This window comes from Centrocercus urophasianus, unplaced genomic scaffold, assembly GCF_019232065.1.
Source record: "Centrocercus urophasianus isolate 14NV4802_14NV808 unplaced genomic scaffold, USGS_Curo_1.0 seq_29, whole genome shotgun sequence".
Taxonomy (NCBI): Eukaryota; Metazoa; Chordata; class Aves; order Galliformes; family Phasianidae; genus Centrocercus; species Centrocercus urophasianus.
The window spans coordinates 7,377,762-7,428,670 of NW_024884855.1; the positions used below are offsets into that span (position 1 = coordinate 7,377,762).

Here is a 50,909-nt window from a genome sequence, read left to right on the forward strand (position 1 = left end):
ATAGCCCAAGACCAAATTCCTCTGCTTTGAACCCGATGACACACTGCCGTGCATTCGTCTGAATGCAAAACATATTAAGCCCAGGAACTGCAAGGGACGGCTCTGCTTATCATCCAGCTTGGAGTTCATATAATTCAATTAGGATGAACAGTAAATATAGCTCGTTTTAATTTAGATGGAGGGCTTGCTTCGGCTCTATCCTTTAATTTCAGGAGAAGGGAAGCAGTGGGAGGACTGCCAAGAATTTTTGCCAAACCCACAGCGGCTCCAGGGCTGCGGGTGCAGAGGCCACCTCTGAGTGGGCACCCTCATGGGGGGAGGAACCCCACCAAGCACCAAGACTGCAAAGCTGCCGCAGTGTTAGGTGCAAAACCAAGGCTGGAAAGCCATAGGGAGGAAAGAGTGGTGCAGTCTGCTGGAAGAGGAAGACATCAGCTCAGGAGAGAGCTGCAGACACGCAACTTTGGGACCGCGTGGCATCCTTGGGAGATGATTTTAAATGCGTGCATCTTGTCTGCATCGTGGTCTATCTTTGTTCCCCTCTGATGTCTTGAGGCTGGGATGGTATTTTATGTCCCTGCTCGTGCCTGCCAGCAGCATGACAGCACTGTTGGAAATTAACTTCTCTGTTCTTCAAGCATCTCGCAGGCATAAAATCAAAGTGAGGGATCAAACCCATTAATCTCCGATTAATTTAAGCTGTTGATTCTGGCGGGCCAAGCACTTGGGCTTGGGTGGGGGACAGAATGCTCAGGGTGTGCTCAGCAACATCCCTGTCCATCTGTCTATCCATATAGGCACTCCATGCAAAATTTGGGCAAAACTGACTTTTTGCTACAGACTCATCTGCCTGAATGAGATAACCCCAGCTGTGGTACTTCTCATCTGCTTGCCCCAGAAAATCACAGAACCATAGGATCATCAAGGTTGGAAAAGCCTTCTGAGACCCACAAGCCAAACTCCAACCCTGTGCCTCCAACCCATCTGCAGTGGGTGCCATCAGGTGGGTTTAGGTGAACACTTCTGCCTGTAAGTAGGTGAAATGGGGGGAAATAATAAGAAGCTGCAATTTGCCAATACATGCTGCAGGGCGAGACGGGTCGTGTCTTCAATTACAGCTGCTCACGTGTGTGAGCCACCAAAATATGCAAGGTATTCGTTTAATTTCTCCATCTGAGGCCAGCACAGTATCTTGATGCTTATCAAAACAGAGCTTTGGATGTATGCTCTGGGGAGGAAACTTACTCCCACAGACAGCCCATGTCAAGCTGAGACACCACTTAAATCTTCAAAACGGGGCCCATACTGAACACTGATGTGCGCTGCTCCCGGTTGGAGCAGATTGCTGTTACGGGGTATCAAGCGGGATCTGAGTTTCTCCTCCATGTGTTGGTGGGCCTCAAGGGATTCCTTACCCCTCTCCCCTGACCAGGGCAGTGCCATGGGAGCTGCAGCCCTGAGCTCAGCCTCTGCCGTGCTGCAGGCACACATCCCCAAGGATACGCAGCCCACAGGGAAGGCTCAGAGACTGCAAAGCCATAAAGCAGTCTGTAAAATTAGTGTCTAATTAGTGGTGACCCACTGCAGGATACCGCTGTAGCGTGGCTCCCCAGGCTGAGGCGTTTGCTTGTAGCCCAGAGCTATGTGGTAATTGCAAAATTAGGGCAAAACAAGTGATTTGTTGCTACAAATGAGGGGAACAAACAGAACAGGGATGGACCTCCATCAGAGCTCTTGCAAGGCTGAATTCTGCCTCTGTCTGCCTCTCAGTTCACAGCTCTGGTCTGCGGGAAGGGACACGGCTGTGCCTTATCCCTGGACAGAGCATGCTCTGCCTCTTCCACGGGTTTGCAGAAGGGTTTGGGTGCTCTGCTCCCAGCATGCAGGAATGGAGAACGGATGGGAGCAGCGATGCACAGTGTGGTCCTCTGACACCAAACCTATTGTCCCCTGCTGCCACAGCCCATAGATGCTCTTGCAGCCTCTATGCTGGTGACAACAGTTTGATATTGCATTTTTATTGCATATTTGTTGGACATTGGTTGTTGGTGGATTTGGAAGGTCGGTGTAGGCAGCCCCAGGCTGGGCAGCCATTGAGGCAAGCTGAACCGAGCACTGCAAAGCATTTGCCATAGAATCTGAAGAATTTGGAGTGAAACCCCCAAAGAAATTAAGCACAGATGGGTTGCAGGGGGAAAAAAGGAGCCTGAATTCCTTCACCACTTTTTGTCCCCTATGCAGGACAGAGCTGGCTTCACAGCTGGGCAGGCTCTATGCTGAGAACATTGGCTCCTGTGGCATCCCATCCTACAGGATTCCATCCCACAGGATCTCATCCTACGATTTCTCATCTGTGGGTTCCAATCTTGCAGGCTCCCATCCCACACCCACACATGGTCTCACCCCCAAAGCACCAGCCCTTGGAAGCAGCAAAGTGCAGAGGACACACGTGACAACAAGGAACCTTTCTTGTTCAGTTAACAGCACTGGAAAAAGAGGCCCTCAGGCACAGCTGAAGGATGATACAAGGAGTGCCAGAAGCTCCAGCCCCACACCAACATTTCTGATCCATAATTGCTGGGATTTGGGGCTTTCTGCTTGGGCTGCATCTATGTGCTACCTCCAGCGCTTCAGAAAGTTCAAATGCAACATTAAGGTTTTTTTTCTTACAGCACACTCAATGCTGCTGATTGCATTAATGGGTAGAAACGAGGTGTAATTGTTCCTCTGTGCAAAATCCATCAGCAGAACGGCAGCAGCTCGAGCTGCGGGTGGGCACGATCTGATCCCCAACTGCAGCGGGAAGGAAAGCTGCGGGGCTGCTCCCAACGGGCAGAGCAGAACGGGTCATGCCATGGGGTGTTTTTTCCTCTCCGAAGGTGCTGTGGATAATTGCTGTTTGTAGGGCTAATTGCACAGCGGCGCGTTCGATGCGTTCCCATATGCAGAGCGGCATTAAACGACATCCAGATGAAGCGAGCTCTGGCGCAGGGCCGGGCCGGACGAAGGAGGCGTGCGCACGGATGTGGCCCTCCAGATGCAAGCAATAAGGCCAACGGATCTTGATTTCATCTGTCAAGTAATTGGGCTGGAAGTCTGTGCATGCTAATGACTCCACATCAAGCGGCTCGGGGCTCAGATGTGACCCATCCCGCTCCCTGGGGAGCACGGGCGGCTGCAGCCCGCGGTGGTCGTGATGAATATCCCCCAGATGTTATCCCATCGGGTGAGTGAGCCTCACATGGATGTTGTTAATAATACCAAAGATCTGAGGTTAAAAAGGACCGGGGGGCATCCACATGGGCTCCCGTGGGCTGTGGGGAGGGTGAGAGGGGCCCACACTGAGGTGCCCACAGGTCCTGCTGAGCCTGAAAGGGTCAATGCTGCTCCTGCGGGTGCTGTAGGCCATGCCTCAGGATTTGGGGATCACTGAGGGTCTGCCCACCTGTAGCCTCCAAATTTCATCCATCTCCTGTGTAGGGCATGGAGGGGGGATTCTGCAGAGCGGCTTTGGAGGCAGCCCCTTCTCCTTGCCTGGCCAGAGACCATCCCAATGGCACATTAGGTTGGATGTCACAGCTCTGCGATGCCTCGGAGCCAGCTGCAGTGCTGAGTGGGATGATGGCACTGCTTATTCAGTCTGGGATCATAGGGTTGGTACTGGAGTGGAGCAGAGACCTCACCCGGCTCAGCATCCCTTTGCCAGATGTGATGCAGCACAAGGAAGTGCTGCTTCCACCATTGGGCAGCACCTGTCTCCTCCTGGAACTGATGCAGGGACTCAGCCCCTGGCTCAGGGAGCAGGGTGTGGGATGGATGGCGTGATGCTAAACCCATTGCCAGCATCTCAGATTTTATACACTCGTTTTTGATCATTGTCTACCCTGCTCTGTGGACACCTGGGATGCTCTCCACCTCCTTCCAACATGAGCTCTCCTGTTATTCAGCCAAAGATTTGGGGCCTACCATGGGATGCTGGTGGGTACCATTTGCCTGCAAGGAATGATGTGGTTCCAGCAGTCTCATGCTCCCCTCAGAGCCACTCACTCTGAGCAGCCTCAGGTTACTGCAGCTCCGGGCCTGGCTCCATCCCTCCCAGACGTACCAGGGCTGGCTGAGCTGCCTGAAAGCTGCTGTCATCAGCCCAGCTCCAGACACAGCCCCTCTCCCTCCAGTGGGGCTGCACTAACCTGCACTGTGGGGTCAGGCAGCACATGGGGAGCTTGTGCTATAGGAACCAGATGCCCACTGTCATTAGGAAAGGGGATCCTCACCAAGAGACTTTCTTCTCCAAGCTCAGCCTTTTCCAAGCTTTTTTTCCCACCACGTGTGAGCTGGGAGGGGGCCGGGCACCAGAAAGCACGACCTGAGTGCTATTGAAGCATGCAGATAAGCACATGCAATCCCCCCAACACCTGCACTTTATTGGTGTGAAGGTATTGCAGCCAGCAGGCGGACCCCATGCCCGCTTCTATTCGGAGCTTTCCAGCCTCCTGCTGAGTGCTGCAGCACGTGCTCTGCAGATGGTGAGAGATGGGAGATCAACCTTCACCAATGAGCATGGCATGGAGATCCATGGGGACCAACGAGGATGGCAGTGCTTTGGTGGACCCACAGGGTGGGAGAGCTTTGGGGAACCTATAGCAATGGGAGCTCTGGGGGACTCATAGGGTGGGAGAGCTTTGGGGAATGTATGGGGATCGGAGAGCTTTGCTTTTGCTTCTTATCACCCCAAACATCTCCACAATGTGGATATTTCCCACCTGGCTCATGACCCATGAGTGCCCCTGCGTTGATTTCCACGCTGCAGTTCCGGAGTGCAAGTGGCTGCTTGGGGGAACAGGAGCATGAGCTCATCGTGTTCATTACCTGATTAGTTACACGTTCATTAGTTGTTCTTAATGGGGAAATATTTTGCTGTCGTAGGGGGTTTACAGAGTTAAGCTTGGAGCAATGAAAAGGGACAAAGAGAACACGTTGCCTGCATGCACGACTTGAACCATTGGTGTGGCTTTTTGGGCAGTGGGCTCTGTTGGGGCTGAAAGTTGTGTTTCTGACCCAAAGTGGCAGCTGGGTTCTTCTCCTGCTACTGGCAAACTCCTGAAGATTAGGTTTTCCCAAATGGAATCCTCCAAATGCTGCTATTACTCTGTGATGCATTTGAGATGCTCTCTCCAAAACTTCACTCTGTGTTTCGCTATGGCTCAGCTCTGTTCCACGCACCGCAGTTGTTGATCCCACAGCTTCACCTCTGCTTGGCTACTGGAAACGTGGCTGAATTGAAGCCAAATGAAAGCAGCCCCCCACTTGAGCCAGGAATTAGCAGTGGGCATGCTGGAGTTTCATAGACTTGTAAACGTGGCCATCTGCACCTTGAGACGTTTTGCTTTAAGTCAAACAAGCAAAGCAACCCCCTACCCACAAATGAATTTTTTTTTTTTTGCAAAAAAGAAGAAGAAACTTGTAAAGTGGTTTGCTTGAAACAAAGTGCTTCCCGCAGAGGTTGGGCACGGCAGCACGGAGTTCCCCGGCTGCAACTTGGTGTGAGCACATGGTGCTGGGTGAAGAACAGCTCTGTGTGCCCACGGGGGGGATTTTGCAAGAGGGGATCATCACCCCAGCTCCACACACCAAGACAACAAGCTCTGCTGGTGTGGTATGGCACGGAGATGCTCAGCTGTGCTCCAGCCCTCCCATCTGCCATGGGTGTGGGGCTGCTCAGAGCACCTCACATTTGCTGAGTCGGAGGATGCCATCGATTTAGACCTGCCAACAAACACGCCATGCAGAATGAAGGCTGGTGTTCATGTTCATCGATGGCTGCTCAGAGCCTTCATTGGGATGCTTCCAAGTGCATTAAAGATACATCTATCTGGCATGTAATTAACTCTAAATGAGATCAGCAATGAACACATAATGATGGTTCCACTGAATTATTATGCTCATAAGGAGCAGGTAAGCAGTTGTTGAGATACTGCTGGCCGGTCAGTCAACTGTGCACCACACTGGCTGACGTAGAAGACAGGCAGAAAGAACCATGGGGGCCCTTTTCTACTAACGAGAGGCAGCTAATGAAGGTAGGGTCCCCAGGCTGCACCGGCTGCTTTGGCTGCAGCAATTCTTCCCCTGCAAACACAGTGATATTTGATGTCTTCTCCAAGGTGTGACTTTCTCAGTTGGAAATGGTTTTTGTTGGGCCGGGGGCAACCTAACAGTCCTCTGATGAGCTGCCGACTCCATCTGGATGGGTTTCACCTCATGTATCTCAACAGGATTAAAAAATTCTATAGAAAAATAAAGAAAAGCCTATAGAAGAACCCTGTGACTGGATGCTGGCTATCAGCAAACCAATAAGAAACGTCTCATTGTTTTTGTGCCTTCCCATTCCCTGTGTTTTGGGTTTTTTTTTTGCTTCCAGGATGAAGTGAAGCTGTTGTCACTGCTGAGATTTCGCCCAGGAGGGCACCAATAAGGGAATAATTGCACTCAGCCCCAAGTTTGCTTCTGCATGAAAGAATGAGAAGGAAAGCAGAGCCAAGGCTGGGAAGCAGCATGGAGGATGGCACAGTTAATAGCCAGAGTCCTGGGGATGGGGTTTTGGGCAGGGACAGGCTGTGTCTGATACCCTGCAGCTCTGCCTACTCTAATAACAATCACACATTTCACAGATATTATTTTTTAAAATCGAAGCTTTTTTAAAAATAAAAATAAAAATCAGTGGGTTTTGGCTGCTCTATCCCCTTATTGGGATTATTTAAATCAAAAGCAGAACCAGGGTGCAGGCTCCCAGTGTAAATGCAATGGCCCAATGCCAGGCGATTCCACGCTGCTGCAGGCGGCCACAGAGGCAGTGGGGATGTGGGGATGGGGCCGCCCTGCTGGGACCCATATCCTGCCCCACCACTGCCCCAGTGCCATTTTGGAGAGAACAGCACCGAGCTGAACCCTGGGCTGTTGCGAGCAGCGAGAGCTTGGGGTAAACTTCCTCCTGCCTGGGGCACACTGCGAGCAGCAGCGTTTGCCTTCTACACAAGGTGCTGTCACTATTTGGGAACTACTGGGCCAGAACGTCCCTGTGGTACAGAGCACAGCACAGGAGCTGGGGCACGGGGCTGCTGGCGGTGTGTGGATGCTGTGCGGGGCTGTCTGCAGCTCGCTCTTATTGCTATAGCTACGGGCAATTTTCTATGTTCAAGTTTTGCAAAACCATATTAAGAAAAATCTCGCCCTGGCGCTGCTGGCTCTCCTCCAGGCTGGAAATTGCATTCCCCTGCTTGAAATTCCTCCCAGAGTTTCAGATGGAGAATGTACAACTTCACTTTCCATCTTGAGCTGCTGTCACACATTTTAATAACAGGGGCTGTGCTACACCCCAGAGGTGGCCGTATGCCAGCAAACCCGTTGGAGCGGTTGCGGTGAAGGTTTGGATGGCGGTGAAGGCACTGAGTGAGCAGAGGAGCTCCAGCCCCACTCCTGGCTCCATACAGCCCTTCCCAAACCCCACTGCACTGTTGGGATGAGGATGGAGCCTGCAGGTTAATTTTTAGTGCCCACAGTGACGGGCTCGCTGTATCTCCCTCAACGCAATGGGAAACTCCAGCTCTTGGATTGGATCCATTTGGTGCACCGCAGCGCCTGCAGTCCTGGTTAGAAAGAGACACAGTGCATTCTTCCTCCTTCTTCCTCACGCTCACATCCATCCAAGCAGAGAGGGCCTGGGCTCAGCAAGCTGTAAGCTCAGGAAGAGCCACCCTGGGTTTCTCCCTTTAGGCACTGCCTCTCCTTGCAGTGAAGATGGGGGCAGATTCCCCCATGCTATTACCTCGAGGTTGCAATGGGGTGGCCTTTGCTGGGATCCTGGTGAGGTGACTGGGACTCCCAAAGAGATTGGCTGGCCTGCACAGGGCTGGAAAGCTCTAGGGTCAAGCATGGGGCTGCTCTTCCAGTGAGTGTGGCTGCCTGCAGGGCCCAGCCATCCCCATCCAGAATGGTACCCACAGTCCTGTGCATAGAGACCCACATTCCTGCACATAGGGACCTGCATCCTTGCACACAGGTTTCGATTTGCCTCCCCGCTCCTCCCCTGACTGCAGGCGCTGGCTCGCCCCTCTCCAAACCCCCTTTCATGGTTTGCTCTTTGAACCCAAGGAGCTGTGCCGTATTTGTAAAACACACCGCCGTAATCAGGGAAACAGCCTTCCTAATTGGATTGGAACGGCCTGGAGTAATTGGCTGTTTGGGAGCAGCCGTTTCAAATCAAGCTGTGTGCTCTTTAATAAGTTTACTCGCCTTTATCAGCTGGGCGAACTCCGTGGCAGAGGTGACCTGTTAAATGATCTCCTGTGTTGCTAAAGTGTTTTTTATCCCTGCTGATCCCTTGAGCCATTTTCTTTCTTTCTTTGTAATAACAGACTTCAGGAGACCCACGGTGGCTCCTGCCCGTGTGCTGCACAGCCAGGGGGGCTCTGGGAAAGGGGCTGGGGGAATGCGCAGAGCATTATTGAGTCCCATCCTGCTCAGGGGTGAGCGTTTGGGATGGGGAAGAAGGATGGGTGAGGGGAGAACTGAGATCATGCAGCATCATGGTGATGTTTCTCTACGTAGAGCTTGCTGGAATTCAATTGCTTGAGCCCAAAGGCATCAGGAGAGGTTGTAATAAAAGAAAAATGGGATGAGAGGTGCTGCAAGGGAACCTCTGCACAGAGCACTGGGAGTTTGGGAGAATACCACCCTGGGAATTTGCTCTGTCCCAGTGCCTCCTCCCCCCAGGGCTGAGCCACCCTTGGGTACTGCCATGGGATGGGGCTGCCAACACACCCAAACACAGAAGGGGGTCCCTCTGCTGCTTTCTTTTCCCCTCCTGGTGCCCACCTTCCAGCTCTGAGCATCACCGATGTGGTGGGAGCTCACAGATGCATCTCACTTCTTCTTCCTCATGGACTTCTGCTAAAAACTCCTTTGGCCACACATCTTCCCCTGCACAGTGGCAGTGCCCCCGCTCTCCCTAAGACCCTGCGTCTGCTTGGCCCTGGGGAGCAATGCCCCCCTTCCCATAGCATAGACATCCATCTGCAGGGCTCCCACACCCTTTGCCCCAGGCAGAGGTGGAGGCAGTGATGATGCAGTGAGTGCAGTGTCTGCCCTCACATCTCATCCATCAGGGTCGGAAGAGCGGAAGCTCCTTCCATCCTTCCACATCTGTAGCAGTGTCTGCACACTGCTCTCCGCAGCCCATCCATAACACCAGTGTCAGCCCTGGATGCTTTCATCTGCCTCCTCCAGGGCAGCCCTGAGGCTCCTGCACCCTGTGAGCTCCTGGGGGACAGCTGCAAGCCCCCACCCGAGGTGAGCAGAGGGCACCGAACGCAGAACATTGGAGCTTCCCATTTCAGAACAGCGGTTTTTTTTTGGCTGGAGGTGAAAATAACAGCACCAAGACCTCCAGACCCATTCCTGCTGGCAATAAGACCCCCAAACCTGCCTGCACAGAACCCTCAATGCACATCCCCAAGCCAAAATGTGGTGTTTTGTCCTTAAAAAGCTCCTCTACTCCATTTAAAATGACATTGAAATGATGGGTTGGAAAGAAATCTCAAAGAGCTGAAAAGTGCAGCCCAACTATTTTAAATCAAGCAAAATTAAATGTTTAAATTTCATGGAACAACTTGCAGCTGAGCACTTACGGCCCTTAGTTAACTGGGCTGCCCCAGCACCGCACTTCCAGATCATGCTCTAAGCCCCCCAGTCTGGAGGGCAAGAAAGGCAAAGGTAGAACTCTCTGCATCCTGCCCTGCACTGCAGCGGGAGATGGGGCAGAGCTTGGTGGCAACACCAAGAGGCAGCCCCAAAATACAGCACCAATGGCAGCCCACAAAGCAGCCCCAGCCCCATGGGATCCTCCTGGCATGAGGATGATGAGTGCGGGTGATGCACTCGCCCCTCTGCCTTTCCTGAGCCTCCCTGGCTGTGTGAAGACAGAAGTTTGTCAGCGTGGATATATTGCTGCCAAAGGTTCCCATTTTGACAAATTGGCATTTTCCAACAACAACAACTTCCCCCCAGCCCAAACACGGGGCTGGAACCATTCCCACCAGCTCTCGCCTGGAGTGAAACAGTTCCTCTCTCTAATCACTTGCGTAAACTCAACAAGAGCTGGCAAGTGCCGCGCGGATTTTGGATGCGTTTTTATTTATCAAACTGCTCCCGATAACAGATTCACTTCCTCGTCATCATCTTCCCTTCGTGTTTTTCCCCAGGGAACCTTTGGGCTGTGAACAGGGAAGGTTCTCTGCTGCACTCCGGCCTTTATTTCCTCGTGTTGAAAAGCAGCTGTGCAGGATGGGATGGGATGGGATGAGCAGAGCCTCCTGCAAGCGCAGCCACGAGAGGGCACAAAGCCCTTCCTGCAGCCGTGTCACCGTGTCACCATGCAGCTGTGCCACCATGTAGCCATGTCACTGAGCAGCCATGGCACCATGCAGCTTTGTCACCGTGCCACTGTGTAGCAGTGCCACCACATCACCATCCAGTGCAACACTGCTGCCATGCAGCCATGTGACTGAGCAGCCTTGTCATCGTGCAGCTGTGCCACACCATGCAGCCGTGTCACGTGTCATTGTGCCACTTGGCAGCTGTGCTGCCGTGCAGCTGTGTCACCATGCAGCTCTACCACTGTACAACAGTGCCCTGTGTTAGTGGGCAGCTCTGTTACCATTCAACACTGCCCGGCCATTTGGCAGCTGTGCCACCGTGCAGTTGTGCCACTGTGCAGCAGTGCTGCCATCTCACCAGGTATCTTTGTTACCATGCAACACTGCCATTGTGCCACCATGCAGCCATGCAAATGTGCCATCAAGAAAGCGTCCATTCAGGTGTCTGTGCCACTGTGCAGCTTGTCACCTGTGTCACTGCACAGCTGTGTCACCACGCAGAAGCATCAGTGCTGAGGTATTTGCGCAGCTCTGCACCCTTTGCACTCAGGCCATCATCTCCCCCCTCCCCCCCCCCAAATCTCTTGGAAGACTCAGCAAATCCAATTATAAAAAGAGCTAATTATATTAATAGGTTAATTAAGACACTGCTGATTTCAGATAGGGCTGGAAGGAAGCCTCAGCGTTTCGAGGCGCGTGGCTAGGAGGATTCACAGAGCTTCCCCATGGAGCCCTCAGGACGAGGGGACACGGCCCCACGAGCAGCCCCAGGCTTTGTGCCATCTCTGTTGCAGCGCCGGGTAGGATTTATCCAGTCCCTCTGATGCAGACAGGTGCTGTGCTGCTTTGGGATAGGGGTTTGCTTGGCTCTTGCTGGGTCCCCCCACACCGATCATTGTGCACACTCATTTGGAGGTGCAGCGCTCGAACTGCCGCTTTGGGGCGGTGTATTTCACAGGGCGCAGGGATATCCCACCTCAAACAAGAAATACACGCACACATGAGCCACGTTTCCACACACCGTTAGCCCGCGCAACCTAATTAGCGCTGCCGGCTGCTAATTGCATACCACGGGACGTGCCGGTTATTTAGGGCTGGACCGCCCCTCTGCCTCCTCCACCTCCCCGGCTGCTGCGCGGCTCCAAACGTTCGAAATGATAAAAAGGAGAAAAAAATAGAATAGCAACCGATGAACCGACGCCTCCCCCAGGTTTCCCCCTCCCCCCGCCCCAGGGTGCTGACCCTTGCCCCGGGGTGCCGCGGGGCCGCCCCACGAGTGAGCCCCGTCCCCGGGCGGGTTCGCCCCACTCGTGCCCGCCCCCCTCCGCCCGCGAGTGGGAGCGAGGGCGGCGCGCAGGGAGGGCCGGGCCGGGCCGGGGGGGCGCGGGGAGGGGTCGGGCCGGGGGTGCGGAGCGGAGCCGGGTTGGGCGCCGCGGGCCTCGCTACTCCTCACCATGATCCTCTTCTTCACCTACTTCTTCTATTGCCTGCCCGGGCCCTGCGAGCCGCTGCCGCCCGCCTTGCTGCTGCCGCCGCCCGCTGCGCTCCCCGACGGCGCGGCTCCGACGGCAGCGGGCGACGCGGGCCCGGCGTTGGGCGGCGGCAGCCGGCGCTTCCCGCAAGCCATCATCGTGGGCGTGAAGAAGGGCGGGACGCGGGCGCTGCTGGAGTTCCTGCGGGTGCACCCCGGGGTGCGCGCGGTGGGCGCTGAGCCGCATTTCTTCGACAGGTGCTACGAGAAGGGGCTGCGCTGGTACAGGTAACGCCGAGAAGCGCCCGGTAGCGATTCCGTTGCTCGCCGTGCCGGGGGTTCCCCGTACCCAAGCGCGGAGCCACGGGGGGTGCGCGGGATGCGGGGCACAGCGACCGTCGGGAACAGCGGTGCTCCCCGGTGCGGTGGCGGCGGCTCCAAGCCCCGCACGGCGCGGCGGGGCCGGGCGGTGCGCTGCAGTCCCTTTCCGATTCCCTCTAGTCCCGGTGTCCCCGCGGGCAGGTGGCAGAGGGTGGGGAGACCGGGAACAGATACTGTTTTGTCAATTGCTCAGGTTTTGCAATTGTAATCTTTAACATTTGGTTCTCAGCCGCACCGAGATTTCCCCCTCCCAACTTCCTTAAGGGAATACCTTATCAGGGTGTATATATTGGGGGATATATTTTTCTCAGTGTCTCACGCAAATAACGGCAGCACAGACCTCAAAAAAGCTGGAGAATCCTGCTTTTGCTTTTTTTTTTTTTTTTTTTTTTTCCCTGGGCCTTGGAAAGGAGAACTGGCAGAGTGAGGGGAAGAGCGAAGGAGCATCACTCATGTTTGCTGTATGTTGTGTCAGAGGGCAGAGTTGTACTTACTGAAAGGAGTCGCTCAGTTCTGAGGGTTTCAATGGATTGGAGTTTTTTGAGCGATAAAGCGATCGGAAGAGCAGCTACCGTGCATGTGTTGTCCATTAGCAGCCCAAGTCGTGGCCAACTGCGCCGTGGCCGGGCCAAACCCGTGCGCTGAGCCCCTCGAAGGCAGCAAGAATCCACTCCGGTGTTTTGAAGGGAGTCCAAACTCACAGATTTATAAAGCGCTGCAGCGTTGGCTCAAACCATCTGCAATTAATAAAAGGAGCAGCTCGCCCTGTCCGTCCTTCCCGTTTTGGGCTCCCCAAAGCTCACAGGAGTGCTTTTTCTTAACGTTTCTTGATGTACTGGAGGAGGTGGCAGCTCAGTGACTTCAGCCAAAATCGTAACCTGTGAAAATCAGCGTGTTTAACGGAAAGTGTGATTTTTAGTGGGAATTTTACCCGCAGAGTTTCAGCTCTGTGAGACCACATCTGGACTGTAAAGTTCTTGCCTTAACGCACCTTCAAACGCAGTGAGTAGCGCTTATTTTGATGGCGGCATTAATATTGCTGTGATTTATCGGCTCCCCCTGCAGCTCCATACGAATCTCTGCGGTGCTCTAGAAATGATAACGACCGTAACGAATCCTCTGTGGGCCGGGGTTGCGAGGTAGAGCTCTCTTGGCAGAATGGGAGCTTGATGACTGCGAGTGTGCAATTAAAGCAGGGGAAGATGGAGCGCTCTCGTATTGCCGGTGAGGCGGCCGTGGGATGGACAGCCAGGAGAGCAGTGTGACTGCATTGCAGTTTCGGGCTGCAGCGGTCCTTGCTTGCAAGGAGCCCAATCCGATGTGCGTGTGGTTCTGTGTATGGCTATGGGCAGTTGGGATAAATGGAGCAGGGAAGCGTGCAGCTTGCTGGGAAGAAGTTGCATCCTTCCAACTGGGGGCGAGGGGGAAATGAGATGTTTTGCTTTAACTCTGCACGCGTTTTCAATCGCATCACAACCATTTCTCGTAGTTCGCTCTTCTCCCCACCTCTCTTGTTTGGTCTTCTTGCAAGATTTTGTTCTGATGAGGGTGTTAAGTTTTTTTTTCCTCCTGAGAGCCAGACAGAGCTCAGTGCTGAAAGCCGGGGTGTGTTTGGGTGGAGGAAAATAGGAGTTGGACAGCAGCTCAGGTTTTTCCGATGAATATCTCAAAGTGGTGTAAACATTTCTGGAATATTTGAATGTACTGGGAAACCAAAATTACACCAAGTGCTTCTCATGCCAAGAGATTTGGCCTGGAGGCACCTGTGGGTCCTTGCTTGTCTCAACTCAATGCAAGGAGAGAAGAAAAGGGGGGAGGGAGGGGAACCCTCACAAATATCACTACAGATTGTTTTTCTTTTGCAGTTCAATCCCGTAGGGATTTTGCTGCTCTGTAAGGAGTATCTTCAGTGAGCACTGAGTGGTTCAATAATGTCGGCTGCTGATTTAAGCCATTTACTCTTACTGGAACATTTTATTTCAATGTGAAGTAGCTCAAAGTTCCTTTAAAATATTTTCTTAAGCAGTTCTTTTTTCTCTTACGAAGAAAACTTTTGGTAAAAGCAATGCACGTCTCGTGGAATTCCTGGAGTTGCTGTAGGTTTCGCTAATTATGGAAGGTTAAACACCTTCTCCAGGCTGCAGCATAAATTACCTAATGGATAATCCAAGCATGACGTGAAATTGTATCCCAAAGCAAAACACATTTTAATTTTTTTGGCGCTCTGTGCTGATGTTAGGGTGGGTGAACCCCAATGGAAAGGGAAAGGATGGCAGTGTCTGCTCCTCTGCCGGCTCCATGCAGCCCTTGTCTGTCCTTCTGCTGAGTGGGAATGTGGGTGAAGGCAGATGTAAGGATGGGATCTGAGATGTTTCCTGGTGATATTTAGAAATTCTTTCCCCTCAGCAGAACCGGCCTTTGGGAGCTCTCCCTGTGCTGCAGCTCATGCGGTGTTCCCTTGTCTTTGTCCAGCAAAACTTTGTGTCAGCAGCAGCTCTGTCAGCTGCTTTGCTCTGTTGTGTGTTTCCGTGCATGATGTGTGATCTGAGCCTTTCTTCCTGTCCCCTCTTGCTGCTTTTTTGCCATATGAAGGAGTTGTACAGCTGGAGAGCTGAGCCCAGCGTGTCTGAGAGCACAACCACGGGCACTGTGCTGTGAGAAACCGCTGCGGGTGGTGGATTCTGTAGGAATTGCAAATAATTCCTTATTTCCTCCTGGTTTGGGGCAGAAGTAATGAATCCACCCATGTGTGAGTGCTGCCAACAGTCAGCAAGCACTCAGCCCCACATGAGCAGCAATCGTTGGTGCTGCGGAGCATCCCAGAGCCCAAACTCTGGGGCTGAGCTGCACGGTTCGGTGCCGTTCTGCCTCTTGCTGGGCTGTGGGTCTGCACACTGTGGGGGGAGAGGCCTCTCCATGTGCTTTGCTTGCACTGCTGGGTGTGTGTTGGAGGGCTGCGTGCATTGGGAGTGTGTGTGTGTGCACCCACGGGCCGTGCTTTGCCTCTTGAATCTGATAATGGCATTTGGGATTTCTGAAGGCAGACTTCATCTCGGGACCTCACAGCCTTCGGGCAGCAGCAAAGGGATGTGGCTCCAGCACTGCTGCTTTGACTTCTGCTGTGAGTGCTTCTGGCAGCTGAAGAGTGGAACTCAGGAGATGTTTTGAGGGGGTGTTTGTGCACATTATGCTATAGAGTGCCTCGATCCATCCGTACAGTCACAAGCACCTCTTTGGCACCGTGCTGAGAGCCTATCTGGACTGTGCCATTCCCAGATGCCTTTTAGAAGCCCATGGGTAGTGGGGAACAAGGGGAACCTCGCCAGGATTTGGGTAGCAATGCACAGAGTGGTTTGGGGATGTTATTTCTACTCCGTGACAGGGCCAATCTGCCCTGTGTAGGGCTGCATTTCCATGCTCAGAGCTGCCCTTGTTTGCCTCTGTGCATCTCAGCTCTCCTTGGGTTCGCTGCTCTGATTCAGTGATTTCTCATTTCCGTTTGTAGCTTTCATTACCAGCACAGAGCCTTTCTGCATCACCTTCCCCTGTGTGTATAAAAATACAGAGGGAAAACACAGGGAAACCGAGGCAATGGTGGTCGCTTTCTAATGGCATTTGAATGTTTTATTGTATAGGTGCTACTTTAAATGTGATAGTAGACAGAAAAATGTGTCCGCATGCACAGGGCTCGATGTCCCTTTTGTGCATTAGAGCTGGGGCTGAAACACTGCCCCAACAGCTGTGCTCAGAGAATGTGTGTGCTCTCCTTGTGATACACGCAGAGCTGGGGCTGCTGCAAACTGCTTTCACGTGGGATTAAAAATAGTTTTTCTGGCTGCGAGGAGGAATTAACATTTGAAAACACTTAGAGCTTCTGGGAAGCAGCATTCTGCCCAAGATCTGCCCTGTGTTGGCCACTCTATCCCTGTCCCCGCTCCCCCCAGTGCTCCTAGGTGCTGCTCTGACCCTTTGCAGATCCCTGTGCTGCGGCTGCCACGTCCCCGTGGTGCTGCACAGATCAGGTCTGAGGGAATGTTGGAGCTGTGCTGGTGTTGGCTGTGGAGTTCGGATGGAGGCTGTGAGCTGTGAAGCAGAACGAGCCCCGCTCCTCCTAACGGAGGAATTCTTTCAGTGTCGCTGTCTCTGCTCAGTAAATGGTGGTGTTATCTGTCTGCTGTGCAGCGGGGTGTGCAGAAGTAACAGGAGTTTCTAAAGGATTTAAAGTATGCTGCTGTCCCAGACTGCTGCAATAAATACATGGTGCACCTAGAAAGCCTGGAGCTGCTTTAAAAATGACTATGAATCGATACAATTGAAAATGCTCTGTTCACGCCCTTCTTGTGCTCCCTGGTTCTGCTTTTGCAGCCTCAGGGGTTGGGAATTCAGGCGTAGGAGCATCGAGTCACAGAACCATTCAGGCTGGAAAAGCCCTTTCATATCCCCACTCCGTCTGACTGTGCCCACCGACCACATCCCTCAGTGCCACATCTCTCTGGTTCTCAAACTCCTCCAGGGACGGTGACCCTCCCACCTCCATGGGCAGCAGTTCCAGCACCCAGCAGCTCTTTCAGAGAAGAAATCATTCCTGATATTCAACCTGAACCTCCCCTGGCACTGATAAAGGCAATGAATGGGAACAGGTGTCTGGATGCTGAAGAGCAGAGCTCAGCATCGAGTACCTTGTGTTGTGCTGCACCAAGACCAGCTCAGCACCACGGGTGTTTCTTAAAGGCATTCTGTCCTTTTTGGGGGTTATTTTATTTTCAGATGCAGACAGTAGCAGGAGATGGAAAAGGCCAATGGGTTCAGGGTGCTTTCATGCAAGGAGAAGCCATTACTTAGAGGTGTTCAAAGCTTATTTATAAAGCAGTAATTACCATCTCCAGAGATGGAAGTGGGCAGCTCGCATGGGGTGGAGGAGGGAGTTACAATGGTTAATTGGCAAATATGCTTAAAAGCTTCTTCCTGACCTTTTAAAAAACTTTTCAGTGACACCGGCTCCGGTCGAGATTGAAAACCTGCCTAATGAAAGGCCAGCTCTAATACCAGGACTTAGCTCCAAATGGCTTTTCAAAGGGCTTTGGAAATCTGCCTGCTTACAAAGCTGCTGCGGATGCTGCTGCTCCCGATCCCACAGCGAGGGCTGGGTGGGACAGCGGGGCTCAGTGCCATGGATGGGAGCCGGGGCAGCCAGCCTACAGCAGAGGTTGGAACCAGAAGGGCTTTAAAGTCCCTTCCAACCTAACCGTGCTGCAATGGTCCTATGAACAGTTGCTCACGTTTTGCCCAGGACCATCCTCATAAAAAAAAAAAAGAAAAAAAAAAAAAAAGCAGCTGATTTGATTTGGCCTCTTTCTCCCTCCTGGTGGAGACAGCTCGCAGATCACAGGGCTCTAAGTGTCTTCAGAATTATTCATGCATCTTTTAAGTGAGTCGATCTTGATCTGAAGAGTTGTTTGAAATGCAAATGGTGAATATTGCAGTCAATCAGGGCCACTGCTGTCACTGGGGCACAGGCAGCGTGCCCAGTCTGAGCGTGCACACAGGCGGTGCGTGTCTGAGCCCACAGAGCGCTGTTTGCAGAGTAATGGCTGTGCAAGAAATCTGGGCTCTGCCACCTGTGAGATGCTGCAGAGCCACAGAGCACATTCATTGCTGCTCCAGCATGTGTGGGTGCTACAAATTGCCCAAAGCAGCAATGCACCACATGCTCTGACCAACACCGTCTGTGCTTGAAATGCAGAGCAAAATATTTGCAGTTGGTGTCTTGTGAGCAATTGCACGAAACTCTTGCTGCTGGGCTCATCGTGGAGGGATTTTGCCCATCACATCATGCTCTGCACTAAGCATCGTGGCCCAGGAATGGCCCAACAGGGAGCAAACTGTGCTGCTCCCATAGCACTGTGGCATGAGGGATGCTGACCCTCAGAAGGGCTGTAAGTTTTAACACACACATTGATTACAAGCAGCAGAGAATTACACTGATACAGTCACTTGTCAGTGAGGTCTTAATGGTAATCTCTGCTCATTAGGCTGGGGAGCATAGGGACGTGACCTTGCTGGGGAAGGACTGAATGCTCTGCCATTGATTTATAGCTCAACCCCTGAGCAGCACGTGGCTGTGTGCCTGCACTGACACCACTGTACACTTAGGGCTGCACAGGAGAGTTTGTGTTGGAGAATTTGGGATCTTGTACCCTTTGGGCTGTTCCAGTTGGTGAACTGGCAGCTGCCATCAGCAGGCACTGCACAGGAGGCAGTGGGCACTGATGGATGGGAGCACACAGGGAATGTGATGAGTCCTGTCCCCAGGGCTGGAGCTTGGCTCTGCCTTCTGCCTGTGTGTGTGGTGCTGGGGCTGCATACTTCCCAGCTGCTCCAGAGCTGCTGGCCTCTCACAGCCCAGGCCTGGGGGAGCAGGACCCACTGCTGTTGGTACAGGTCCAATGCAGCCTCTAAAGCAAACTGCAGCCCAGTGAGGTGGTGGCTGGCTGGAAGATGGGGCAGTCCCTTTTCCTTGCTATAACCGAGAGCAGTGCTGCTGCCGTGGTGCCAGGTGCCTCTTCTTCTTGCTACTTTGTGCATGATGTGAAAAGGCTGAAATGCATCTCCCATGCATCCCGCTGTGCTGCACTGCAGCAGACTGGGGTCAGGAGCACACCCCTTGCTGCTGGCATTTGTTGATAGCTGCCAAGGCCCCAGCAGTGCAGCTGGGTGCTATCAGTGCCACCCCTCAAGTGACAGCTCTGTGGGGCTGCTGCATGATTGGCAGCAATTGGGAGTGGTCATTCTTCACCAAGAGCATAGGCTGCTTTTATATTGCAGAAAGTCATGTTCCTAAGCCACGAGGAAAAATGTCAAGGGGCCGCTGCCAAGTATTTGGAGCTCGGAATTGAGGTTTTGTTGAGGGAAGGGATTGTCTGTCTCTATGAAAGCCTGTTTGGGGCAGAAAGGGGGCTGGATGTCCCCCCTGTGGTGTCACAGCCCTAGCATGACAACCTGCACCCGCTGGAAAAGGGGACGTGCATGGTGCAGAGCAGCCAGCACCATGGGCTGGGTGGGTGTTCTGCATCCAGCTGAGCTCAGCTGGGGTCTGCGGATGGGGTTCAGCCTTGTTTTATTGGGGGGCTGTGTGGAGAGAGGTTTGTGAAGCAGCACTTTGCATCAGCGGGATTTTGGAAGCTCGGATCTGGTTGTGCGTGCTGTATGTTGGATGGAGGACCGTGAGAGGTGGCTTTGTTGGGGTTGCCCTGTTCCCATCGGCCCAGTTTTGAGGCAGAAAGAGAAAGACAGCTTTGTTGGGCCTGATCCTATCTGTACTAAGCATTAATATTCCTCTGCTTCAAACTGTGAGAGCCTGATGTATTCATGGACTGAACCAGGGTGGAGGTGCACACTCGCACAGTCTCTCCTTTTCTGTGGGGTTTGGGGAGGACCCTAAGGCTGAGGCTCTCACGTGCTGTGTTCCCTGAAGCGCTGTGAGGGACGGAGCAGAACAACTTTAAAGACCAAGGAAAACTGTTGCCACTTCAAAACCAGCCTGGGAATTGATGCCAGGACTCCAACAGACCGATGCTCCTTTATTCTCCTGTTAATTAATTCCTTTGCCTCCAGTGAATTTCCATCTTTTATTTCTGCGGCAATCAAAGGGCTGCGAGCATTGCAGCTCACATTAGGAACAGACCCATCCGACCTTTTTTCATCTCCCCATATCAGTTACGTGTCTCTTCCTCGCGCTGCCACACTGCATCTGAAGCACATATGCCAGGAGATGGCTCGGAGGAGAGGTGGGGCACGCACAGCCCGTGGCTGGAGCTGGCTCCCAGCAGCTCCGTGTGGCAGTGGAGGGTCCAGATAAGCTCGCTTACATGCACGAATGAGCAATTGCGTGGTCACCTGAGAAGTGCCTGATGATTTATGGTGTTATTAAAAGGTGATGGGAAGTGGAGAAAAGAAGTGCAACATCTGCATGGAAACCCCCGGCACTGACCCTCACACCCCAGATACCAACATATTAAATATCCCAACAGGCGTTTAAGCCTGCAGATGGCTTTGACAGAGATCCCTGCACATCTGGTAACACTTGGCCTGATACCCAAGGCACTGGACAGTGTGTAATTAAACGTAATTCACTCCTGGCCCTGCTGGGGACTTGAGGAGTGCAGTTCCTGCTGAAGGGAGGCTGTGGAGGAGCCTCGTGGAAGGGGAATGTGCAGCCAGGGTGGTGTGGGGTGTCCTCTGAGGATGTGCTGGTGGGGGGCCCTGAGCCCGTAACAGGGGGTGGGGATTGGGGTGTGGGGGTCCCTTCTAACCCAACTGTTGAATGGCAGTGACTGAGGCTCCCAGCAGCCTGCGTGGATCTGCTGCACTGGGCAGGCTGCTGGGTCTGCTATTGCCCTCCAAAGACTGTGGAGGAGCAGGGCTGTACTCCTGGCTCTGGTGGTGGGAGCCTGTGCTGCTGGGCATCCTGGCTTTGGCACAAGTGTGCTGGGGTCACCTGAAAAAGGACACTGTGGGATGATTTTTCCCACACCTTGGTCCTGTACTTTCCCACTGGGAGATCTCTGCTCCCAGACCCAGCAGTACTGCTGGTGTCAGGATGATGCTGCTTTCCATCAATGGGGTTCCCAACTCAAAATGGTGCCTCAGCTCACCACAGCTGCCTTGTTCTGCACAAACACCAATTTTTAGGTACAAATGGGAGAAATCCATTAGTGGAAGTGGCTGAAATGGGCACGTTCACTTGTTGGGAGCCCGTGCTGTATGGAACTCGCCAAGCTGCAAAGGGGCAGAGCGGAGGATGCATGTGTTTGCAGAGAGCAGGGGAGAGCTGGCGGCTGCGGGGATAAAAGCAACACATGTCTGATTGAATAAATGGAGAAATGCAGGCCAGATGGCTGGGAATGAGAAGAACCATTTAATAATTTCTGAACTCCTCGCTCTCTGGAGCAAGATTACGGGCACTTGCGATCTTTTCCTCTCGGCTCAATTTGCCTCCTGTGTTGGCTGCATTACTTCTGGCTTCACGTAGAGCTCTTCATATTGCTTGTGACCTTCAGAGAACCAGGACTCTAGGGTTTCCCTTCCAACTCTTAAGGATTCTATGATTCTAACACCATGAGGTGCCGTAATAAGATGGGTAATGCTGAGCATGCAGCACTGAGCCCAGGCACAGAGACGAGGAGCTGTGCAGGGATGGAAGCAGTGCTGGGGACGGGAGGGGACCCAACACATCCCCACAAGGTATTCCTCCTCGTGGTGCTGAGCTCACTTTGTACCAGAAGAACTTATTTCAGCCCCTGGAACAGCACTGTGCTGCTTTCACTGCAGGTGGGAAAATTGGATTCTTTGGGGGTTCTGTGTTAAATATAATAACAATAAAGTCATAGCATCCCAGGAGAATAAAGGCATGCAGGAGTAAAACCGCCATTCCAAAAAACTGGAAACACCAAGTGTTGAAAAATAACGCGGTATTTGGGATCGCTGCTTTACCTCACACGATGGGAGGGAGAAAAACAAATTGCGTGTAAACTCTGCTTCAATGAGAAGGAACAAATTTGAGTTCATTCTTTTCCTCGTAGCGCAGCTCCATTCAGCATTTTGAAGTCAGGGGATTTGGGGATCTGGAGGGAGCGGCGCTGCTTTTTGGTGCTGTGTACAAACGGGCTGTGGGGCTTCGGAAGCTGTTTCTGATTAGTATCTTTTCTTTTGACAACTTTTTTTTTTTCTTCTTGAAAAGAAAGGAAAGGGGTTTTTGTAACACGGTTGGACTGGAGATGGGGGAAAATCTGTTTAAAATATGCAGGGACCTGAAAGAAAATCTTGAGTGAATAATAAGTTTAACTGACCTTAAAATATCCCATTGCCATGAGGGATTTGAGAGTAACACTTCAAATGGATTTTTGATGAGGGCTCTCCGGGCTGTGGGGAATTGAGCGTTTTACCCAACGCCTTCTCCTATCTGAATTTTCATGCTGACTGGGAAAAGCCACGCTGAAATGCCTAAAGAAGGTTTTGTCTTGTTTTCCTTCAGAGCTACTGACACACAGGGAAAAGCCATTCGCTGTAAGCTGACTCTTTGGATTTTCATTTCTTTTACCCAGTGCTAAGTTCAGGAGGGGTTCTGCCAGGACCTTGCTATGCCCTGGGACATCACAGGGCCAGGCATCTCCTCGTGCTGGTCACCCAACCCCAGTTCTGTGCGTGGGGCTGCTGCCCCAGTCCTCCAGCAGCATCATCCTTCTCATATCTCTCTGCCCATTCCTCTCTCCCTGCAACCTTGTGGGGTTTTCGTTCCACATGGCCTTGGTTCTACGCAGCCCCAGGCTCTGCATCCCACACAGATGAAGGGATGGAGCTGTTTGTGTTGCCGCAGGCTCCCACCCACCACCACCCAGGTATGGCAGTGCCTGGCTCAGGGGTTGGTACCGAGGCCAGCCCTGTGGAATATCTTTATTGATGATCTGGATGAGAGGATTGGGTGCACCCTCAGTAAGTGTGCAGATGACACCAAACTGGGGGGGGAAGTATTGATCTGCCTGAGGGTAGGGAGGCCCTACGGATGGATCTGGATAGGATCAGTGGGTTGAGGCCAGTGAAATGAGTTTCAACAAAGCTAAGTGCCAGGTCTTGTGCTTTGGTCACAATAACCCTGTGCATTGCTACAGGCATGGAGCAGAATGCCTGATAGCTGTGCGGAGGTAAAGGCTGAAGGTTGTCTTGGGTGTGCATGATGGCACATCATAACGTGGGAGCAAAGAATGCAGGCTTGGGATTCCTGCTGCACTGGAGCTTCTCCCCAAAGCCTTCTGGGTTGGGAAGAAATGCCTTTCTTTATGCTGTGCCTAGGGGTGAGGTGGTCCTGCTCCATCCCTGCTTGTCATGAAGATGTGCAAACTTCCTGGGTCTGATCCTTGTCCTCCATTCAATCTGGCTGGAACGGGGCGGTGGGATCAGAGGATTCTGGGGGAAACCCAGCAGACAGACGGGCGGGCAGGCAGACAGACCGTGTGATTGCTTAAGCCACATTTCCTTAGGAAGCCGGGCTAAAAATAATAAAAATCCAGTCCTTTCCCACAAACAGCTCTGGTAGCCACAAACGGATGCTTTTCCAGTGCAGAAATGCTTTGTATGAGAATTCCCAGTGGTTCCCAGTGACGGGAGGACGTGGGGCTGCTGCTCTGGGGCTGACGGATACCCCAGATCTCAGCCTGGGGGCAGCCCCTGGGGCTGCAGGTGGTCCAGGCTTGGGGGGGGGCAGTGCTGGATAACCCTTCCTATGTCCGATCAAAATCATTATGGTCCCTTTAGAGTGAGAGAAACAGCTTTTGGCGTGCTCTGCCCACGTCCTGCTGCTCGATGGGGGATTTCCTGCAGCTGGGGAGCAGCTGGGGTTGAGCGCCAGGTGAGAAGGTGTCCTCTGCAGCCACCCCAGATTGATTCTGTGAGGGTCTCTGTGGCTTCTCCATGGAGGAAGCGATTGTAAGTGCACAGGGGAGATTGTTGAGATCAACCCCACAGATACTGAGCAGGTTGCTCTTGCTGCAGAGTGCAATGGGGTGCTGTGGGTACGGGGGCACAGAGCCATCCCCGCATCACTGCTGCACTCAGGGGCGAAACTTGCCTGTGCTCTGTGCCAGGAAATGGGGCTTTTTCTGATAGTAAAAAAAGAGCTAAATTTGTTTCCCATCTTCCCCCAGGCTGTAATACAAATTTGACACAGTTGGGGAATTTTATTTTATTTTTTTTTTTTTTTTGGTGGAAAATCGGATACATTTTCCATCTCAACAAGAGCTTTTCCGTGGCAGCGTGACAGCATGCTGCCTGAGAACAGCCCCGAGCTGCCCGTGCTGGAGTTTTGTCTCTAACAGAGGCAGGGAGGGAAGCAGCTCCCAGAGCCTGAACTGTTGTGAGCCCAGCACAGGTGCTATGGACTTTGCAGAGCTGGGGTCTGGCTGTGTGCAGGGAAAATGACTATTTGGGGAGGGGTTAGCTCTAATCTTCCCTTGTTACACGCCAAAAACAGGGCCAGAAGCTCCAGCTTGCAGCATTGATGCCCTTGTAATAAATGCAGAGGATGCAGCTGACGGTGATTGACTGCTTGAGGTGTTGACATTGCTGGGGCATGCAGGCATGGGGCTGCGTCCTCTGCATTCCTGTTCCTATACATCCCTGTCCCCCACAGATCCCAGTCCCCATTCATCCCTGTTCCTCACATCCCTGTCCCTGCAGAAGAGATGGGGTCTGATGGCAGATGGTGTCAGGGCACGCAGTCCCCATATGAGGGTATGCTCACTGACAAGGTGGGGCTGCAGATGGGTTGAGAAGATGGATTTGGGTGCAGTGTCAATGAGCATCACCTTCCGAAATGCCTTTGTGACTCTAGCCAAGAGAGCTCGAAGCTGTCATGGGGAAATGTTGTGATGGATCCCAAAGGCTCTGCTGCAGCTCTCAGGTCTGGCTGCAGTCCATGGGTGAGGACTGATGGATGCTTTCTTAGGTAGAAAGGAGACAGTTCTGGATGCATTTCAGAAGGGCTCGTGGTTAGCTTGAACTTGTAGCTTTGACCAGTGCTCGTCTTGTTTTGTCTTTTTTTTTTTTTTTTTTTTTGGTCCTTTTTTTCTTTTTGCCATCCCCACTCCACCCTCTGTGTTATAAATTCAATAAAGGCAGCTTTGTCCCTTAGCCAAATCTGACAGATTTTCTGCACTAGATTAGCTATCCCGCCTCTGGACCCCACTCATGTTTCACAGAGTGGTTTCACTCTGAGGAAGAGAACATCCGACCGCACTGCCTCGCTGCTCCCTGATAAGGGGGATGCAGATAAGGGTGGATACAGATAGAGGGGATGCAGATAGCAGGGGTGGATAACAGGGGCAGATAACAGAGGTACAGTGGCTGTTTCTGTGCCTATCAGAGCACAGGGTCACATAGTCAGTCTGAAATGCGTTCACTGCATTCTAACATCGACTCAGAGATTTCAGAGAACCACAGAGCGGTTTGAGTTGGAAGGGAAGTTCAGTTGGATGGCCTCTGAAGGCCATCAGGTCCCACTCCCTGCACTGAGCAGGGACACCCACAGCTCCATCAGTGCTCAGAGCCCCGTCCAGACTGACCGTGCATGTGTGCAGGGATGGGACACCTCCATCTCTCTGGGCACCCTCTGCCGTTCCTCATTGCCCCTTGACTAAACTTCTGTTCATCCTTCTCAGTGCCCACCTGAGGCTACAGGGTGCTGGGCAGCCCCATGCTGACATCAAATAAACGTGAAGGCAAAGCACATTGACTCACAGCTCTGGGGACTTGTCCCAGTGCCTCGTCAGCATCTGTGGATCAAAGCAAGCAGCTGGCAGCACAGCGGCCGCTTGAAGGTCTCTCTCTGGCACACACGTGAATTTCTCCTTTCTTCCTCCCCCCTGCACTCCCATACCTGTGGCAGTACTGGGACCAGGTCCTTGCACTGCTGTGGGATGGATTTTGAAGGTTTTGCCCTTCCATCAGCTCAGTGAGGCTCAGTGCGTGCTTTCTTTCACCTGCTCAGGATCCCTGTTTTGGCAGAAATTCCTCTTTCTGTTGAAGATTTCCTGGCAGGAGCTGGAGCATTAGCAAGCTTCATGTGGGAGACAGGAGCCTTGCAACCTTAAGGTTGAGATAAACAAGATTTAGAGTTTATTTACTTCCTGTGCTCTTCTGAGACTATGTAAGAAGCCAAGAAGTGTCTGCTCAGTGCTGCAAGAGGGCATTTAGTCAAAAATACTATAGATGTATTTTTTTTATTTGCAGTCGTAGATGTCAGGCGTTCTTGGTGGCCACAAAAGATGAGATGCGTGGTTTGGGGAGAGCTCTGTTAAGCAGCTGATTCCGCTGAAAGGTGCAGCAATCTGCTGGATTACCCTCTGCTGTGGTGGCAGCAAGATTTACTGCTGTGCAAAGATTACCAGCCCTGCCGCAAGCAGCAGATTTCTTCCTTTTCTGCTATCCAAGGAAGGAAGCTTTTCATTCAACTCCTGCTGCTTGTGCCCAGAAGTGGTGCTTCCCCACTTGGGTCAACTCTTAGAACTCTGAAGGGAAAAGAATAATGCAGGCAGTGCCCTGTTTTACCCCATCTCTTCCCACAAGGCTGATCTCAGCCTGGTGTGAGCTTGCATGCAGCCGCTCTTGGCGCTGGTGCTGAGCACCCAACAGCATTGGTGCTGCATTGAGCTCGGTGCTGGGACAACACCATGCAAGATGGGGGAAAGCCCACACCTGAGCTCTGTGCTCCCTGTCCCTGGCAGGAAACTGAGTGAAAGCATCATTTTGTGCCGTTAGTGAGTTTGCAAATCCTTCAGTCGTGCCCCAAACTGGGGCGCGTGGAAGGGTTTGGTTTTGTTATATTTCATTCCCCTGCAAGGGAGGAGAGCTGCGGCAGGGCTGGGCAGCTAACCCCTTTAATTGTGTGCAATGAAGGCTGACAGCGGCGAGGCTCAGCCTTTAAAAGGGGTACTGAACCTTTAATTCCTGAATAAATCATCTCCAGTCTGTTGCTCCTTCATCTGCAAGCTGTTTGGGCGCGGGGACGTATTCACTGCGGGAAGGGTCATTTGGAGATCAGAGCCCTCGGCTGACCCGTGTGGCAGGCAGGACACCTGCTGCAGGCCGTCCCTGTGCCCCAGGCTGGGAATCAAAGGGGCACTGGGGAGCAGCAGCTGAGCAGGGCTCTAATTGCTGTGCTTCGTCACAGAGGGATGGCAAAGCTGTGTCCTGCCCAGGCTGCTCAGACCCTGCTTGGCACCAATGCTACCTGCCTGCTCCTTCTGGGTTTTTTTGAGGATTTGTGGTACCGTTTCTTTTCTCAGCTGTAAATCCGGGCTCAGCTGCTTTTATGCCAATGGCTGATCAAAGGGCATCTTTGCTCACTGCAGGTGGAACGCTGCGCTTCTCCAGTTGTGGTGTTTACGTTGACACTGCCCAAGGTGGCTCATCAGTGTCCCCACGTGGCATCATCTGTTGGAATTGTTTCCACTCTTTACTCTGCAGTGCTCATCCATTACATTACCCTTGGGTGGGCATCCATTACATTACCCTTGAGTGGGCACTGGAGGTAGCAGCTGTTGCCATGGCCTTTGGGGTGCTGTACTTCTGCAACCCTGGGTGATGGTCTCTAAGATGAAGAGGCCCCAGGCGTGGCTTTGTGCTTGGCCAGGAGCCCTGCGCTGCCAACCAGGACCTTCCCACACCTGGTGGAAGCAGAGGGGTGGTGTGACCCCACCTGGCTTGCAAATGGAAATGGGTGCATAGAGCAGAGCCCCAACAGCACCACAAGATCTTGAAGTTCCAGTCTCATTCCTCTGTACCAGGCCTCCCTGTGCATGTGTGCAGACAAGTGTGTGTGTGTGCAAGCCAGTGTGTGTGTTCCAGGGCATCCATGCAGCACCCCTGCACTGATCAGCCTCTTTCTCCAGCACTGAGCTCCCATTGTATCTGCTTTCTGCTCTCCATAACGGTATGCGTTGGGTGGATTCATCAGTAACCCTTTGGCCTTAATGACCCCATTGGAATAACCATGGAAGGACACCACAATCAGTCACATACCTTCAGGGCCGTGAGCTGATAACTGAGGTATCTGGCTATAAACATGAGCATGGGCTTGAAGCAAATGATGCAGGGGCTGCAGCTGTGCCATGGTGATGGGGGAGCATCCCTTTTCTCTGCTAACCATCAGGATTTGGGGCACACAGAGGGCTGGGTGGCTCTGTACACAATAAGGACTTTGGTTCCCAAAATGGTTTTCCAAATGGCACGGTTCTTATCGGGGATGAATAACTGGGTGTCAGATGACACGTAAAAGCAGCCAGTTCATTAGAAATGCTAATGCTGTCTCCAGCTTCTCCCCTTTCCATCACTCCACATCCCCTAGAATATGATGCTCAATAGGTTGGGAAGCCAAACCCAACATTCCCCAGCTCCTGGCCCTGCACTGAGCCCCTCCTGGTGCACAGGCTGGGTTGAAGCCCCAGAAGAGACTCCATCCCAGGGCTGGGAGAGGTCTGGAGGCACTGAGGATGCTGGGGGCTGCTCCCTGCAGCTGGGAGTGGGGCAAACCTCCAGGCTGCTTCATGTATCAAACAGTAATTATGTGCAAAGGGCGTGGGGGTGCAAAGGAGCATTAATAAATTATCTCCCTTGTTGTTAATTGACATGGCTTTGGTCGCTGAGCTGAGGGCTTGGCTCCCCTTCCAGGCGCATCCTGGCCTCATTACCACCTCCATTACCATATTCAGGTTTCCCTGCTTAAAGCCAATTAGCTCATGGCCGGGCCTGATTGGGAAGCTGCGGCCTCATTTGCACATTTTTGAATCAGTGAAAGAATCAAAAAATAATGGAGCAGGCAGGGAGGGAAAGCGCCGCAGGGCTCAGTGTGCACTGAGGGCGACGAGGGGCGAAGGGGATGGCGTGGGGATGGCACGGTAATAAGCAGCCAAAGAGACCACGGCCTTAATTTGCTCCCGGGCGGTTTGCTGGGGTTCAACAGATGCTCCAGGGGGAGGTGATGGAGGGGCCTGGGGTTGTGGTTTTCTGCTTGTGTCCCCCACCCCACTTTGGAGACAGAGTGGCTGTCTCCATCCATGCCGTTAGCCGTGGTGCGCTCAGGGATGCACTGTTGGGTCCGTATCCAGTGTCCCATCCCCTCGCTGCCTTCTGGCCCCATTCCCTAGCAGAGGTGCTGCTATCTTCGCTATCTGAAAGTTTTCCTCTCCGGTTCCAGTTTAACAACTTCATAGCTGCTGCTGCTACCACAAAGGCCTCCTTGTCCCCGCCGGGTGAGATAAGCCTTGGTGCGATTCATATGTAGATCCGGGTGGTACCGGAGAGGAGAAATCTGCGGAGATCTGCCCCAAGCCCTCTCCCGTCTCTGGTTCCAAACTGTTTTACATCTGCACAAAAAGGTCCCGGCCCCCATTGAGCCTTGGGGCTGTCGCTGTGCCATCAGGGAGATCCGGTGTCACCGTGCCGGACGCAGCTCCATGCCCACGCTGGGATGGAATGTGACACCATTCTGCGGGTCCTGCTGGGTTAGTCCCGAAATCACCGTTCCCCTTTATGGCTGACTGTCTTGAAAGCGTCGTTGGTGCAGCATCAAGCTGCCAGCCGTGTCAGCTCCAGCAGAAATCCCTGTGCCTTTCACTTGCTTCTGTCACTGCCTTATGTCAGCGGTCATTTTTTAATAATTCTTAATAATTTTTTAATAATTTTAGCAATAATGAAGGGGTTGTTTTTTCCCCTTTTCCAGGTGTGCTTTTACCTCTTTTCCTTTTCTAGTGCTGGTGACAACACAGAACCCAGTCCAACTGCTCCCATCACCAGCACTGTGCATTATGGGGTCCAGGACCGTTGTGAGTGTGCCTGGCACAGGCTGGGCCTTGGGAGGACGCTGCCAGCATCTCCCGTGGGAGCTCTGGGCTGGAGCCTCCCTTATCGCCGTGCAGGCACATCCGTTATGTTACACTCAGCCCATCCCTGGGATGGATTCTCCTCCGTCTCCAGCAAACCAATCGCAGAGCCCAGGAATCCTGAACCAATTAACCCCACTTTTTGAAGTCTGCTTTGATTACCTGCCCGCTCTGGCTGTTAATCTGTGTTTAAAGCAGCTTTCTGCGTTTTTATCAGGGTTGTAATTCATTGCGCCTCGCTACCTCAACAGAGGAGGTCATTAATCATTGCGAGGGCCCCTGGGAGCACAGCCTTAATCTGCCATTTCCCATTGCCTATAGGAGGGTGGGCCTGGAGGTGTCCGGCAGCACTCGGTTGACAGATCCAAGGGCACAGTTCTGAGAGGGGACCCTCAGTGACTGATCACCCGCGTGGTGCAGTGGGAGCTGCCTTGGGGGGAGATGCTCACAGCTCCACGTGTTGAACATCTCCATGTAGGAAATCCCATTGCCCACGCCGTGGATACGTGGCACCTGGGGAGATGGTCAGTGGGGGTGAGTTGGGATTGGGCTTGGTGACCTTAGCCATCTTTTCCATGGGGCACACAGAGTAATGATTCTGTGATTCTATGACGTGTACCTGTGGGCAGTGCTTGGCATACTCGATGTGTTCTCTTAGTAAAAATTAACTGTATATTCAATTAAAGTTTCCAGTGCTTTTTCTAAGGTGGAGCATAACAGGTCCATTGATTTCTGATTTAAGTCAGGTCTGTAGGTGGAGGGGGGTTATCAATAATTAACTGGAGTAATTTAGGGAGAAGTCTTAGGGAGCTAATGGAAATGCAGAGTAACACAGTTGTCTTGCAAGGAGTGGGAATCTGTGGGACAGAGCTGAGTGGAAGGTGTGTGCTGCTGCCTTAACATGGACTTTAAATTTTACTTTAATTACGTTTTTTGTTAAGCATAGGAGAGAGTGGCTGGCTCTAATTATAGCTGGGACTGCTCCTGCATGCATGCAACCATGGATGGCAGGGTGTGTGTGGGCTCTGGCAGTGCTGGCTGTCAGTCACCCAGATAGGGGATAAAGCAGCTTTTGGAAGATACTTCCATGCAAGCTTGGCTTGGGGCATCCAGAATGGCATCGTTCCTCATGGTCACCATGTCAGGGCAAAGGGGACCCAGCTGCCCATCCTTTTTCAGTGTACTTGGTACCTCAGAGCTCTGGACAGGGCTGTATATTTTTTCCTAGAAATAACCCTAATCCTTGGGTTACAGGAGCGGCATGTGTTGGCACTGAAAATCTGGTGGTTTCAAATGATTTAGTGATTTTTTTTTTCTCAAAAACTTGCCTTCCTTTGACTTTTCTGTGGTCATCCAGGTGAAAGCTCTGCAGAACTTCAGCTTGGGTCAAAACAACACCAGTTTGTAGAGAACAGACCAAGAGAAGCAGAATTTCGGCTTCATGTTGGCTCTCCAGGAGCTTGGATGATGTCATCCCAAATGTTGCACAATGAACATCTTGTTGTACGTTGAGGACAGGGTCTGATTTAGGTCCCACATGCGCCATGAGGCATCTGAGGGAAGTGCTGGGAGCAGTGCTGCGTTCCCAGAGGGGAGGACTGGCCCGTGTGGGCTCAGGGGCGCACAAGGGATGGGATGGGCAGGAGCTGTGCTGGAGGTGTCTGTCCCCATCATCCCCCAGCTTGCTGAGAAGTGGCATTGTGGGGTTGGCTTTGGGATGTGTTTAGGGTTACAACTACAGGAGATGTGACAACCTGCTGCCAGGAGCCCCTCCATCCAGCTGTGCCAGCTGTGCCTGCCCCTGCTGATGGGGCTGGGGATAAGAAGTGGCTCTGTGAGTGCCGTCACTGTCCAAACAAAGCCAACAAAATACAGCCACAAGTGGCTTTGCCTCTCATTTGGGGGAGGGAGTAATGTGGGGCCCAGCGTTGCTCGCAAATGCTTTTAATAAAGTGTTCTTTCCTGCGTCCAGAGGAAAAAAACCCCAAACCTCAAGCCTTTTCCCATTACATGAGGAACAGATGCTGCTGGGCAGAGCCCTGGTGTGCTGACAGCATGGTCAGGACTGAGCCATTGGCATCCGCAGGGCAGTGCTGGCCCCAGTGTGCCCACAGGACATCATCCATTACTCCTGGCCATGGTTGGTATTCAGGACTGGGTAGCTCAGTGTCAGGAGGTGTATGTGGGTGTATGTGGGCATTCCGGAGGCATGCCAGCACCCACACAGTGCACACCATGTTGTTTCCATCTATAAAATAGTGCACACCTGCAGGGTTTGTACTCTTCTAGGAATGATGCTGGGTGGGAGCAATGACTGTGATCATGTATCTGTGTGTGTAGGTGGACACACAGTTCTTGTTTCAGAAGAACCTACTGGAGTGATTCAGTCATTGCCCACAGTACTAAGTCAGTCTCTGGAAGCATCCCATCCCACCCCATCCCTTCCCATCCCATCCTCCTTCTTCATCAAGATGGCCAGAAGGGACACGCTCAGCCCCAAGTGGAAGGAGACGTGGAGGAGTTGAGAAGGCACCCATACTGCTGTAGGGGCACCATGCCCCAGTCCCTTCCCAATCCAGCCCCAGCTCTCTCAGCCCAAAGGGTGACATGCCTGGGTAATTTCTCCAGTAATTAATGCCTCATTAAAGTGCACAGAGGAACAATCTCCCCAGTGAGTTTTACACAACATAATGCCTGGGTCCTGAGAGGTTTCCTGCCCTTTTTTTTTTTTTTTAAGGGAACTGTCTTTTTCTGGCCTTAACTGCTTGCTCTCTGGAGGCAGAGGAGGTTGAACCTGATGGGCACCTGCATTGTGGTTGGGTCAGGTTTGAGGGGAAAGTTAACTGTCCCTATGACCAGGGCTGGGAACTGGGGCTGCTCCAGGCTCTGAGAAGATGAGGTGGGAACTGATGGAGTGCAGTAGGGTAACATCCACCAGCCCTGACCGTGTTGTGTTCTCTCCCCAGGAGCTTGATGCCACGGACACTAGAGGGGCAGATCACAATGGAGAAGACCCCCAGCTACTTTGTCACCAAGGAGGCTCCGCGGCGCATCTACAACATGTCACGGGACACCAAGCTGATCGTGGTGGTGCGCAACCCCGTCACCCGCGCCATCTCGGACTACACGCAGACGCTTTCCAAAAACCCCACCATCCCCAGCTTCCAAGACTTGGCCTTCAAAAACATCAGCACGGGACTGATCGACACGAGCTGGAGCGCAGTCAGGATCGGGATCTATGCCAAGCACCTGGACAACTGGCTGCAGTACTTCCCCCTCTCCAAATTCCTCTTTGTCAGCGGAGAGAGGCTGGTCAGTGACCCGGCTGGGGAGATGGGCCGCGTCCAGGACTTCCTGGGTCTCAAGAGGGTGGTGACGGACAAACATTTCTATTTCAACCAGACAAAGGGCTTTCCCTGCCTGAAGAAGCCGGAGGGCAGCAGCAAGCCCCGCTGCCTTGGCAAGTCCAAGGGGCGGCCGCACCCCAAGATCGAGGGGCAGGTGGTGCAGCGCCTGCAGGAGTTCTACAGACCCTTCAACATGAAGTTTTACCAGATGACGGGACAGGACTTTGGCTGGGACTGAACGGGGCCACCGGCAGCCTCCTCCCTCTGTTCTAATTTATATCGGACCTTTTCCGGCGAGAAATGGACCCTTCCGGAGTAGAGAGAAATATTTAAGAAATAAAACCACAGATGACCCCTCCTTCCCCTTCCTCCCCTGACCAGATTAAATATTCTTCCATATAAATCTTGCTGATCTGTATTAACCGTGGCCGTGCTGGTGACAAGTGCACGGGTGTGATTGCGTGCTACCCTACATGAGCGCTGGGAGCCAGCCTGGCCCTGTGATGCCCACGCTGGGTCTGTATTTGGGGCAGGCCTTGGCTGCAGTTGGCCAGGCAGCAAAACCCAGAGCACGGAGTGTTTTGTGCAGGCTGGGAATTGTCTGAAGGAATTTCCTCATTGAGAAAAACGATTGATGGTGGTGGTTTGGAATAAGTGCCGGATCTGGGGATAAGGAGAGGGAGCTGCGTATCACATACCTTCCTTTGAGTAACCCAGATGATGAAGTAGGGCATTTCTCACCCTTAGGATAGAAATCCCTGCTTCCCCAAATTCACCCATGCAGAGCAAACAAAAGCTCCAATCTCTGACCTTTGGGTTCAGTCATCTCAATAGATCCTCACATCTGCAGTCATAGAGAGCCATCACGGGAGGCTGCAGAAATTAGTTTAATCTGAATTAACTACTCTTCCTTTAATTAAAGATGGGGAAACATTTAATTAACCTTTAATATCTTACTAGTAACTTGCATTTGTCTTTTTAATGAGCTAATTATGTGTTTTCAAGGGCCCTGGGGCATCACATTGCTTGCAAATATGCTTTGGCTGTGTTTTCTTCCACTACAGTGCATCCCAGCGCTGACCATTCTGCCACGCGTGCTGTAGAACTCCTCAGCACCACTGCTGTGGATGGGTGGGTACCACTTGTCCTGGAGGTGATGCATATGATGGGTACCACTTGTCCTGAGGGAGATGGATTGGGTGGGTACTATTTGTCCTGTAATGCACAGAAGGCAGAGGAACCTTTCTTCACTCTTTGACACTGGCACTTTTTCCTTTGCTCCACTCAGCTCTCCCCTCTCGCTTGTCCTGGCTCTGGGACATCCTCTGTGTCCCCTCCAGGAGATACATTTTCTGTACCAATGAGTGGAGCTGGGGCTGGCAGTTGGCAGGTTGGCACTTGGGCTCATCGAGTGGATGCTGGGACAAGTGACGTGAGCAGGACAAACATGATGTGGGAGCTCAACGCAGCATTTACCCATTCCTATAGGCACCGTTGGCTGTCCTGGCTGTCTGTCCATCCTTGTGAGCATCCATGAGCTGAAGATGCCCGGGTGCCACACGTGAGCTTTATGGGTTTAAAGCCATAGGAGGAATCAGGGCTGTTTTAGAGGACTGGAAACAGGAGATGAAATGGTGCTGGTGCTGCTGTGATGGCACTCAGAGCTGCGCAATGGACCATGCTTCGCCGCTCGCGGTTTTGTTTCCAGCCACGACATTCGACCAAATTATTCTCCGCCAAGAGCTTTAAAGTTTCCCAAGTGCCTGTGAAAGCCTGGAAACGCTGATAGTGATCCTATTTCCCAGCTGAGTGACTGCATTCAGCCCGAGCCGTATTCATATGCAAAACTCTCAGGGTCCCGGCTCCAAGGATGGGGTCTGTCTGCCCTGTGAAAGGGAACCATACTTTTTTGGAGCCCGGGCCTTTCTAAAGCCGCACAATACCATATAGACTATGCCATTTAAAGCATCTGAAGCGACCCAAAATGTATTGAAAGCTTGCTTTGCAGACTCATTAAGACTACTCAATAGGTTCTGGCAAATACCGTGCCAGGGCTGACCGCACGGATTAAGACTTTTGAAGTGTTACACAAACCCCCTGCTTAAACTAATTGCTGCCCCACGGCTCACGAGGTCAAGTATTTGTATTCATTGCCTCAGAGAGGAGCCACTTGTGGGTCTGCCCAGGTGAAGCCGCACTTCATTACATCGGGACCATAAAAGCGGCCTTGGATGGGCAGGGGGAAGGTGCCTGGGATGTAGTAGCCCCAGTGAGCGCTTGGGATTCAACGTGGCCATCATGATGTGTTTTAAGGCAGTGTAATCTCAGGAGATGTGTGACATCCATGGCACGAGGTGTTGGTGGACACACTGAGGCTGTAGGTCCAGCACAAGGACAAGTTTGAACACCTGGTGCATCGTTGCATGGCGGCCCCTCCACGTGTGCACGGCCTCAGCTCTAAGCTGGGGATCTGCAGGGTGCTGTTTGCTATCAGAGCAGTTAGTGGTCACTGATGGAAACCAAGGTGGGGAGTCTGCACTGAGCTGGGTGAGGTGTAGGGAAGTCAGCAGCTGGTTTCCTCCCATTGCTGTGTTTTCTGCACCAGCACTAGCCCATGGACTCATTCTCAAGGCTGTGGGGAGCTGCTGATGGGGCTGTAGGGAAGTAGATCCATGTAGGTGTTTTTATGACTTCCTTCTTTGCATCTATCTCAGAATGCTAAAAATCCAGAAGCCTGGAGGGTGATGTTTTCCTCCAAGTGGCAGTGCTGGGACAAAGGCACTCCTCAGCTCTGCGTCTGCATCTGCTGGTAGGAGGATGCAAAACTCCCAGTGCCTTTGAGCCCCAGGTCCCAGTGGATGTTAGTCGTTGCCAGAGCAAGAGGGGGATGGAAATCCACACAAGAAAATCTCTGTTGCCAAGTGTGGAAAGTTTTGTTCTCAGTCTCAACCAAAGTTTCCATTTCTAACTCAATTTCTGTTTTTGAAGTTAACTATCCAAAGTGCTGTTCCTGTGCCCCGGTGTTCCCACTCTGTTTCAGCTGCTACGTGAGCCAGGAAGAGCAGCACTACAGAACCTTCTAAAATTGTTATTCATTTATTTTTTGTCTTTTATACCAAACCTAGAAGGATGGACAAGAAAAAAAATCCACAAGGAAGTAATTAAAACATTCCGATTTTTTGTGAAGATCTGGAGAGCAGCTATTTGCAGTTACCCTTCTCATTTTGATGTGCCTTGGGAGCATCTTTTGACAGGGATGTGCCCCGTTCTCTGCCTGCTCTACCAGCCCCACACCCCGTTCCCAGGTGGGGCTCATGCTGCAGGGCTGTGGTGCACCTAGAGGTGATAAATGCAGGAGATTTGTGGGTCTGGCTCCTTGCTGCAGGACCTGGTCCAGCTGTGTAGGTGGTGTCCTGGATCTGGCAGGTAAGGAGGAAGCTGAAGCCAGGGACACTGTTTGTCTTTTGGTTGTCCTTTGCGCTGTTTGTAAGGTAGAGTCCCAGAAATATTTGGGAATAGGGCAGTGTGGTTGCTCAGAGGTGTTCAGGGACCATCTCACAATGCTTAGGGCAAATCTTTGAGATTTCCCTCATACTGGTGCTTGAGGTCTCCAGATCTTTCCTGCAGTGTGGTGCTACTGCTTCTTTAGTGTTTGAGTGCTCAGCCCTGGGGCTGCTGGTGCATCTCTGGTTTGTGATGGGAGAGTGAATGGGGTTTGGAATCCACCAGAGCTCAAAGGCAAGTGAAGGTGAAGCAGGGAGGGCTGGGGCAACTCAGCTGAATGCATGGTTTGGGGGCTATGCTGTGCTGGCAGTGCTCAGGTGGTGCCTATGCCTTGTGGAGGTGAGTTTGTGCTCCTATGGTGGGAGTGGGCAGCAAGTTCTGCTTCCTCCAGCACTCAGGGATGCACTGGGCTGCAATGCAGTACTGCAGTGTCCAGCAGCCCCCGGGGGAGACATGCATCCCTTTGCAGTGCTCAGCCCAACAGCACCCCAAGTTGCCATCCCCCACCCAGCCTCTTCTCTGCTTCCAATCTTGATGTAATCTCAATACACAAAATAAATTCATGCCATATTCCCCAATAGATGAGAAAATGCCCACGCTGAGGTTGCTCTAATTGCAACCACGTGCCTGGTGGTGGCTTCCAAGTAGTGCAGAGAGCAGCCTGGGTTGCATGTGGGGCATAAACACTGTCAGGTGCAGGGCATCGTGGCTGTGTGCAGGACGTGGAGAGCACAGCACTCACTTCCAGCCCAAGGGGAGCTGAGCTGCTGCGGTTCAACCTGTGCCCTGATTGTGGGTTTGGTTATTCACTGCTTTAATTGGAATTAGGGTGAGACAAATGCATCCTTTGTATCTGGCCCCTCTGGAAGCCTGTGAACAGGCACTGAGTTGCTTTTAGGAAAGTTGTTACTTACTGAAATAATTAACCAAATGATTTATCTGGGAGCAACCTGCTGGGAGCTGTTCCTGTTCAAACTGGGATGGGACGTGTTGCTGGCGTGTCCCCACCATGAGTGTCTGGGCCCTGCTGCCAGGCAAGGCTGCTGTAGAGCTGGCATCAGTACTGTGCCAGTGGTGGGACTGCTCGACTGAGTTTATTTGCATTCTTGGTGCAAAAGAAGTAATCTTTGGGCCATTTTAAAAATGCAAGTTGCTTTTCTGCTAAGATCTAAAGACTTGCCTGTGCATCCCAATAGCCATTCCTCCCAAGGGGGATTGGTGACAGTCCCCAAGGGCAGTGAGGCAGTGGCACAGAGTGCCCAGAGAGATGGCAGTGCCCCATCCCTGTAGAGACCCACAGCCAAGCTGGACAGGGCTCTGAGCACTGATGGAGCTGTGGGTGTCCCTGCTCAGTGCATGGAGTGGGACCAGATGGCCCTTAGAGGTCCTTTTCAACTCAATCTATTCTATGATTCAGGGCAGTTGGACATGCTCTGGTCACCCTATTCATCCAGCAGCCTGCTCAGGGCTCTGTCCCACTGGGCTGGTGACAAATACGGTCTGGAAGATGACAGTCCCCCAGCCTGTGGTGTCCCTTTCCCTGCAGGGTCCATGTCATGCCTGCATGGTGCTTCTGCATAGGCTGCACGGTCCTCCCTTTCCCCCCACCCAGCAGCACAACAGCATTGCTGTTTGGTGAATGGAATCAGCTCTCACATCACCAATCAAAATACTTCAATAGAAATAATAAGTTGGGGGTGGAGGGGAGGGTGGCTTCTGGCAGGCTGTCCCCTGGCAGGACAGGACCCCCAGGTGTGTGCCCATCACTTTCCAAGGGCATGGGATGGGGCAGTGCCACTGCCTGGGGCCTGTGGAGCAGAGAAAGGATTGTGGAGCTGCAGCCATTAGAGTTGCCTTGTGCCCAGGCACCAAGAGACCCTGCAGCTGAGTGCAGGATCCCAGGATTAGAGGCAAGCAGTGGTGCTGGGGAGCCTGATGCAGTCCCACTGCTCCTGATGTATTGCAGTGGTATGCAGACTGCAGCAAGGAGATGAAGGAGTTATTCCCAGCACCAAAGCAGGAGTTGGAGCAGCCACATAGGCTTCACTTTGGCACATGCACCGGCAGTGCTGCCTCCATCCATGCTGGAAAATTAACAGAGAATATTTCACTTTTTCTCCTTTTTGCTGCGTATGCAAACTTCCCTTGCCCACAAGGGCTGATTGCCAGGAGCAGCCCCAGCATGCTGCCAGGAAACACCAGGGGGAAAGTGTAAGGGATAGAGGGGCTGAGAACTGGGAAACACTCCTGGTGGGGGTGGGAAAGGGGCTTGTGCAACAGTCAGCCTTTAATTAAGGGTCTTTAAAATGCTTTCCCAGCTGGTTGCCATTGCCTTGCCATATTGGAGTGGTTTAGAAGCAATGCTGCTTGGGAGCAACTCCCTTCCTGCCGGCTTTGCTCCAGTGACGTGTCCCCATGTCTGTCATCCCTATGTCTGCCTGCAAACGGGGCAGCAAAGTAGGGTTGTGCATGGGTAGAAAAGGTTGGGAGCATGCAAATATCTTTAATGCAGCTTCTGCTGCATCATTTAGACCTGTCTGAGGCAAAGGCCACTCTTGTGGCGGAGGACACGATATTGGTGCCAGCTGCCCAGGGATGGTTCCTGTGCCCAGCAATGTTGCAGCAAGTAGGCGTGCAACCAACCAGGCACAGACATTGCTACAGCTGCCCCAGGGTGAGCGCCTGCAAACAGCAGAGCATGCTCAGGGTCCAGGGAGCCTGTGCTATAATTTCCACATTCCGTAATGTTTCTCAAGAGGGGAAGAAAGGCAAGCCTGAAATAATTACCCACACAAGCAGTCATTGAAATGTTCTTTACTGTGAGCACTGATCACTTACTGTATTTAACAAGACAATTTTGGCTCTCGGTGCATGAAAGCAAGTAATGATTAAAGCTCTTGTTTTCAGAATCTTTGAGCCAAAGCACAAAAGTCTATCACTAGCTCCAAGTCTGAGCTTGGCAAACAGCTGTTGCGTGGGGATGGAGCCAAGGTGAAGCCGCTCTCAGCGCTGTCTGCAGGGCTGGGGAGCACAGTGGGTGCAAAGGGATGTCCCCAGCAGCAGGGCTCAGCCTTGGAAGCAGATTGGGGGTTTGAGGTTGAAGTTGTTGCAGCTCTCTGGGGCCGTGGAATGTTTCTCAGCTGTGAAAATGGGCAGATGCTGTTGGGGGATGGCTTGAGAAATGGGGTCAGTGCATGCCTGATGTTGTCTGCTTCTGTCCATGGAACAAGAGGAGACATTTGGGGGGACTCCAGGAAGGCAAAGAGCTTTTATGCTGCTGCCTGCATACGCCAAGCAGGGATGTGGCTGGATACAGTGGCATTGGGCAGTGCTGGGTACTGAAAGGGTTTGATGCTGCAGGGTGTGGAGGGCTGGGTGCTCCCCCACTGGGGATAGCAACCAGATAAATGAGAAGGAGCCAGCCCTGCTGAGAGACTGCCCAGCTGTTGTGTTCATCCCAGGGTGAGTGTTAGCAGAGCTGATGAAAGCAGCTTCTTGTTTTGTGCTGTGCCACTCTGCTTGCAGATGCTGCCCTGATATGAACTGGGATGGGCGTAGTGAGAGCTGATGGCATTGCAGTGTCCCCATTGCCATCTCTCTCTGTACTCAGCTCTGTGCTGGCTCCTGGGAGAGATGGCATCAGCAGGATAAGCTCTGCCCAGCACAGGACAGGCAGCTCTGGCAGCAGCAGGGCTGGGCAAGAATTTGAGCCTAGAAAACTGCTTTCTTGGTGGCATAAATCAACCTCACTTGGTTCAGCGCAGCTGTATGATTCAGGTCCAGATCTGTTTCAGATCTTCCTACAAGGCTGTTGAGCTTCTTTCCTTGATGATGGAATTGCTTCACCTTTGAACCAATACAAATGACACCCAGTATAGCAACACTCAATCTACACAGCCAAGAACTTGGCTTTTCTGGGTCCCTTTTTCTTGCTTCAGGGCAGAGAGGACTCCTAGGAAAATATTTGGGACAGCAGGGAGATGCAGTTCTGCATGGACAACATTATGTAGATACTCCTGTTGCTTTTCCCCTGGAAAAAGTGCAAGAATTTTGACACTGAGTAAATTCCACAGGCATTAACTATGCTAATCAGGCAACTGCTTTTATACACAGGGCTGTTATGTACTGCTTTCCTCTCCTCCCCAAGTGAGGTCAAATCAAACTTGAAAAAAAAATCCTTGTAGTGTGTTTTCATTTCTAGCAGTGGGCTCCGGGCTCCTCTGGAGTGTGTGGAGCTGCAGGAACCAGCTCCCAATGGCTGCATGTCCCTTGGACATGGCCTGGCCTTTGCCTTTTGGTTGTTGCTCCCCTTCTGGCAACAACTGGGAGCACTGCAAGGTGTCTCATGTTGGCACTCATCCCCTTGGATGTTCCTGCAGCACCAGGAGTCTTATGCCAGCCCAGGGCACAGCTGTTGCTGTCACCCACCCGCTGTGCTGGCTCTCTTGGCTCTGCTTTGCATGAAGAAGAGCATTTCAGGAGCTGCCCCATGGCCCAGCGTTGCTGGTACGGTATTGCCAGCCCTGGCATATGGGCAGCCTTCAGCCATGTCTGCTGCCCCTTTGGTTGAGTTGTGCTCGTGGGAATTGTTTACTACTCTGCTCAATAAATAGGATAGGCAGTGGGCTGTATTTCATGAACACAATGCTATCCTTGTGCACACTGCTATATTTCAAGAGCATAAATAATACCGGGGCATCAGCAGAAATTAAAACCAAACAGATAGAGCAATTTATACCCCAAATCTCTCAGTGTGGTGAGGAAGGAAGGAGGAGCAGCTCCACATGGTGCCATGGGGCTCTGCCCTGTTTAACCAAACCCTTCTGGTGCTGCCTTTACACCCAGCAGGGCTCTCCCCCTGTCTCTGGCACAGGCAGCATGGGGCATGGGACAGCCACCTGCTCTCCTCGAGTCCTCCCACACCATGGGGACATAATCCTGGGCTGTCTGCTGCCACGTGCAGTTTGAGAGTGGCCTTTAGCGTGTCCCACTGGTCATTGGATGGTCCCAGCAGGAGCACACCAGAGTTTATTTTGCTAGAGGACATATAATCCAGCAGCATGTGCACCATCACTGAGCTGTTTGTTTGCCTTCAGAATGTAATATAGGTCTAATTATATCAAATCAAAGTATAATAAATAGTGTGGGGTTATGCAGCGCAGCTCTCAGTGCATGCGGTGAGTGCTTCGTTCCCCTTCCCTCTGGTAGTGTTTAAGCATTTCCCCTGCATCAGTGACGCAGACATTCTCCATAAATCAGCAGAGGTAGGAGCACATTTGCTCCCCCAGCTTTGAAGAGGCGTCAGATCTCCGTACAGAGGCTTCTTGCTGGGTGATCCTCTGGGGCTGGTTCTCATTTCCTCGTAGGAGGTGGGTCTGGAGCCCATTTTGTGCATTTGGGAAGGCTTGGCAAGGGGGGAAGGGGGAAAAAGGAATGACTTAGCTTTGCTGACAAAAAAAAAAAAAAAAAGTCTTGACACCATGAGCACTGCACACCATTAGCATCCCACTGACACAATTATTTACCAGGAAGACACACATATTGATTTGGCAGTAATAACATATGCTACAGAGAGGCCAAGGGTGCAGGGATGCAGAACGGTTCCATAAGCATAATCAACCCATTCTTCAGTGGGGACCTAATCCTGCCCAGTGCTTAGTTGACCTAAGTCTGCCTGGGTGAATTCCACCATGCACTGGGTGCTGTTGTGCTTTTTGGTTTCCACAAGGAGGATGATGGCACTGAGGGATGGTGACATCCTGGTGATGAGGGACGCAAGAACCCTGCTCCCCATTCAGTTCTGGCAATCATTTCTGCCAGGGCCATTTCCTCAGTGCTCTGCTTGGTGTCCTCAGAGACCTTTGAAATAATGTTAACCCCTGTTAAAGATCTTCACCAGTAGTTGCATGCCCAGCCTCTTGGAACTGGGTGGTGAAGGATGGAGAAAGCACAAGATGTGTGCTGGTTCCTGGCTAGTGTTGCTATTGACTGAGCGATACTAGGAGGGGCTTGGGCAGGGTGTTCACAGTACCTGGAGGGTCCTCAGTGCTGGTGCAGCAGGTGTATTTTAAAGAAGGAAAGTGAAAGGGGAGGTGCCAAGAAACACAAAGCTTCTAGGGGCAAACTGCAGGTGAGATTGATGGCAAGATGGGGTAGGGTTTCCCACTCAGCTCTGCCTCATTTTGACTCTCTTGGATCAAGGATTGTACTGCATGAGAGTATAAGGTGCCCACTAGGGGATTGGCCTCTTCTCCCAGAAGACCAGTGATGTGAGGTGACAACCTTAAGTTGCACCAGGGGAGGTTCGCATTGAATATTAGGAAACATTTCTTCTCAGAAAGAGTGGTGAGGCACTGGAACAGGCTGCCTGGAGAGGTGGTGGAGTCACCATCTCTGGAGGTGTTCAGGAACCATGGACATGTGGCACTGAGGGACATGGTTAGTGGGCATGGTAGGGATGGATTGGCAGTTGAACTTGATCTTGCAGGTCTTTTTCAACCTTAATCATTCTATGATTCGATGATCTCTATGTCATAATCTCAGTCACTCTCACATCCCTCCTGAATCTCTCCTCCGCATGCAGTAACTGGAAAGGACTATCAAAGAGAGCAGTCCATGCACCAGCAGCTTGAGCTCCACAGGAGGGCCATATTGAAGATGAGTGCAAGAGGCTTGTCCTGCCAGCCTGGTATGTCTGCGGTGGCCCTGGGATGTACCAGATCCCTCTGGACATTCCTGGGAAATACCCCTATGCAGGAAGATCTCAGAGCTGCCCAGGAGAGCGTCACTATCCATGGTCATGCATGGAGCCACATCACAAAGAAACACCCTGAAAGAATTTTAAGGATTTTTTTTTTTTCTGGTATTTTTTAAAGGTAATTGTAATGCAAAGGTTGGGCTGGAACATTTCTGCCTCGCTGGGTTGTTTGCACTGAGGAGCTGGCAACAGGCAAGCTGCTGAGTGAGGAGCTGGCGCTGCCATATGGAGCTCTGCTCTGGCTGCTTGCTAAAGAGAAAATCATAGAGGGCCAAGACTTGGCAGCCCTGCTCCACAGAGACTGCTTGTGTGAATAAATGTTACTCATCGGTGTTGCTCAGTGCTACAGGATCTGGCCCACAGTCATAAAGAAGAACTGTGCTTGGCCACGGTTCAGTAAAGCATTCACACATGTGCTCAGCGCGAAGCACATGAATGGTCCCGGTGACTCCCTGGGAGAAATGTGCTTAAACATGTGCTTTGCTGGGTATGCACTTCCATTGGACTTGATCTCTGTGCCTTGAACGTCCCTTAGCTTTCCTGGTGGAGGAAGACTATGTTGGTGTCCTTACTGAGACTGACTAAGAAAGGAGCCCTGTGAAAGGGAATGGAGAATTGCAAAGGAAGTCTGTAACAGAGAAGCAGGCTGGTAGTGCTGTGCAGTACTTCTCTTACTAAGAGCAGGGAAAAGGGAGGGAGAAAATCACCGACACTGGAAGGCTGGACATCTAAGGATGACAAAGGAAAAAACAGTTTTGCACATATTAGAAGTAAATAGTTTGTGAGAGTTCACAGCCATAGAACGTAAGTGCAGAAGATGAGGTGAATAGGGCACAAACTGGTCCATATGCCTAGGAGATGGCAGCTGGATCTGAATGCTGAAAGCCACAGCCTCGTTGCATCCCATCACATGCCATCATCTGTGGGGTCACAGTTGAGGCTATCGCAGACCCTCCTCTGGTTAGATGGGCTTTTGGCCATGCGGCAGTGGCTGCCCCTTGTCCCCATGCTTGCCTCTAATCCAACACAATCCTGTGCAGTGGGGCTGCAGCAGGGATGCATTTAGCCCCTGGTATTTACACACACGAGTGCCAATTTCCCCTTTTGTTTCATGAACGGGTAGTTAAGTACATTAGCAAGCCATATCAATCGGGACAGCGATCATATAGGCAAGCTCCAGGAAAGGAAATACTAATGTACAGCAAGACGAGAACAAATTCAAAAGAATAGAACAAACTCTTGTTAGATACGAAGTGCCTTGCCAAGCCAGTGAATCTGGATGTAGTTAGAAAGGTGTACAGTATACAGAAGAAGTCTGTAATATTTTATTTCAGGGATACATATTTCCGGGACAAGTTGTTAGATTGACCTCTAGTGTTCATTTTCTTTAGGGAAAATTTCTTGATGTAGCTCCGTTTTGATCAGATCTCATATCTGTGCACTCTGAATGGGCTTTGAGGAGAGGGTTGGTTTTTATTTTTTCCTAGTAGATGAAAACAGAAAATGTCAGTGTTGGTATGCAAGAATTTTCTAGCTAGCTGGCTGACGGGCAGCCAGGCGTACCATGGAAATGTTGACACGCCATTACCTATAGGAAGGAGCTGGAAGCAGTCCTGGCTTTTGGAGGTAATGGGAACTTTGCCACTGGCTCCAGGGCCAAGCACTCGGCCAGGAGATCAAAGGTATATTTCTGCAGGAAAGTTTAGCTTGGACAGATCGTTTCCATTTCTCTAATGTTCTGTTCACTGAAAACTGTGGTGGGGGAAAATGTTATTTACTCTATGATTCCGGTGTTCTCTTACAGCCATCCTCATCTGTCTGTGAGATTTACATCCCCAATTTTCTTCCTTACGATCTGCTCAGGCATGGTGAAAAGGGATTGAGTTTTAGACTTGGTTGGAAACTGAAGTTTGGAAGGGTTTTCTCTCACTTATGTTGCTGGAGGGCTCCTGTCATGTGCAGCCTAATTGGTACTGTTGAATATCACATGTATCAATCTGAAATCCAAACAGAACTTATTTGGGTTTGGTTTCATTGATTTCAATAGCTGAAAATGTTTGAATGGCAGCCAACCAATGCTAAATATCATTGTTCTTCTCCTAAAGCATTCTTCCCTAGTGTCAGGGAGCTGTCACTAAAACTATTTTTAATTGTTGTATTTTTTTAGTTCATGGTGCTTTGCTGGAAATTATTCATCATTTGTTTGCACATAGAGGGATGAGGAAGTTCTGGTCTTGAGGAAAGTGGTGAAAATCCAAGTAATTTCACTGACTTTACTGAAATTTATTTGGAATAATATAGGGGAGAGATTATCCTCCACAGCCTGGGTGCTCTCGTGCTGCTTGGGTCTCAAAAAAAGAAGAAAAAAAGAAAAGAAAAGAAAAAAAAGCACTTTTTTTTATCTCTGCAGCTTTTGGCGAGGTAACCATCAGACTGATTTCCCTACAATCCTCAGCCAAAGCCTGGTTCTGAGCATTTCAATTGTGGTGTTTCCTTTGTTGCTAGAATTCAGCAGTGGCCAGAATGAGCAGGTTTTGCAGCATGTTCTGGCACCGGTGGTTTTCTCTCCTCGCTGAGCTTGCACAATTTACGTGACGTCACGGCATTGCGTGAGCATAGCAGAAGGGATTAATTACTTCTGAATTCATTATGAGCTGAGGTTGCTGATGAACGGGCATCCGGGGCCAACCACGCAGAGCCAGCCCTGCCACCATCCCCCAGCGTGGACCTTGCTGCTCTCAGGGCCCCCAGATGCTGTAGCTCCCTGCCCAAGGGGAAGGCTGGATTGGTTTTAAGAGGTTTTCTGTGAATTCATCAGAGGGAACTGGGAGACAATGTCTTGTGAGCAGCTGTTGTTTCAGAACACTGTCTTTCCTGAACAGCTGGAAGGGGCAGCACTTACACATCCTAAATAGCTTTACACCTTCAAGACAGCCTTTTTTCTTCTTTGTCAGCAGTAGGGCAAAAGAGAGCCCTCGGTATCCCCACCCCAAGTCCTCAACGTGTGGTCCCATGGCTCGTGCTTGCACACAAGAAGCGCTCACACTGCTGCTTTGCAGATGCATCAGCCTCAGATCTTTGTGTTTTCCCTGGACCAAAGCAGCTGAAACCAGCCATGGTTCATGCTCCTTTTCATTTTCAAATAAAACTCCAGGTTGCTTCATCTTCCTGGGCTTCAGAAGGTTGCACAGAGTAAAAAACTGCTATTGAAATAGAACTGGGATGAGTCCAGAGCTGCAGATCAGAATGGGGGAGATGCATGGCAAAGCAAGAGATTAACAAAGACTGCGGTGACGGGGAGAAATCTAGATTAAATATCGCTCAGCACGCTGAGCACCTGTTGGCGACATCAGCACCTGCACTGCTTCTGCTAAAGATGTCCATCACTACTTCATCAGCACACCCCATTCTTATCCAGTTCAGGTATCAGCCAAAGCTGTTGAAAAGGGAATACCTTTAATAATGTGCTGCTTTTAATGCAATCAGCCAGGCCAGTTACATACACTTACAGGTCTGCCCTTTTTGTTTCACAGATTCTTTTGGTCCTGAGAGTGTATAAATGTTAAATTAAAGTAAAAGCTGTGTTCAGTGTAAAACTTGCAAATATTTTGATTTGCTCTAACCTTGGAGATCCCTTTGAAGATGATTTCAGGAATGGCCCTGCTATTGCTAGACAGGGATAGCTTCCCCTGCGTGCAAACGGTACTGTCACATAACAAATTGCTAAGTGAATTACAAAATGGCATTTGCACTCCTTGACCATACCAATGAGTGTAATTTAAATAAATCCATTCATGAAAGCCTAATTAGCAGGGACCATTCAGCGTGCAGCTGTGCATGGGAAGTCTCTGCTAATCACAGGTTGAATCGACAGAGTGCTAAGTGCTCCTGATGTGCTGGAGAGCTGAAATCACTCAGACCTCTCAGGGATCAAGCACTAGATCAGAAAAATATTGATCTTCTGTTGCAGCCCTCTCACAGGGCTTGGTACTCATATGGAGCTGGGTGGATGTGCCCAAGGTACTTGTGTGGAACCTGGCCCTTGGGAAACTGCTTTTAGTCTTTCTCTTGCCTCTGTTTTTCTGGCTGACAAATGGAGATAATGATGCTGATCTACTTTATGAGAGCATTTTGAGGTTAATTGAGGAGAAAAGCCTTAGTAAAGCTGAGCAAATTCTATTTCTGCAAGCTCACTTCAGTGTTGCTGTTAAAAACACCTGGAGAAGCTGCTGGTATTGCATATTAGTGGGAGACATCCTGGTTGGAGACGTTTGTTTATTACAAGCACCAATAGAGATGTTAGCAGCTCACAGTAACCTACAGAATTCCAAATTGCTGACTGTCCCCCCCCCCCCCCCCATGCCATGTGCCTGACAAATGGCAGAAGTCAAAGCATTGCTGCCAGATAGGTGCATCAGTCACATGTATTCATGTCTCAGTGTGTGTAAGTTGGAAACTTGGCATCTAATCACGTCTTCCAGGGAAATGCTCCGTTCTCATGCCCTCTCCCTCAGATGCCTTTGTGCTGTGGCTGGGTGCATCCCTTTGTGTTGCTCCTTGCCTCTGGACACACCTGAGAATGATATCCTAGAAGAAGTTACTACGGGAAAATGAAATGCATCTTATTTTAAAAATGTAGATGTGCTCAAAAAGGGAGCGAGCACCAGGAGTAGAACGCAGGGTAATTGTTAAATGCCTCCTGAGGCTGTGGGGATGCTGAGGAGCAATGCACAACAGAACCCTTGTTCTGGCAGCTCTGAGTCCAAACAAAGACTCAGTGCTGGTAGCCTCGGGTTTCACCTGTCCTTTGTGCCTGTGGGAGATAAACAGCTCAGTGGGACCAAGCCTAAGGAAAGTGGTGCCTGTGCTGGGCACCAGCACTGGATTGCCACTTCCTTCAGCAAAGCAGGCCCTCGTATCCCACTAAAACCCACCAAACCTTACACCTGCAAGCCTATGGGGCATGATCCTGTGATCGCCCTCTGCAGCAGTGCAGAACCTGCAGATCTCATTTCAGTGTGGTTATTTGCATCTGGTTTGCCTTGCAGTCATGGTGGTAAGCATGAGCCCTGCACCTCCGGCAGCATTATCCAGCATAAGTTCTTCCTAACTGATTAGGATCACATCACCATATTCATTGTCTGCTTTCTGTTCATTAACTCGAAATACTGAAAACAATGGAATTAACAGAAAAATGAACCATGGCTATGTTCTCTTCCTGATTTTAGAGACTTTAAACATACAGAACAAAGTTAGAGCTATAGATCCTGCTGTATAAAACGCGTCCTAAAAAGCCCAGCACCCAAGCTGTCAGTTCTCTGGCATGCATTTGTCAACAGCACGGTGTAATTATCGTGGACTTTAGTGACACAATAAATATGAGAGCAGATGTGGTGTCCATTTTCAGCTGTTTAATTGAAGAAATGAAAGATCCCGTAATACAGTCAACCCAGAGAATTTGTCTGCCTGTGCTAAAAACTTCAATAGCTGCGACCTTGAGGCCATGAAATCTCTGATCAACAGTAGCTTTTTTTTATGATACAGAAGTGAAGGACATCGATTTTTAAAAATGTATAATTTTATAATGCAATATAAATGATCAAAATGGCCCACTTCAGTTCCCTCCACAGCCTGAAAACCCAGGAGCGGTATGTGCAAATTGATACAGTGCCTTAGAGCAAAATTCCCAATTCATTTATGAAAGGCAGGCTGCTTTTTTGTCTTAGAGCTACCACACATACAAAAAAAAAGAAAAAACAACACAATAAGCAGAGAATGGTTCTTCCAGAGCTTTCTGAAATTTGCTTGGGCTTGGTGGCGTTTTGTGTGTTTTGCATCGCAGCAGAAAAGGGCTGGTTTTCATCTGCTGGGCATCTTCAGTGGCAGGGCTGTGGGCAGGGTGCGCAGGTGTGGAGGTGCGCTGGGCACAGCCCTGCGGGTCACAGTGTTCGTAAATACATCTGCTAAGAGGAACTGCAGCTCTGCACCCTCAGCCCTGGGTTGGATGCTGAGCTCACTGCAGCTGAAGCTGACAGCACTGTGCTCAGGCCTGAGCCTCTTTAGTCAGGTAGGTGGAAACCGTCAGCCTGAGGCTCTGCGTTTTGGTGTTTCTTGGCTTTGTCCTGGCAGCCGTTCCTGGAGGCCAGGGTTGGTGCCTGATGCACAGCGGCTCAGCAGCCCTCACACCCAGCTCGTCTTTTTCCCGCCTTCGGCTCCCAGCGCCATTTTGTCTCTCGGTTCTCTCAGGGCGGCCCATTCCACTCTTGGGTTTCTGTTTCTCTCTCCACACCTGTGGGCAGCAGGTGAGGTCAGTGCTCCTCCTGCCCAGCCCTGGCAGTGTGGGGCCAGCAGCCACGTGTTGCTCAGAGCAGGGCAGGGTGGGAGGGCAATGGTGGGCCCACGCAAGGAAGATCTGTGCAGCGCTGAGCTCTGAGGGCGCCAGCTCCTCTGCTGCCAGACACCCGTTTGGGACGGGTGGTCGTGCCAAAGGTTTCAGTGTTTTTAATTTATTCTGAATTCCAATCTTGTCTTTTTTCTCAGGAGATCTGATCCTGAGCAGGTGCTGACAGTTCCTTTGGCTGAGCTCGGGGCTCAGCTCCTGCCCCTGAGGAGAGGATAAATCGGTACAACAGGGCACTGCTGCTCCGCTGGTCAGGGTCTGTGGTGTTTTAAATCTTTAATTGCCTCTCTGATTGTCCTTTGATGCACATGCTCCCAGCTGACTCACTTGTGGTGTGAGGTACAGCGTTCAACAGTGTTGAAATGCTCTAGAGATGGGAACACTGACATGCCTTGGAGGGACAGCTGACTTGACTACATTAGCGAACATGAATTCTTCCATGTAATGGATGTAGGTTTGAGTGTCACGCTGCTGAGTGGTTTTTCATAAAGCAAATTTTAAGCAACTTTCTGCGAGAGTCTTTTTTTAGAGAAATCACTTCATAATCTCTGAGAACTGCTTATGTTCTATAAAGTAGAATCTGCCTGCTTTTCTAGCAGATAGATCATTGTGCCAACGACAGACGAAGTGCTTAGCAATTCTCACACAGGGTGCCAGGTGCACAGATACCAAATCCATTCAAGACTTGTGCTAAAAAGTTTGGAACAGACATCCCCTGAGAACACCAGCAGTTCCCCAGTACTAAAGGTTATTTAGATTTGGATGGCTTGATGGTTCCTTTTATATATAAAAAAAAGTAGCATCTGACAACCGTTTGATAAATATCAGTAATGCCTCTGAACACACATGGAACTGAAATAAAGAAAGGCTTTCAGGCAGGCTAACAAGTAACCACAGCCCAACTTTGGTATAAATGGAGAGGACTTGGGTAGCTCACAGGAATGCAAGGTTAAGTTGGCAGTCTGAAAATGTTTTAAAGTAGTTTAATGTTAAATAAAAAAATCTCAACGAAGGTGGTTTTCAGTGCAACACTCATACTTCCGCCTGCATAAATGGCCTTCTATATAACGAGCTGCCTTAACAAGTTCAGTTGGACTTCCCAGACAGGAGAAGGAAGGTAAATATTTTTCAGAGGCTTGTGCTAATGGAATTATTTAAAATAAAAAAATTACATTTGTGTGAAAAAA

The 50,909-nt window shown here is 51.3% G+C and overlaps 1 protein-coding gene across 1 annotated transcript; it reads left to right on the top strand.

Moving 5' to 3' along the window:
* Positions 1–6,864: 6,864 nt before the first annotated feature.
* HS3ST6 (heparan sulfate-glucosamine 3-sulfotransferase 6) lies at positions 6,865–33,299 on the top strand. Its single transcript, XM_042828179.1, has 3 exons — positions 6,865–6,976; positions 11,766–12,189; positions 32,681–33,299. The coding sequence occupies exons 1-3, from the start codon at positions 6,865–6,867 to the stop codon at positions 33,297–33,299; spliced, it is 1,155 nt and encodes a 384-aa protein (XP_042684113.1).
* Positions 33,300–50,909: the final 17,610 nt, after the last annotated feature.

Coding starts and splice junctions, on each gene's coding strand:
- HS3ST6 (XM_042828179.1), top strand. CDS start 6,865: ATGGGGCCGCCCTGCTGGGACCCATATCCTGCCCCACCACTGCCCCAG. Junction 6,977..11,765: donor GCGAGCAGCGAGAGCTTGGG/GTAAACTTCCTC, acceptor TCCGCCCGCGAG/TGGGAGCGAGGGCGGCGCGC. Junction 12,190..32,680: donor AAGGGGCTGCGCTGGTACAG/GTAACGCCGAGA, acceptor TTCTCTCCCCAG/GAGCTTGATGCCACGGACAC.